Source organism: Diplotaxodon limnothrissa, linkage group LG22, assembly GCF_057381915.1.
Source record: "Diplotaxodon limnothrissa isolate DT_005_m linkage group LG22, D_limnothrissa_male_GT1.1, whole genome shotgun sequence".
In the NCBI taxonomy this organism is placed as follows: domain Eukaryota; kingdom Metazoa; phylum Chordata; class Actinopteri; order Cichliformes; family Cichlidae; genus Diplotaxodon; species Diplotaxodon limnothrissa.
In genome coordinates this window covers 16,730,310-16,793,548 of record NC_140616.1, presented here as the reverse complement: position 1 = coordinate 16,793,548, position 63,239 = coordinate 16,730,310, and the positions used below count along the sequence as shown (strand labels likewise).

The window sequence follows — 63,239 nt, the reverse complement described above, 5'->3', positions numbered from 1 at the left end:
CAACGAACTCGGAACAAAAGTGTCAGGCAGGCAGTGGTGCACAGGACCAAGAACAGGAAATGAGTCTCTTGGGGGGCGAAAAGGCAACAAAAAGGTATCGAAACATGGGGGAGGGCTCTCAGGTAAGAATTCCCCGGGGACCCGGAGAGGCTGGCCGAGGACCAGTTCAGCCGGGGAAACCCCGAGGTCTTCTTTAACTGCGCTACGCAATCCCAGGAAAAACCCACGTAAGACGGTCGACCCAGTCGCCACTTGTTAAGGAAGCCCGGAGCGCGGCCTTAAGTGACCGGTGAAACCGTTCGCACATCCCATTAGCTTGCGGGTGGTATGCTGTGGTGCGGTGGACCTTGACTCCCAGGCCGTCAGCCATAGCAGACCAAAGCTCAGAAACAAACTGGGGGCCCCTGTCCGAGGTAATGTCAGCAGGGGGGCCGAAACCCACGTTGACAAAAACGCCCTGGCCACCGTCGCCGCTGTCGTGGACGCCAGGGGTACCGCCTCCGGCCACCTGGTTGTGCGGTCCACCACAGTCAAAAGGTGCGTGAAACCCTGTGACTGCGGCAAGGGACCAACCAGGTCCACATGAACGTGATCGAAACGCCTACCCGGGACACGGAAAGGTTCGAGGGGTGCCTGTGTGTGCGCCGGTGGATTTTCAAGCCTTGGCATGGGATACAAACCGCCGCCCATTCTTCCACCGTCTTGCGAAAGCCCGGCCAAACAAATCTGGCGCTGACCAGCTTGACCGAGGCCCAGACGCCGGGATGAGAGAGGGCATGCACTGAGTCAAAAACACGGCCGGTGGAAACGTCGCAAAGAAGGTGCGGACCGCCGTCCCACACCGGGGTGTCCTCCAGCACGAGGCCCGTTTTTGTTGACTGAAGGGCAAGGACGTCCGGGTCAGCACGTTGCTCGGCGGCCATGGCAGCGTAGTCGATGCCGACATACACCGGAGAAACCAACACACGTGAGAGACAGTCAGCGACGTGATTGGACTTACCAGCCACATGCTGAATGTCTGTGGTAAACTCTGAAATGGCCGGCAACTGGCGCTGCTGACGTGCGCTCCATGGGTCAGAGACCTTGGACATCGCAAACGTCAAAGGTTTGTGGTCAACGTACGCAGTAAAGTTGCGACCCTCGAGGAAAAAACGAAAATGTCGCGTTGCGAAGTGCAGGACCAGCAACTCCCTGTCAAAAACACTGTACTTGCGTTCAGCATCCCGGAGCGTACGACTGAAAAAGGCGAGCGGTTGCCAGAGACCTGAAACCCGCTGTTCCAACACCCCCCCGCCACGTCAGACGCGTCGGTGGTCAACGCGATCTCCGCCGATGGGCGGGCCAGCAGGGCGGCGTCAGCCAGCGCAGACTTGGCTGCGGAAAATGCACGGACGCGTTCCGGCAGCCAGTCAACCGGATCTTTGGCTGTTTTACCTTTTAAGGCAGCATAGAGCTGTAGCAGGTGGGCAGCTCTGGGGAGAAAGCGGTTGTAAAAATGTATCATCCCCAAGAACTCCTGCAACGCTTTAACCGACGTGGGACGCGGAAAAGCCGAAACGGCCTGGACTCTGTCGGGCAATGGAACCACACCTTCAGCGGAAATGCGGTGCCCGAGGAAATCCAAACTGGCACTTGGAAGGGTTGATGATCAGGCCGTGCGCTGCCAAACGCTGGAAAACCTGGCGCAGATGGGACTCGTGCTGGCTCGCTGAGCAGCTGGCCACCAATAAATCATCCAGATAAACAAAAACGAACGGCAGCCCATGCAAAACGGAGTCCATCAGCCGCTGAAAGGTCTGGGCGGCACCTTTCAGGCCAAACGGCATGCGCAAAAACTCGAACAAGCCGAAGGGGGTAATGACAGCGGTTTTCTTCGGCGCGTACAGGAACCTGGTGATACCCCCGCACCAAGTCAATTTTAGAAAAAATCGACGTTCCGGCGAGATTGGCAGAAAAATCCTGAATGTGGGGGATGGGGTAACGGTCATTCTCCGTGGCATTATTCAAACGGCGGAAATCTCCGCATGGCCGCCACCGACCGTCCGATTTGGGCACCATGTGAAGCGGAGAGGCCCATGCACTGTTCGAACGCTGTACAATGCCAAGGCGCTCCATGGCTGCAAACTCTTCCCGAGCGACGGACAGTTTCGCGGGGTCGAGGCGGCGCGCGCGCGAACACCGGGGGCCCGACTGTGGGAATATAATGCTCAACCCCATGCTTCGTTACCATGCTAGAGAAATTAGGGACAGACAGCGATGGAAATTCTAAAAGCAAACGCTGAAAAGCATCCCCGGAGGTCACTACATTAGCCCGAATCAGGGGCTCGGCGGCCCGAGTAAAACAGGATAGCGAAGAAAACGAGAGAGCTTCGATTAAACGTCTGTTAGCAACATCGACAAGCAGTCCATGAGCACACAGGAAATCAGCACCCAAAATAGGTACAGAGCTAGCGGCAACAACAAAGTTCCACTGGAAATCCCGGCCATGAAAACAAACAGTCACCAACCTTTCCCCAAACGTTTTGATGGGAGAGCCGTTAGCTGCAATGAGCTGCGGCCCACAGTTCGCTGCTAGTCCGTCGGCAGCGGTAGAGGGAAGGAGGCTCTTCTGGGAGCCGGAGTCCACGAGAAAACGTCTCCCGGAGCGCGAGTCCTCTATGAAGAGCAGCCTTTCTGTATTACCAGCGGTCGCGGCTGCTACGGCGCGCTGGCGGGTCCGTTTCCCCGGGCCGTGAAAGCGCAAGACGGCAGGCAGCGACGCGCTCTGTCGCCAAAACGCTGATGGTAGAAACAGATGCTCTTTCCGCGGTGCCGGCGTGTAGCAATCCCTGCCGTCAGCAAGGGGGCGGATGCTCCGGGGGAGGCAGGTGGAGGCGTGGAAGGTGCCGCCAACGATTCCATAGCCAGGGCGTGAACGTCGAAAGTGCGGCTAGCCAGGAGAATGCGATCCGCTTCTTCAGCCAGGGAGCGATAATCCTTCGCAGGCAGAAGCGGAGAGTTTGCGAGGACAGCTCTCACGGCGGCCGGTAGTTGGCGGAGGAAGAGGTGGGCGAAGAGGAAACCACCGTCATCCGGCCCGAGCAACGATAGCATGTTCTCCATGAGCTCGAGGGCGGTACCGCCACCCAAGCCTGACAGATTGAGGAGCTTTTCAGCTCGTTCAGCGTCGGAGAGGGCATAGAAGCAGCTCTTTGAGGGCGGCGTATTTCCCTTGGGCGGGTGGGTCACAGAGGAGCGCCATCGCGCGACGGGTGGCCAGCGGGTCGAGCGAGGCCACCACATGGTGATACTTCGTGTCGTCAGCCGAGATGCCGCGAAGGGCAAACTGAGCCTCCACGTGTACAAACCATGACGGGGGGTCATGGAGCCAAAAGTCCGGCAGTTTCATCGCCACAGTGAACGTAGCTGCAACAGGAGGCGGAGGTCCAGCGGCCGCTGATGCATCCATAGCGAAGTCTGCATTATCTGCGGCCCGTTACATGCTCGAGTCAGGGGTCACCAATGTGGATGTAAGCATCAACGACACAGAGCTCTCAGTTCTCACTCCTTCTTTATTCGTCTCCAACATCAACTGCGCATATCGCGCCACAAAACACAGGAACACACTTCCTATACACTGGGTGTGAGTGGAGCCCTCTAGTGGTCCACCACAGTATTGTGAGTTAAGTATTGTGATAATATCGTATCGTGGGGTGTATGGTGATTCCCACCTCTAATATCAACATATAATAACTCATACTTACAGTCAAGCATGGTGGCGGAAGGGGGATGATTTGGGCACCTTGCGCTCATTGAGTCGACCATGAACTCCTCTGTATACCAAAATATTATAGAGTCAAATGTGAGGACAGCTGTCTGAAAGCACAAACAGGGTCAAAGCAACAGCAGCAAATCTACAACAGAATGAGTGAAAAAGTCAAGGTCCAGACCTCAACGTGAACGAAATGCTGTGAATAAACGAATACCTGCAAACGTCAATGAACTGAAGCAACACTGTAAAGAAGAGCGAGCCATTGTGAGAGAGTGATAAAGTCATACAGAAAATGACCTTTAACCTTTAGAAGTGACAGAGGGCACGCTTTGTTTTTAGCACGACTCTACAGGTTAACTAAAAAGTAACCTATGGCATCACTGAGTAAAAAGCAGGAAGTGGAAACTATTAAATAAGGCATGTTTGTGTGTGTGTGTGTGTGTGTGTGTGTGTGTGTGTGTGTGTGTGTGTGTGTTGCAGACAGTCAACCTTTGTCCTCTTGAGAAATTCTTACACATTTAAGACCAGCAAAAGACAAGTAGTGCTTATCCTTGTTCTTTCCCCCAGCTTTTAATTTTTTCAAAAGATGTCCTTGGGATATTGCGGTAAAACCTGACCTTAAACTGAAACTCTTTCACCAGTCTGTTGAGGTGCCTCACAGTTTTCATGAGGCGAGTTCCAAAAACACTTTACTTGTTCAACATGCAATCTGTGGCACTTCACAAGAGCTGCGCCATTGCTCATTTTTACCGCATGCAGTGCAGCCACCACAGCCCCCCGCTTACCGTATAGATTTACTGAAGACAGCCTATAAAATTCTATATCACTTTTCAAACTGTTATCATACAGCGGGTGAAATAGGAGTCTTTTAATGGGACGTATTTAAACGGCTAATTGAAGTGTAATGTGCCCAGATTTTATTTCCATTATAAGCGATAGTGACACGTGAGAGCATAAACGCACAGACCATTAAATGAGCTCAATGAATTAATTTTAATGCCAACACGTGTGTGTGTGTGTGTGTGTGTGTGTGTGTGTGTGTGTGTGTGTGTGTTAGCAGATGTGTGTGTTTCTAAATGGTTGACTCTTTTGAGTGTTTGTCTGTGCATATGTGTGCAAAAAGCGCTGCCTTGCTACACGTGTGCTTTTGCCCGTGTGCTTTTGTTCATGTAGGTGCCTCTTTTTCTTCTTCTTCTTCTTCTTCTTTTTGTGCGAGTCTGCTTTAGTTTGAAACCAGCACCATCCCAGTGCCAGTCGCTGCCTCCCCCTCATCAACCTGCTAATCACTGTGATTAGTGACTCATTTCATCATTACAGGTTTCATACCACACACTGCTTATTCTCAACACAACCGTTCCTAGAGAGAACTTCACACACACACACACATATACAAGTACACACACACAGAAACACACAAAGGCCTGGCTGTTGATCACACACTCCGCCACCTTCACCCCTGCAGTCTGCCATCCATCACCGTGCCACTGGGGAAGAGAGGGAGAAAGGAGAGAGGAAAAGACTGGAAAGGGAAGAGAGAGAGAGAGAGACGGAACGACCAAAAGACAAAGGAAAGAGTGGCCACGTCTGTCTTTGCCTTGAGCTGGGCCTCTCTTAATCCCCATCATGCACACACTCTCGCAGCACCGGACGAAACAAGATATGTGAAACCAGAAAGCCTAAAAGGTAACCACTTCCTCGAGGGGCAGCTCGCACATATGCGCGTATAAATGTATATGCGGCGAGGTGCAACAGAAGCTACACAGAACTGTGTGAGGTCAGGTACATGTGTGAAGGTGCTGCAGACTTTCAGGCTCAAAGACACAAAGAAGCGCACAAGCGTGCATATAGCATAAATGAAAGAGTCTAAATATAGTCTGTTGACGGATCTGTATATTTTAGAATTATGATTATTATTATACATAGACTTTGTGGGCTTTTAGAGAGGGAGGCTTTTCTTAGATGTCCCTTTTAAAGAATGTTACAACTGACAAGAAGACTCATATGGAAGCTTTAAAATGCTCAAATACTCGTATGTAGAGCAAAATATGTGATATTTATTTATACTGAAATGCAACACATCCTTTTAAGCTATGTTTTTAATTTTAATAGTAAATGAGCTGGTTCTGCGTGACCTCCTGAGCCACAGCCACCCCAATAGGAGCACATGAAACAGCAGAAAAAATGACCTAACTTTGTTTAAAGAGGCATGTCTTCTTTAATGCAACACCCCCCCCCCTCCCCCCAACTCAGTTTTATCGAGATTAACACTTTTTTTTCTATTTCAATCCCTTTTGTAACTTTAAATCTGCCACAGCTCCCATGACACCCACACACACATACACTATTGACTGGTTAAACTCAAATGACATCGGCAAACTTGCTTGTAGACAGTTGCTTATTAACACACCCAGCAGTTAAACAGAGACTTTTTTTTTTTTATTTGGAGTCATGTTTCCGTCCGCATGATGGATCAAAGTTTTGTATCTGCTCATTTTTAGCCCGTTTTGGTTTCTACACAGTCCTTGGGGAAATATCTCGGTTTTTAGCTGCTCCTGGAAATCCACCAGTTATTTCCTCACTCTGTCTGTCATGCATTTAGTGCAAAACTGTGGCTTTTTGCATATCTGCTGAAAACAGAGCAATGCTGTGTTTGATAATGGTGAAGTACTGCAGTAAAGCTGCAGGCCAGATACTTACACTATGTGATTATTTGTAGAGGGTGTTTAATTTTCTCTAGGCTCATCACTAGAATCAGTTTCACACTTCACATTAGGCTTTGGTGCATTGGCAAAACCTCCAAAGCTTACATTATGTGTGTGCTAAGACCCCCACCCTCCCTGAACTTCAGCCACTGCCTCCTACAAGCACGTTCAAAACAAAAGTGATATCAGTCGCAGAAGACCTGAGAGCTGCTTGTCTTCGTGGTTGTGAGCATGTATACATTCTGTATATAGCTTTGCATCTGCAAAGGCATAAGGCTGTCTTTGTACATATTTCCTCTGCTACATCTCGCCCATGTGGTGTGTGTCACAAGTCGAGCCAAAACACCTAGTTAGCTTTTTGTTTCTGATAGCTGTTCCCACATTTGTGTTTCGATGGCACCTTGTCCAGCCTGCTCTGAATGATCCAGCCAGGCAGACTGAGCCGAACCCTCCCCTCGTGCCAAGAGACCGCCAAAATAATAATCCCACCCCAGGTCAGAGTACATTAACAGTCTCTTTTATGAGGTAGCGTACCCCCAGAGGCATTCAGGGGTGGGGTTGAGGGGGGGTCACACCTTTAGAACAATGAAGACTGTTTCCTGAAGGCTCTGAAGCAAATAAATCCAGCCTGTGGGGACCTTTGGAGGGCGCATGGTAGTAGCTGTAACTTCTCAGCAGTAGATAAGTTTTAAATTCTAATGTTCCCGAGTCCCCCCACTGTGTGTGTCTGCGGCTACAAAAAGGTCCACACATGAAATAAAAATTAGCTTTCAAAGGAAATGTATTAGCTGAGTATTGAGAGGGCTACTGCACAAATCAGGGCAGGAACAGGTGGGGAAGAAAGATACTAAAGCAAAGAAAGCCAAGTCTAGACTGCAGGGGCAGGGCTATAGGGTTGTAGTGAGCTAATCCTAACCAGCACTGCCTCGTCTGTCTTCAACCAGCAACACCTTGTAATGGAGAAGTGTGTGTAGGAGGAGGTGGGGACTGGTCTGCATCATGTTCCAGTTTAGAAAAAAAGTGGATAGACTTTCAGGCAGTCTGTGTGTGTGTGTGTGTGTGTGTGTGTGTGTGTGTGTGTGTGTGTGTGTGTGTGTGTGGTGGGGGGGGGCACATGTTGTCAAAACCTCCCACCATATGGGCTGTTTTACCAGGTGACCCAGTGGACTGCATTACTGGGTGACAGAGATGCATGGCAAAGGCTCATCCATCTCCACATCTGCAGAGAGGATGGAGTGGGGGGCATCGTAGATGGATTGGATGCAAATTGGTGTGAAGCTCGTGCACAGAGTATTTTTCTTTTCTCTCACAGAAGTAGCAGCACACGTGACTACAGCAGCTCCCTGTTTCTCCATATGTGGCACCTCGCAAAGCTACCGAATATGTAAATGTGCCACTCATAGACGAAAGTTCCCCGCTTTATCTTTTTTTCTTATATTGTAGTACAACTCATTAAACGAGCTCTTTTATTTGTCTCCTTTCTTGAACTGAGGATTAATTTCACTGAAGGATAAAAACAGCACATACTCTTTACCCCCCCCCCCCCCCCCCCCCCCCAACAGCAGTTTTCCTTCCTCTTTGCTGGTCTCTCCCACGCTTATCTTTCACTCCTACACAGTCTCTACTCTAACACCCCGTGACTGTACAGTAAACCTGTCAGGCTCTTTTTCTTTTTCTTCCTTTCTTTTTTTTTAAATCGCTGACATATTCTGACAACAGCAGTGAGAAAAACAAAAATGATCTAATGCCAGATATTGTTTCAAAAAAATTAGATTAGGGTGATGTTTTAAAAAAAAAAAAAAACCCTTAAAGCCTTAAAGCCGTGAAATAATTGCCAGACAGTTTTTTGAAAAATAAAGTGTTTATGAACCTTGTTTATGAACGTTCTGATTTTTATTTACTTTTTTGCAATTTATTGCTTAAAATGTATTGCACAATGTATTTAGATTTTTCAGAGAGGGGGGAAATCACACTGATAATGCTCAAAAACTCATAAAAGCTGTATGTATAAAATATAATGCATCAGGCATTAAGGGTTAACCGCATTTTTGCATTAAATGTATACATTGTGAATGGTATTGCAACTGATTACACAGCTTTGTCTGCACAGGGTTTTTTTTCATCAACTAAATGATTTCGGGTTGTAAATACATAAGAAGCATGTGCAGATGCTCCCTCATAGTCTCAGAAATTGATCTGTATCATTGCCACCTCTTTTTCTTTTTTCTACAGCATCTTCAAAGTGTGGCCTGAGTTTAAGGCCGTAACGGCAAACAAAAAAGTCCAAAAAGCAGCCCGTCGGCAAACAAACTGAGAAAGGGAAGAGGAGGAGGAGGAGGGCGAGGAGTGGGGGTGAGGAGAACGGAGGGGGGCCATGTTTACCTCACTTCTCTTGGGGCACTGCTTTAGGGTCGGAGGAGGGGGCTGGCTTCACCAGGGGGAAAGGGTGGTTCTTTCTAAAAGGGAATGGGGGGTGGAGTGCTGTGGGGAGTACTTTAGGAGAAAGGGAGAGGGGGGATATAAAGATTTATACTTGGGGGAGGCCAAGGTGCTGTAGACCTCCTTCCCTTCTTTTCAGCGAGACTTGTTTTCATTTGTCAGAAGGTCCAGTAAAATCTGAGGAACAAACGCTCACCCTCGAACACTCAGATTATCGCACGTTCGACTCCCTTTTTGTAAACTGTTAAACTCTTCACACGACATTCGCACCTAGACACAGTTCACGCGGTGTTACTGCCACACATGTGGACCCAAGAAACTACAAGTCATTCGTGGCAGCCGAGCAGAAATGAAGATTTGAGCACGAGCTGCCTCCTCTCCTCGCAGCTTTACATTCAGGGTATTTCTCTTACATTCAAAGAAGGGAGAGGTAAACGAGTAATTAAGAATTCAGCTCTACAAAGTGTTTTTTCATGGCCTGACTTTTTATCATTTTGATAAATCGTGTTCTCAAAACAGCGTGGATTTCAAACAATCTCACGGTTAAGGGAACGATACGTGACTAGACAGTGCCAAAATGAGCTGCCTGTTTGTTATTTAGCTCCACACAGACAAAATCAGTTTAACTCTGGCAAACACCTTCGACAAGCCTCCTCACCCCTTAAACTCTTTCTCTCACACACACACACACACACACACACACACACACACACACACACACACACACACACACACACACACACACCAAAGGCCTCTTCCCAACAAAGCAGCAGAGGAGCGCGAGAGGCAAAGAAATAGAGAAAAAGGAAAATACACGCTTGACTAATCCTTGTATTCAGAGTCGGTAGTGCCTTCCCCTCCCTCTCCTCTGACCATGAGGGAGTGTGTGTGTGTGTGTGTGTGTATGAGACAGAGAGAGACAGAGAGAGAAACTGCCACTCTCTAACCTTGACATTTTAGCATCATGGGGGCGATGAATGAAAATGACCACAATAAACGTCGAAAGGGAGGAGGGAGACGAGGGAGACGATCATAAGAGAGCAGAGAGGCTCAAATGGTGAAGGAGCAAAGATCTATCTATCTATGGACATAGATATAGAGGGCAAAAAGTGTGTGAGTGTTGTTTTTGTGTGTGTGTGTGTGTGTGCGCGCGAGTGTCACTGTGTGTGTCCTAAGTCAGCAGCAGCAGCAGCAGGGAAGGAATGGGATCTTTGCTCTAAACAGCCTGCTGGTTATTTAAAGGCCTCGGGGCCTGTGCTAGATTGATGTTGTTTTCTTTCAATCAAGGAGCCGTGTGGGACGCTCTCATGCTGCAGACTGCACGCATAAACACTCTTTACTGCTCTTGTAGGGAGGAGGACAGGCCAAGACGCTGTGTCTGCATCCGCCTGTCTCTGCATCCGCCTGTCTCTGTCCCCGTGTGTCTCCGTCGGTCTCACAGATTGATGGGAACTTTTCATAAACCCAACACAGCTTTAGGACAACCGACATATTTCTCAGGGGGTCCTGATGCTGACGCGGGATGCCATATTGGCAGGTTTTTTCCTTAAAATGCATCCATGTGCACATTGACTAAACGTTTTTTCACCCCATCCCGATTTCTCAGTTGTACCAACGTTATTCTTGTGCTCTCACAGTTTTTGCTTCTTGCTAACACGTCATTAGCATGTTGTTTTGGGGTTTTTTCTTCTGTTCTGTGTAAAGGAAATAGCGTTTCGAGGTTAAAGTCCTACACAATGACTATTTTTCACCCTAATAAGCCTTCATTACTCATCCTGTAGTCATCTGTATCACAGCCTCATGTCTGATTGATATCCTCTTACACTGAGTTCACCTATTAACACTCATCTCTGGTGACCTATTACAAAAGTGCACATGTGTTAGCAAGGTTTATCCTTTCATTTGTTACAGAAAAACACTTTTTTTTTGGATCTCTGATTGTTTTTTTGAATAATATACTACACACACGCAGACACACACACATGCACACACGGACACTGACTCAGATTCATTTCCTGAATGCTTACTTAAACTTTAATCAGCTCTTAGATCGTGAGGTTTATGTTTACAGATAAGGAAGATGTGTCCTTATGTGACTTTGCAAATAGATTTAGAGCAGTATACACACTCTCAGCCACACCTTTCTAGTTGTAATGTACTCACAACTAGAAAGGACTAGAAGTTTCTCTAATGGCCGGTCTATCTCCTTAAGGCACAAGTATGAAACATAAGGCCCAGGGGGCATAATCAACCCGGCAATGACTCCAGTCTCGGTGACTAGGCAGCTTTGGAAAATGTAGAGGAGTGCATAAATTCTGATGTTTTAAGTGTATTTTCCTATTGATACCCCCTCACCCCCATACACACACACACACACAAACACACACACACACCACCCACCACCACTCCATTAATTGAGATTTAAGACAAGATGTCTTTTGTTTTATAGTTGGTTCACAGGAAAAAAGGATATTTTCTGTGAATTAATGATTATATATTTTATAATTACAGTCTGCAAAATGAAGTTCCCGAACTGTTTCTGTAATTTTACACCTTTATCATGTAGTTTTTACTGGTCCAGCCAATTTAAGATCAAAGTGGCCTGCATGCGGTCCACGACATAAAATGAGTTTGACGTCTCTGCCTTAAGGCTTATACAGAGTAAGAAATAAAAAGTGAGGTTATAAAATGCCCAAAGGCCTATCAGAAAAGTATGTTTTATTTACCCACTGCAGACTTCACCTGCAGATGTTGAATGGATTCTGAATTACGTCTTCAATTTCCCCTGCTGCCCCAAGTATTTGCAATCTAAGACAAACTACACCTATCCAGCTGTCAAGGCAAGGGAGAATATCAAAACTGTCCTCAGCTTTTCCCCACAAGCAAAAGATTCATGCTCACATTTTTAAAATATAAGTAATCGATGCGTCATACACCACACACACGCACACACACACACTAATGACTCGGCCAAGCAACTCTCCCTTCAGATATTTTATTCCAGAAAATACCAAAGAGGGGGAAAATATTAAACATTTGTTAGTTGAGCTCTCTCTGTATGGTGCGCTGACACGCCGCTGTTCAGGAGACAAACTGTTTCAACTCCTGTGGGCAGAGAGCTTCTATAAATCTATGACCTGAATTTCAACAGGAGATATTTTCACAGAGAATCTTAATAGAGAAAGACAAAAAAAAAAATCACACAATGTTATGTGCGACACATTTGACTGTGTAAATGAGAAGCCAGTAGTTGTTTTCTATCAGGCAGCAATCACAGCTGAAAGTGCGAGTAAATCTGAGTGTTCCTGTTGTGACAAATAGATTCTGGCTTCGAGAAAACCTCTCTGTGTAAATACATAATCTATGATTTTAATATTGCTCCTCACTGTTTCTCTAAACTAGTCATCACTTCGAGACGATTCACTTCAATTCATTTTTTATAGCGCCGGATTACAACTGTTGACTGATGGCATTTATGCTGTAAGGTAGAGACCCTAAAGTAGGGTCAACGGGGGGTCAGCTAAGCAACAGTGGGGAAGAAAAACTCCCTCTTAACAGGAAGAAACCAGGGAGAACCAAGCTCAGGAAGGAGAAGCAATCTGCCATAATCTGCTGGGAATTGATGGAAAAGTGGTAGTAAAGGGAGAGCATAAGAGCAAAGGTCGACAAAGAAGCCACACCGAGATCTCGTTGTGTTACACAGAAGCTGAGGTCTGCTTTCAGGACGATTAAGAAGTTGAAGATGGGCATGTGCAAAAGTTTTCAGAGGTGCTGCAGGAGATGACCTCAGGTAAACTTAAATCGAGTGTGATCTTTGCTTTTCATGAGCAGAGTTAGTGGATTTTTTGAGGGCAGTTTGTGTCTCTGATATGGATTTCACTGTGTAGTCTCTATTCATGAGATGAAGAATGATTCTGCACAGATTATTCTAATTCATCTACCAAAGCCACGTTCTTTTAGTTGAAGACAAGACCACATTTGACCGTTAAATATCCATGCACATCAACAAATAGCTGCAGTTCATTTTTATACTGCAAGAAGGTCCTAGGTTTGAACCACAAGCTGGCTGAGGCCTTTCTATGTGTGGTTTTCAAGTCCTCCCGATGTACTTAAGCTTCCTCCCACAGTCCAAACACATGCATGTCAGGTCCACTAGTGATTATAGTGTCCTAATGCGTCAATGTGAGCGTGAATGGTTGTCTGCTTCTCTTCAACATGTACCCTGCCTTTCGCCCATTGACAGCTAGGATGGGCTCTGGGCCCCTGAAGCAGAAGCAAGAGGATGGACAAATGGACTATTTGCATTCACATGTGATGATTATAGGAATAGCCTGCTGCTCTGCAGGTTGGGGACAGACTACAACACCTTTAAAGGTTACCGGTTAGTCAAAGAGGTGGTAGTCTACTCCTGAGGACTCTAAATATTCCATTATTCCCAACATCTTTTGGATCTCCATGGCAACTAACACACACACACATGGGCACATGCACAGACACACATAATAGTCTCTAAAGAGCATAAAAGGGGGGTATAACTCAGTTTACTTGTGAGCTCTCTGTACTTGACTGCACTGCTGAGTCTCGCCATTGTTTTTTCCAGCCAATTAGGCAGCACCGCTGCAAAGGCCAAATGAGACCTGTTACTATTATCTAACAGCTTACCTTTTTATAGACCTGCATGTTATAGATACTGCCAGCTGAAATGCAGGGGAAATTATTACAGTCATGGTGGAAAATAACTGGAACGGATTGTGGGACGTGTTGGATGAAATGGCTCAGGTGAAAGAAAAGGTTGGTGAACGCGCACACAAACACACACGCATATAGAGATGCGCACACGCCTTCGTCGCAGCAGTATCCCCTGCGCCTTTTTCTTTCTCATCGACCACAGCTATTGACGTACTGAATGTTGGAAGGCTGAGTCAATAAACAAGAGGAAAAGCTTTTTGAAGCGAGAGTGCTTGAAAGGAAGAGAGGATCCAGGATGCATTTGTACGCATGCGTGCGTGGGTGGGTGTGTGTTGAGTGCATGCATTCATGTGTCACCTGCACATTTCTTTCCTCTCTCTCCCTCTCTGAAGTGACTTCGTCCACACTGTCTCTCTCTCTTTCTCTACTCACGTCTCCTGTCCTCCCTCTAGACTCATAGAGCTGAGTCGTTAATGTTTAATGCTCACTCAGGAAGCAGACACGCTCATGAGAGAGGCTCCCTGGCACACACGTATGTACGCGTACACACACTCACACATCCTACATCCACCTAGCAACGCCATCCTCATTAACAGCCTGAGATTTGACCTTTCACCTCTAGACCAGATGGCTGATGTTTTCATTCTGGAGGGAGAAGAAATGAACCAGGAGTGGCTCCACATTTTACAGCGTCACAAGAATGATGGAGGTGTTGGTTTGTCACCAGGAGGAATCAGAGAGAGCTGCTGCTGAGACTGCTCCTCTAGTTGCATATTGTTTGGGAAGATTTTTCTAAGGCCACACTTTATAACATCAAATTATACCTGTGAGATAAAAGTGTTCAAAATATTCTCTTCCTTTTATGGTTCAACTGTTCAAAGTTTGGTGTGAAACAGGCCTGAGTTTGGAGTAAAGTGTCTCTGACTCCCAGCACTGTGACGAAGTCCAGATCCAGCTCCAGGTCTTTTCCACTTTACACATCAAAAGACTCCACAAATCACTCGGTTTGGACAAGAGGCAGCATTTGCACAAGGCTGAGAGTAAGCAGGCGTCAATGAGTGAGAGGTTTCATTGTTTAAAAGAAAAGAAAGTGTGTGTGTGTGTGTGTGTGTCTGCGTGTGCACACGTGTGTGCATATGTGGTGTTAAAAAGCGACCGAGACAATGACTGAAAGCAGGCCTGTGTACGTGCCTGAGCGCATGTTCATGCATGGTTAATGGTAAGGCAATGGCACCCTCAGGTGGTGGCAGGACCGTGATGGAGTTATCTCCATGTTTGCGTGCTCACGATTGATAAACTTTATTTATAGAAGTCATTCAACATGTACAATGTTTCGACAAGCATCCTGTGACCAAGTAGTTATGACTCCCATTAAATAGAAACCGACAAAAAATCCTTCTCTCATACGAGAATAGTGACAGAAACAAAGATAATCATGAACCAAACTTCATAAAATTCAAATAAAAACAAACAAACATGTTTAACGAAAAATAATTACCCGTCATTAGTGTACAGCGACAATTTGTTAGGGTGTAAAGTTTGTGAACATTTTATTGACCCTTAAAGGTACAGTACATAAAATCTCACCAATAGGTGTCAGTAAAGTAGACAGAACATGCATACGCTTTATTTATTTATGTATTTATATTTAAATACTTGGCAAAAATATTGAATTAAATAGCAGGTACCAATTAAATATTTTATTTTTTGTTAAACAATAGTGAGTGGTCCTAGATAGTTTTCCAGAATGTGTGTGTATGTGAGTCAAAGTTTTGCTTTGATGGATGTTTACCAGACTGGATTCGCTCCAGAGTGTTTCAATATATGGGTAGGCTGTCAGTCCACGTTTCACCTCAGTTGTCAATGCCGGGTGAGAAGTGTCCAGGTCAATAGAATGACTTTACAACTTAGTCTCTGTTAGCTACTGTTAATCAGTATAAGTGAAACTTTCTTTGAAGTCGGACTTGGACACTTGAATAAACTTGAATAAACTCCAAGGAACTCTAATAGAAGAGTGGGAATCCAATCAAACTATTTATCAGATGGAAAGTGAGATTTTTAGGAAGCTCAAGCCCAATAACTTAGTTGGCACAACATTAGTTTATAACCAGCTGTTGTTGTTTAGTTGACTCATTGTCAGCTGTCTGGAGGTGGGAGGGTTACATGTCTAATCTGCTGACAATAAGTAATTGTTACAATATCGGGAATACATTTTCATATTTTTGCACATTTTTGTGAATTATAGGCCTGATTTCAGTTCAGGAGGTGAGGCTTGAGGTGAGGAGGATGGCATGGCCCCCCTGTTGTAGCCATACTGACCTGTCAGTTCCTGCCTTTCTTTCCACCTCATGCTCTCTGCCTTAATCCTCTGTCTTGTGTGTTTACGTGTGTGTGTAAACACACATGACAGTCCCATGGTTTATTGGGGATATGATATGAGATATTTGGAGACTTAATCAGAGCAAATATTTCAGTTGAAGACAAATAAACTGCATCCCAAAAAAGAGACCAACCACCACACTTTAGAGACTATATTGAAAGACCTGCTTGGAGAAAATGTTGAGGGGTTGTCCAAGCAGTGACGTGCTGAGCGTAAAGGCTCCAGGATTTATAGAAGCACTCAGGGGAACTTTGTAAAAGGGCCTTAGAACTGGTCAGAAGTTCACAAATGGAATGAAGCTTGCAAGCAGCAACTACAGGCAGTCAACCAGAGCTGCATCGCATGCTAAAAATGTAACATGCCTCATTCCCCTTACGGCATGTACCAAAACATTCAGTGCTAATTTATTGGTCTATTTAAGCTTCAAAATATCCAGCTCTCTCTCAAATATAACATATTATTACTTCACAAACTAAGAAAAAGATGGTTTTACATTGGAAATAATATTCCTCCGTACTAACATAAGATTATAAGGATATCTCATTTTAAATATTTTTATATGCAAAGAGCACCATTCTTATTTCAGCATCAAAGCGAATTAGTGAAATAGGACCTAAAGGTTTAGATGACATCATACAATGGATATTACAATGGAAATAGCTGGGAGACCCAAATTCTTCTACTTTAAGTATTTATTTAATCAAGACCAGTTTAAGCCATCTGTATAAAAAAAAGTATATATTATTCAACAAAGGTTGAAGGGACGGGGGGAGTACTAGTAGAAAAACTAGAGGATCCGCAACAGGGCCTTGAGGGACACCATAACAGTCACATGGTTACTGGTGCAAAAAAGAAAAAGGACATAGGATGATGTAGTAAAAATATTTTTTATTAGTAGAGAAAAGTCAATGGCAGATAATCTCAGAACTGGTAGATAAACAAAAAAAATTAATGAAAATGTGTAATTCTATGGATGAAATCCCAAGATGAAGTCCTGAAAACAGCTCAGCACTAAGCTATGGGTTAGTGATAGTACCTGAGTGGAAATCTCACCAGCCTGAAGTGTACAAATATGTGTTTTTAATCAAATGGCAGCAGATGTGTAATCAGCACTACTTACCAAGTCGCCTCTGTAACAGTGAAAACCTTCCAAAGAGCTTCTCCCAGCATCGCTGCATGTGTTACTTCACTCTCTTTATACTTTTTGCTTCTCCTCCTTCTTTTCTGTCTTATGCACAGACATATACTCCAAGAGAATCACGCTGCAGGAAAAAAAGAGGCAGAGACGGAGAGATTAATTTTCCATTTGTCAACTTGGACCGCATTTAATTTTGCCATTTAAGTCAAAGGACATGGCTGGAGAGGCTGGTGGTGTGTCATGACGCAGTGTGATTCCAGAGACAGCTCTGCTTATGAGAAAACTCAACCACGATGTCTGTTCAGTATGACCTGAATCTTTAGATCTGGCTCTGTGTGTGTGTGTGTGTGTGTGTGTGTGTGTGTGTGTGTGTGTGTGTGTGTGTGTGTGTGTGTGTGTGTGTGTGTGTGTGTGCGTGTGTGCGTGTGCGTGTGTGCGTGTGTGGGTCCTCTTTTCTCTTTAATCAGAGAGTGAGTGAAGCAGAACAGCGTGGTGGGCTGAGTTGAGGAGCCTTTCTGTTGGTCTGGCTGGCATTCCTACCCTACTATAACCAGCTCCGGATGTTTTCCTGTCTCTAAACAAAGGATGGATTAATGTGTGTATCTCTTCATCTCACTGTAATCATCTCATCTCACATTACCAACAAAGGACCACCTAAATTCAGACATAGTTAGCTGGATAAAAACCACAAACTGCTATGAGCTCTGAGTGTAAAATGACTGTCTCCTCATTATGGAGACAAGCAATGATGCATCCAGCCTTCTTCATCTTTACCTGTTATTCCTCTTCTACTGTTTTCTTCTTGTTCCTCAATCTTTTATTCTTTAGTACCTGTAATTTGTTTATGTATTACTTGCACACCTTTCCACACCTTCTTTCTTTCTATATTATCTTTTGTTATTTTTTTCCCTTTATTGATTTCCTCATATATATCCCCTGACAGTTCAAAGCAAATAAGCAGCAGAACCATTAATACATACGGTAAGAAAGGTTGTAAATCGTAAGCCACTCTTAAGATTATAATATTTGGCTTTGGTCACTCTTACAGCAAGTATCTGAAGTAAAACCGCATTTTGCCTATATCAAACAACCATATAATTTGTTTGGGGGGCGAATAACATGCGTTGTAACTGTTGTGTCAGCTCTCTATGTGACTGATCCCATCCCCCAAGTGCTTGCTGTATGTATCTTATGTGGGTGTGGTCTGCCCTCTGGTGGCCATATGGGGAACTATCTCAGAGTAAAAAAAATCAATATCCCAACATTCCATTGGAAATCCACGTGCTGTCATATATAGTAATCCATGTTGTTCTGTTCACTAAAAAGAAGAATATGCAATTAAATCAACCATAAACACAATGAAGATTCAATATTTCACTGTCACCATTACAGCCACTTGCTTATTGTATCAAAAATCTGGTTAACATACAGGACCTTACAAAAGCCTTGAGCCATTTTTCTTCCAAAATATTCCAAGCCACTTATCACTGACATGAATCAGTGGGATGAACTGCGTTGTGTTCATCAGTGGCAACAGGTTTTATGGACTAATTAATCCAAATTTTATATTTTTGGTTCAAATCATTGTCATTATATATTAAGGATGTCAGGAGAGAGGTCTGCAACCATCTCTAAAACATGGTGGAGGCTCTGTCATCATTTGGTGCTGCATTTCAGCCAGTGGTGTTGGAGATCTTTTTTGGGGGGGGATTATGAACACAGAAAAGTCCAGTGAGATTTTAATCTGCGATGCAACCCATCTGGCAAGTGTCTGGTTGGTAAGGGCTTCATTTTTCAGCATGACAATGATCCAAAACACACTGCCAATGCCATAAAAGCACAACTGGACAGACAAGCACACAATTGACAAGAAACATAACAGATGACACCCAAAATCCAAAGAAGAACTTTGAATGTCCTTCAAGAAGCCTGGATAACTATTCCTGGAGCTTTATTAAAGAAATTACTAGAAAGCCTGTCAAAAAAAGTTCAGGCTGACTTTCAAGCTTGTTAGAATGCAAACTCGGTTTTCCACTTATACACTATATTTCCATTTACACGAGTTTAAATAAATCACTGCACACATTTCCTATTTTCCCATCAAAATATAAAGAAATAAGGGATGGCTCGGGGCCTCTGCACACTGCTGTTTGTTGGTATATAGACTCATCTCACTGCCGATCAGCCCCAAAGCAGTAGCAGACCCCTTTGTCGTGTTTTGAGATAACTTTAATAGATTTAGACTCATTCTGAATAGAGTATTGGATGGCAACTAGCCAACATCCTAGTTGGTTTTGTCTGTATCGAGCTGATCGATTACTTGTGTGTAGTCAGCACCTTTGATGTGGTTTCATTGTATTTTTATTCACGTCCAGAGTAAATTTATATGTTTGCCTTGCAATCCTCATTGATCATGAAAGCCTTGTAACTTCCATTTCAAAGAACATACTAGTGATTGAAGCTTCTTTATGAGTTATGGCTTTGTTTTGTTTCCTTGATGACACATACAGAATTCTTTTTAAATCATCAAATATGTGAGATGAAAATCTATGTTTTAAAAAAAACTCATTCTGTTTGATGTTGCATAAAGTTTTATATTTAAAAGAAAGTCTGGATGTTGTCCCACCATCTGCAGAAAAAGCAAAATCATGTAAATGGCTTTGCTGCAAGATAGCTGATTAAAGTAAATGTACATCCCCCTTTGTCTCTTTCTCTCCTAATTGATTGCCTGGCTTTTGAGACAAGAAGAAAATAAATATCTTTAAGCCAAGATACTTTAGTTGCACAGAAAACTAAAACGGTTTCCCCCTGCCAACGCCAATACACTATACTGCAGTTTTAAAGAGGCAATGTGGGCCAACACTAAAATTTAGTGAGATCTTCCTTTGCACATGCTCCACTACTGCTCAATGAAGTTTCATGACATTTACTTTTTGTGTAATGTTGATGACAAACAGAAAGATTGAAAGCATACCTTCACTGACAGCATCCACAATAGTTCGTGGCAAGACAACATCCCTAAACCTTCAGACCGTGTCATTTTTACTTGTGTTAGATTGTTCTTCCAAGCGGCCTGCAGCAGATCAGCAACCTGACCAAGATGTGCTCTGCTTTTTTCCCTAGGACACCAGTGGTTGCATGCTGGAGCAGCAGGTTGAGTGTCGTGGATGACAACAGACAAGACCAGTAGCGTTGTAGGGATGGAGCTGGACTCAAGGTGGTTGTTGTCCAAGATAGAGACAATACTGGACAATAAACTCTCATCGAGTCCATGGTTTGTTGGTCAGACAGGAGCGCGTTGCCCAAATGCACCACTGAATGACACAGGAAGTCATTTCTTCCTATGGCCATCACTATGTATAACTCCTCCATCTACACAAGTACACACTGCAATAGTTGCACGCACTTAAAATCACATCGTCTACAAAGAAAAGTTCCAATTACAGTTTTTTCTGAATGCTTAAACCCTAACTGTGATTCCTGTAGCACAATTTCTAAAACTATTCAGACTTATAGCAAAACCACTCACTGAGTTTGCAAAACTAAAAGCACAAAAACTGCTTTGCACTCAGTTTGCAATTTTGTAACACACACTTTGCAAAACTGTAGGCACAATTCACTGCACAACACTCAATTACCAAATTTCCAACACACTCCTAGCAAAAGTATACACATGTATGGCTATCATTAACACTAATTTGCCAACTGTCTGGCACACTTTCACATGTGAAAACTGTTTTAGATAATTAGTCCACTTTGCAATCAGCCTAAGCACTATGAACAGGCCACAGGTAAGCTGTCTATGTGGAGTACAATGGAAGGAGCAGTAAGAGTGAGAAGAGTGAGAATCAGAGGAGGCCGAGGGAGAGGACGTGGAGGTGAAGAAGTTGGAGGAAGAGGACGTGGAGGAGCAAGAAGAGGACGAGGAGAGGAAAGAGGAAGGGTAAGAAGAGTAAGAAACAGAATAACTGATGACACCAGAGCTACAATAGTGGACCATGTCATCAACCATGGGATGACCCTGAGGGAAGCTGGCCAACGTGTTCAGCCTAAACTGAGCCGCTACACTGTGGCAAGCATCATTAGGACATTTCGAAATGAGAATCGGTAAGTACAGTCACTTTGCACTAAGATTTGTAGCACTGGATGGATCTATAACAGAAGTATGAGCTCAAACTGACATGGCCTACCTTGTGCACAGAGAAAGCAAAAGCCAGATGTGTTTTTCATTCATACCATCAGTGTGTAGTTGGTGAATTGTGTGCTTAGTAGATGATGGCTTGTGTGTACTGTTTGATACGGAAACACCATTTTTACAAAGGTGTGAAGAGTTAATCTAGCTGTGTTCGCTTTTGCAAGAGAACTAAAATGTTTTGATGATTGGGTGACAGGTTTTCTTATTTGTGTGAAGAGTTTTGCAAAATTAGCCAATAGTTACAAAAATGTGCTTACAGTTTTTTCTGATTGCTTAAGCACATTTTTTGTAACTATTGGCTAATTTTGCAAAACTCTTCACACAAATAAGAAAACCTGTTACCCAATAATCAAAACATTTTAGTTCTCTTGCAAAAGCGAACACAGCTAGATTAACCCCTCACACCTTCGTAAAAATGGTGTTTCCGTATCAAACAGTACACACAAGCCATCATCTACTAAGCACACAATGCGCCAACTGCACACTGATGGTATGAATACAAAACACATCTGGCGTTTGCCTTCCCTGTGCACAAGGTAGGCTATGTCAGTGTGAGCTCATACTTCTGTCATAGATCCATAAGCATGGAGGGATCCAAACTTCAAGTACTGGTGTTTAGTCAAACACATCAAAACAAACACAAGTGTTTATTTCCAAGTATAGGATTATTTGCAATCGCCATAATGACTATATGGGTTACATGGTCTGCAGTGAACATGCTTCCTCTGCCCCCTCCTCGTCTTCCTCTTGCTCCTCCTTGTCCTTGTCGTCCTCTTCATCCTACTTCTTCACCTCCACGTCCTCTTCCTCGGCCTCCTCTACTTCTCACTCTTTCTGCTCCCTCCATTGTACTCCGCACACACAGCTTACCTGTATTATAGTGCTTAGGCTGATTGCAAAGTGAACAAATTATCTAAGAAAGTTTCCACATGTGAAAGTGTGCCAGACAGTTGGCAAATTAGTGTTAATGATAGCCATACATGTGTATACTTTTGCTAGGAGTGTGTTGGAAATTTGGAAATTGAGTGTTGTGCAGTGAATTGTGCCTACAGTTTTGCAAAGTGTGTGTTACAAAATTGCAAACTGAGTGCAAAGCAGTTTTTGTGCTTTTAGTTTTGCACACTCAGTGAGTGGTTTTGCTATAAGTCTGAATAGTTTTAGAAATTGTGCTACAGGAATCACAGTTAGTGTTTAGGCATTCAGAAAAAACTGTAATATAACAAAGGGGGCACCTCAGTGTCACCCATATATATGTAATTTAGTGTAATATACAGGGATATTTATGATTAGAGCTATTTGTATTTATTACAGCGATTTTGTTATATTTTGTAACTTTGTAATATATTGTATTCTATTTAGTTTAGTTAGTTAGTTCTTATTGGATCAACTGTGACCACATAATTTCCTCTGAGATTATTAAAGTATTCTGATTCAGATGCTAATTAAGGAAATGAATGGATGTTCTTCCAAGTTTTGGCAACCAGGGAACAGGGAAATTAATTCTTCTGATTGACACACAACAAAAACATATATCCATCTTTCCTTATGGTAGGTTTATGACAATCATCTGTGATGATTCAGGCCCAGATGGTTACAACTGCAAAAGATTTAACTTTATGTAGAGGAAGGTCTGTATTTTTCCACCATAATTCAGTTAAAACATATGCAGACCCTGTAACTGTTGCACTGTTAAAGTCATTAAAACAATACCACACATCGGCCGTTAGTGGGCGCAATACGCTTGACTACTCGTTTTCATAAAGCTAGTTATATAGAGCACCACCACATTTACCTCACAATATTTCATTAATTATTAACTAACAGCAAATATGACAGCATCAGATGTTGTAGAAACACATCAAAAATCACTGTCTCTTCTGCTAATAACCAAATGTCAATGTAACCATAGTCCTAACTTGATTGTGGGCACCCATCAGATGTAGTTCTGACTACAGTTGATAAACATTTACTCACTAAATCTACTACAGCGTAACTATCCCTGCATGCAGTCACATAGGGAGCATTGCAGAGTCTGTGCTGCAGGATCGCAGTGAAACCTGGGTTTGGGCTCTGTTTGTAAGCAGTCAACACATTCCTGAAGAGAGTAAACCAGCAGCACTTTGAGCTACTGAGAGGGTAGCAGCCTGCAGCTGTTGTGCACAGCCAGCTTCAGGGGCCCAGGAATGCTGTCAAGCAGGATTGCGGTCATGGATGCTAATTAACCCAGCTGAAAATGAATATTCCCGATCAGCTGGTTCTTACGCTGTGAGGTTTTTTGTTCAGGTTGAATGGCTCAGGATGCCTATACCTCACAAAGGAGGGGGTGTGAGATTATCACGTTCCAGGGGCAATTAGAGATGTTTACCTGGTGCACTTTGAAGCTCTCTGCTGACAGAAGAATAGCTTCCTCTTGACCACCCAAGTTGGGTGGCAGGTTTTATTACAAATCCCGTGTAACCTGGATAAAAAGATGGTTTTGTGGTCTGTAAAAGATCACAAAAATAAGACTTAAAGGCATCATAGGCCATATTTAACTCCATATTATGAGGACAATGTAAAAATGCAAGTAAATCTTCACCTGTTATGTATCTGAAAAGTTGAGCAGGCTACAGCAGATGGTTAAATATAAAGATATGTGGCTGTTTTCTTCACACTATGGTGTTTTTATGTGTTTGAGTTCCCAGTGGCTCACACTTCACCTTCACTTACAGAGGTAATGATTGCAAACTGAACTGGGGGGGGTTATATTAAAAGATACTTGTTCCACACCACAGGGTTTGTGGGCTTACACCACCTTGTTTGGATCAATGAATTCAATCATTTAGCTACAGACCTTTTTAAAAAAATGTTTAGAAAATCGCGTCCTCTGGTGTCTCGGAGGTCCAGCGTGCTCAGTGCTGCCTTCACAGATTCTGGAAATGCACGAACTAACCGGAAAGACCACTTTTTTTTACCCTGAATATATTAGGCTATAAATTGGAGAAGGCGGGGTTAGAGGAACTCTGCTTACTTTTTACATCTATATTTTTAAATGCTTACTTTTAAATATATATATATTTTGGTTTCATTATTTTTTTCTTCATATGCATCAAAAGACGACTAAACACGGCTGATTTAATATGATATTTTTATTAACAGGACATAATACATATCAAGTTGTTATTGTTATAAATATTTGTGTGTGTGTTTTGTTTGTTTGTTTTGCGATAGCATACATTTTTAAACCTTAATCCATTATCAGTAGTAGCTGTTATTTACTCAGCCTTTACTGACTACAGCAAGGATACAAATAGATCCCGACTGAGGGAGTTGGGGATTTCGTGCGGTACGTGAATGCATCCCAGAATCCCGTTTTTTTTAAAGAGGGCTGATGTCATTTTCAAAACTTAACTCACACTCCTCAAGTCAACGCGGCGAGTCGCACACCTCCTGCTCTCTCGTGAAGTCCTCCCTCATGTCTGTCGGAGCGCACTGAGAAAAGAAAAAAGAAGTCGGGGAGGTGAAAGAAACACGAAGTTCTGTGGAAGAAGCGAACAGGGAGAATTTTTTAGAGCAGAAAGCCCGGGACCAGAGCCCCTCTCTCTGTGGGCAAAGGCGACTGAACTTTTTTTCTTTCTTTTTTTTTCCTTCAAACGGGAAAAAAATGAATCGGAGCTTTAATAAGTCGCAACCTCTGCGAAATCCTAACTGCAACGCTGTGGAAGTGAAAAGCAAGGTGAGTGGAAACTTGAAAGCCCTGCTTGGTGGTGGTGTGGGTGGATAGGATTTTGGGGGGATTAAAATAATAATAATCATGATAAATGTTCACATGGCTGTCCCGTCACGGAGCCGGAGCTGGTCGGACGGTGTGCAGCCTACGCCACATAACTATTTCCGCTTTTCCCCCGTGAGTTGTGCGGGGAAAGTTGCAGGTTCTGGATGTTTCTCTCATTTGCAGTGATTGTTTGCTTCTTACTTCCTATCCAGATTTTGCTGATTTGACTCTTTCTTTCCCGATGCTGCTGTGGGTGGTTGATGGAGGGGGGCTGGGTAGGTGGGTAATGGGGTTGTTTTTGAAGCACCTAGCTCTCCAGATTTCCTACAGCAACAAAGTTTCCACCTGTTAAAGTCAGACGTTGCATTAGTTGCACTGAGTTTTTGTGTTCTTGCTACACAGTATCAGCCTAGCTCTTTGTTTTGGATCATTTTTTTTAAACGCTGACAGACTAATGGACACACAAACATCAAGTGGATTGCCAAGATTTCAAGTGTTATGTCTCAATGGAGTGCCCTGATTTATGAAGCTTTTCATCTCAACACGTACACAATACATCCACATGAGTTATGCGGCTCTTATTTTAGTTTATACTGCAGAGGAAGAGTTTTATTTTTGTTTTGTTTTTTCGATACACAAGTGACTGTTTGTGTGGGCTCTGTGAAGAACTACCAGCTGACACTCATCACTTGTGAACCCCACAATGATTGCTGGTGACCTGCATTCTAATCCAGTGTTTCTGATTTATTTGTGAGATAATGCAGTATTCGCATGTGTTCACACCTGAGGGTTAGATTGAGAGATGGGCAAGTGGTGCAGAAGGTGACTCATTCACTCCTGAGTTGTTTCCACCTTTTGGCCGCCCAGTTTCAGTGGGGTGGTGGACAGATGGAGCACAGATGCTCTGATGGTGACAGGTGGGTGCGCATGTACTCACACAAAAACGGCCAAAAAGGCGAGTAGTGTTTGTGTGTGTAGGTGGGTTTTTTGTTCTTTTTGTTGTTTTGCCATTTCTTTTGCTGCAGGGTTTGTTCCACAGAGACAGGAGTGGTCACTCCGTGGCTGCCGCAGATTGTTTGTGGGTGGGACTGGCACGCCAGGAGCTCTGTGGCTAGAACAGACAGGTCCACCGGCGTCACCACGGCACACCGTCATGCCACCACGTCACACGTTTCCACTTTTGGATCAGATGTGACTCATCCCTCTCCGTCACGTCACTTTAAGTGGTTTCACATTTTGTTCTACTTCGTCAGGTTTTGTTTTGTTTTGATCCGTTTGGGGTGTGTTGGGAGCTCTAACCCCCGTCCCTCATGTTCCCTCATCTCCCTCAGTGAAGAAATCAAGCGTGTTAATGAAACAAAAGCTGATTATTTGGAGAGAAATAGCACACTGACAGTTGAGGACATTTGAATACCTGTAAAGGGAAATCTTATCTGTTACATAGCTCTGCCACAGTCTGGGCCTCTGAAGGCACAGAGGAGCAGGATCAGCTACACGTAATTCAGTTCATCATTTAGTAGGAAATAATATGATATCCTCACAATACTAAGGGCACATTACAATATTATTACAGTTTTAAAGTTTTACAGTAATATGTAATGCAATCTATCACCATTTTCAAACTGCAGATTATGTCCTCAAAGTTAAACTTTGTCAGTGTTTGTTTTATCCAATAAGATAAAGTTATCGTAAATGCAGCCCATTTACCATTTTATCTTGTTTTTGTTTTTTTTCCTGTAAAATGAGATTTTCCAGACTGCCAACACTGGCACTAAAAGCGTGCTGTAAATGTAACCTAATACTTTACTTTAATGAGTAAAAATTGTTACATTTTTAAGAAATACACAGAAATAAACAAGACCCATCGATGAGGTTTGGGACTCATAAATTGTGTAACACTCATCAAGACTTACCTTCTTATGTAAACGCCAACAAAACAAAAAAATACACAATAAAATGTATACGGACTTCCTACCTTCTCATTAGATACAAATGTTTCCATAACAACAACTATGGTTCATGGTAATATCCAAAGCCAAACGGCTTATTTACCGACTCGAATCATCCTCGTATTCACTTTTGTTTTGTTTTTATATAGTTATCCAAACTTGTGCCGTGACAAACAGGTTTTCATTCCTTCTGCGTAGTTAATGTAAAGTTGTAACAGTTACTGTTGGTTCCTACAGCCGCTTTATTAAACATGGAGTTCTCTCTCAGTACGTGGTTTTTGTGTGACTTGAAACAAACTCTGATAGGAGAAAGATGCCGCTTCGATTGCAGAAGGAGACGCTTCTTTGGTTGCAACCGAGGGACACAAAATCTCCCAAGTCAAACGCGTGCAACTGGTCGCTGCGGTGACCTTTTTGTGAATAAGGAAGCCCCCAAAAGTAGCTTTTGAGTGTCTTTGGGTGCAGTTGAACATTTGCGCATTCATTTTTGTTATGCGATTACTTTCTTTAAACCAAAAAAAGTCTAAATAATTCATTTGTTAAGCAGAAGCAAACATGGCCTTTAGGTGCACTCCCTTTTTAATAATCGTATGCCAAATAAGGCTCTAGAGAAAAATGTCTGTTATGAAGACGCTGCAGAAATGCTGAGGTACATTCAGATTTCCAGAAGTGTCAAGAGTGTTACATATGTGATTGATTGCTGTTGTGTGACTGGTTCTTACTGTTTCATTTTTTTTTTTTTTTTTTGTTTTGTTTTGTTTTTTCCTTCGAGAGGAATCTGTTTCTGTGATAAGCTTATCAGGGCTAACACTGGAGGTGTCTGGCTGCCTGTCACTGAGGCCTCAGCCAGGATTTGCTGGTTTCACTCACATCAAGCTCTTATCAGAGTGTTTTAGGAGATGTAGGGGGTTGAGTGGAGTGGGGTCCTGTGGTTCTCCTTTATTAAATACTTAGTCGTCTTTTAAAATCCTGGGAGCCTGTAGGCAGTTTCTGAGGTGAGTTTCCCCGACTTACCGAATATTAGGTAAGAAAAGAGCCAGCGTTGGCCAGAGACAAGAAGTCGGTTATCTTCCATTTTCTTCAGTGTGTCAGTTAAAAGGCTCCAGACATGTTTCAGCCTGTCGGACGTCACTCTGCAGCAGTAGGCCAGCGGAGCAAGTGATGTCATGTTTGTAGTGGTGTGCTCCAAGAGTCGAGGTTTAGCACTGAGGCCCGTGATTAATCGCGCCATGTTCAGACTTGCTCATACCTGAGGGCCGGGTTCTGCTGGTTCAAACAGATTTCTTTTTTCAGACTGATCACGTGCTGCACTAAGAGAGCAGTCGCGTTCAGAGGATAGTGATACGCACAAGTATAATTATGATGTGGAGCGTAGCGTATGATGTCTTTCAGAGTTGATTACAGTATATGCGCGCCTCGGATTCACTTTCCTCGACGCTAACAGCACCTACTTCACTCTGACGAACCTGCTTGTCTGCTTGTTGTGTCATTGTAATACGGGCTGAGGTTTATGAGCTGAAGGTGGGTGGCAGGTTTTCAAAATGCAGCCTCACACATTTGCCTTTCCCGCTGCCTTGAGTCAGCCTGGCAACAAATTACACCCGGTATCCCCCTAAGTCTCCTCACACACCGCCGCTTAAATTTATGTGTCATCTTCTAATTACAGAGCTGGTTAATGTATCCCCCCCAGCTCCTCTTCTTCTTTCCAGTCAGTATTCTGCTGCTCTCCTATGTCAGCAGTTTTCCTCTTCTCCCTCCTCCTCCTGCTCCCTGATCATCTCCCCACTCTTCTCCTCTGCTGTCAGCTTCCCTCAGCTGTGAGCTGATGATTACAGTAACAAACAGCGCCTTAGTCTACAAATTACTACTCTGATTCAGACCCCGGTGCTGCCACTGCTGCTGTCTGTTGTTGTAGATTATTGTACCGTGCTTCAGCGCCTCAGTCGCGCCTTTGTGTGCTTGTCTCAGTCACATGATGACCTTGTCGTGACCCTCAGGCACGCTCTCGTTGGCGATACAGTGGCCTACCCAGGAAAAGCTGAAGCCCAGTTGTTCAAGTCTGTGCTTTTGTGTATAAATAGTGGGTGGGAGGAGTGGCTGCCTGCTACTGTCATGCATAGCTACCTGAATTCTGCTATTGTATAGGGACCTGCTTTCCATTTCCTGGTGTTTTCAGGCAGTGCGCGGCTGAAATTTGTTTTCTCGGTGATACGATCTTGATGTGCAGAGTCGCACGTAAAGCTACAGCGTTTCCCCCAGGAAATGATTTAGCTGAGATGGAGAACCACCCAGACCCCGATGCATCTTATCCGGTTATAATTTTAGCCAGTGTAGGAAGATCCCAACAGCAGGCACAGATGTAAAGGGACTGGGTTTTAGGGAATGTGCTCATTCAGCTTCTTGCAGATAAGTAAACTAGAAGACTGGTGTGCTCAGTATATGAAGGCCATCTAGTAAATGTCAGCCTGGCTTTGTATAAAGACTGAGATGATGTCTCAGAATTGTGAACATCAACACGCATGAAGTGAGGGGCTGCAAATGTACTTGTGGGTCCTTCCATGTTGGCGCTTCAGATGCTTCACAGCTGACCATCTCAGATGTGGCTGAAAATATTCTGGGGAAAAGAAAGACCTCTTATAGCAATTGTGCAAACTTTCATGACCCTAATGTTGTTAGTTTCTTCTTCTTTTTTTTTTTTTCTTTTTTTTTTTTTTTTTTTTTTTTCCCTCAAAGTATTTTGATGAAGTTGAGGTGGGTTTACTTTTGTCTTGTTTTCAAATCTGAAAAGCTACTTGAGCTAGGTCCTGCAAATGTTTTAGGGTAAGTATCTAGACCTCTGTGAATGTTGACTCTCCGGAGTGTAGTTTAGTTTTATATACAAGGCATAGAATAGTCATTAAAACGGTACAAATAAGGTGAATGGGATGGATTTTTTTTTTTTTTTTTTTTTTTTTTTTTTTTTTTTTTTTTTTTTTTATACCAATGCTGCTGTTTGGTGATTTATTTTAATCAAATTCATTTCATCCAAATTCAGTGTGAAGTCTGGTGCTGACTTTTCTCCTTTTTTCCTAGTTTGTTTTGGAAATTATGCATAATTCCTTCTGAGGAGTGCATCTTTCCCCTGGAACTTTCTCTTAGTGACAAAAATTGGTTCTTCTCTTCCAATCCACTATGTATGCAAGATGGGGACCACTGAGAGTTAGAAGTTTGCAGCTTTTGTATTTATTTTTCTGTTGGCTACATCATCTGAGTCCTTTGAGATTATCTGGAGTCTTCATGTTGTAATGCGCTCAAAGTACTGCAAATTTAGAGACACAGAATGACTATTGCTTTATTCAGAGGTCTTAGGAGTGATTCCTAGGACATTATCCTTGAAGTGTAGTTGTTTAAGCCTAAAGAGTGAAATCAATTACAAAAGGCAACACAAATGACAACAGTTTAAAAGCATCTGCACCAATGAAAAAAGTTACAATAAACCCATCAACATTGGATCTTTGAAGAAAACAGTTGTTAAGTTTTGATATTCTTTCAAAGAGTAATTCACCGACCAATGAATCATCACTGTGAGGGTTCAATCCATAACAAAATATCATTGGGCAAGATACCGAACCCCAACACATGCAGCGGAGTGTCAATGTGTGTTAATTCAATTTGGTGTTATTTATACATTCCCTCAAGGCACTTATGTATGTTAGAAAGCACTTGGGTAGAAAAAGCATAGAAAAGACAGGAACCAGTTAATCTACTATTTACAAGACAGGCCTCTGATATTAAAAAGATAAATCAAAGTTGCACAGCTGCCTGCTATGGTGACCCCTGGTTAATAAGAGAGAAGCTGAAAGTAACCTTATTCTCATGATTAAGAAGTTTTAAGTATCTGAGTTATTAATCACTGGATTGTTTATGCATTCTGGCAAATGCACTCATTCATTTCTTTGCCAGAAGCTTGATAACAAAACTTTGAGATTTGTCAGTTTCATACAAAGCTGCAGACACCATAGCTTAGCATAAAACCCGGAGAAAAGGGGAACAGGGAGAGCTTTATTAGCTTTTTGTACACGTTATATAAACAAGACTCGGGCTGAGATTTACAGGTGACTGTAGAGGGATTTTCACACCTTCAGATTGCTGATGTAAGCAGTTTTAGTTGTAGCTTTAGCACAGAGATATCAGTCGTCAGCTAACTCCTACTGAAAGTATTTTTGTTCTATATTTCCTGAAGGTTTCATGTTGTGTAATCCAGTTGTTTGGAAAGTTACGCTCCTCTTGCGGTATTTAAAGTTGCAGAGAATCACAGCTGTTCAGTTTGTTTACTGCTTCAGGAAAAACAAACCTTCCTTTCTTGGTGCTTTATGTTACTTAAGGTCACAACCACATGCTCGGTGAACTTCCACCCTGTGACTTTTATGTGGAACAGTCAGAATCCCAGTTTCCTCATCCTGTTTGGTTGTCCCTCTCACAGCTCCTCTTTTGATTATTCCTTTTTTTTTTTTTTTCTTCTCAGTATGGGGCAGAGTTTCGCCGGTTCTCGGTGGATCGGGTCAAGCCCGGCAAGTTTGAGGAGTTCTACAAACTCATCCTGCATATCCACCGCATCGCCAACATGGAGGTGATGATTGGTTACGCCGACGTTCACGGCGACCTGCTCCCGATCAACAACGACGACAACTTCGTCAAGGCGGTGTCAACCGCTCACCCGCTCCTCAGGATCTTCATACAGAGACAAGGTAAGCTGATCTACACTGTGCGATTTCCTTCGCCTCTTTATCCCCCGCAGATTACGTCTTTAATACTAGTTTAAATATTTCTTTCCAAATGTCTTCAACTGGTAAACCTACCAAACTATCAACTGTTGCATTAACTGTGTCTTGGGCTGCAATTATGGTGCTGACTAGAATCAAGTTTCCCCCCCTGAATATTTCCTGGTCCAATTATGAGGGCTTTTTGTTTACTTCATGCCAGGCCTTCTGTGTGTGTCTGTATATGTGCTTTTGTGTTTCCGGCTCTCTTATTGGCTGGATAAGTTTCAGTCTGCCTCTGTCTGCCTTGGTAAGTCCTGTGCCTGATCCAGAGGAAGCCCTCGCAGGCATATGAAAACACACTCGCGCGCACACGAAAAATACACACACGCACACAGACCAGTGTCTCGGCAGTCCCATAGAAATCAGGTCATTGAGCAAAGGCCTGTATCCCGGCATACCAGACATTACTGAGAGACAAAAGATCTGCATGAAAAGAGAGACTCCTTACCGGGCTCTCTCAGTTTGTGTGTGTGCATGTGCTGATGTATTTGTTCAAACACAACACCACGGCACTCTGAATGGGAACCAACTCCTAGTCTCTCTCGCGCACTCTCTCGCTGATCCCAACTTTGGAGAGGGTCTCGACTGCTGCCAGCCAGTCATCGAGCATACAAATGAATCTATTACCATTCACTATTCATACCCACAATCCTCCTTGGAATGTCCCTCGCTCGGTTGTGTAATGAACGGGTTCACTCCAGGGTTTTGTTTTAATTGTCAACCAGTGGTTCAAAAAACAAAAAGATATCCACAGATTTCCAGCAAGAAACCAGGTTGAGATATTTGAGAGGCCCAATCGGAGTGTGAGTCACCGCCTCGAGAGATTAAATGGCCAGACCAAAACCAACTAACTGTAAGTTGGCTCATAAGTCATCCTGCAGTAATGTTTGACTTAAAAATAAAGGCTGATTCGACCAGTCAGGTCGCGTAAGTGTAACACCTGAAAGCCATAACTTGTGTCCTTGTGGTTTAGCTGACACGTCGTGCATTACTTCTCACTGTCCTGCTGCTTATCTCAGTGTCTATATTCCTCTGGTGATGCATTTGATTCTCATGAATATTCCCCCTTGCTGGCTTCTTCCAGAGCATTTAATACAAAGGGGAAATTCCCTCAAACACCAGAAGGACAGAGGAGTCTTTGCTGATAGAGATTTGGCTGCTCTTATTGTGGGAGGGGGCGTATTTAGTGCTATTGTGGTGGTGAACTGCTGATGTGGTTTAGAGGAATTTGCATTGTTGTGACTGATGTTGAAACAGTCAGAGCATCCTTATGGCTCATTTATGCTCGCTGCAGTGGTTGCTTTGGACACCAGTGATGACGCTTCATCCATTTATACTTGCTTTTAAGGCGCTTTTGTCTCAAAGTTGCAGAAATCTCCCTCCATGGGGAATCTGGGAGTGCCTGTGTAATAGAAATACCTGCACAGGTGGACATGCTGACAGTCTTGGCTTAAGCTCATCTGTTGGAAAAATTTAGAGATGCACAACTGGGCGAAAAAACGGCAAAGAGCAACTCGTGCCAACGGGTATGATGTCACTTTTGTCATCCGTTGCCGTTCACACGCAGGAGAATGGAAAGTGTAAATGGGCCCCGTCGCTGGGATTCTCTTGGCGATGTGGATGTCATGACCATGTAGTTGTTCTACTTTCTAAACTACCTGGAGTCTCCTATGAAGAAGTGCATTTGTGCTCATACCAGACTAGAACATACCTCTACCTTTGCACAGAGCCTTCCCCGCATTCAGTGTCTGATGTTGAAATTTACATCACTCGACTTTTCACAAATGAAATTGTAACACTGGTCTTTGTATAGTCTATTGTTAAGTGCTGGACAAAGAGTTGTGTGTTTATGATAGTGTGAGTACCTTGTGCCTGAGAGAAGATGCCCCTGTGACCAGTGTAGTGGCATGGGAAAGTGTGTGTGGACTGTATCAGTCAGTACCAGCCTGTTAGTGCGGGTCATCAGTGGTGTCGCCACATTACTTCTCTGTCTGCTCAGATGAAAGGAAAGGCTTCACACACTCATTAAAACAGTGTGACTCACCATCCAGTCACAGCAGGGGGATTGTGTTTAACCTCAACCAGCCGTGGCTTTCATATTGATCTAGACATGAAAATAAAATCTTAATTATAGAATTAAAAAAGTTACAGCACTGGATGGTATGTGTAGCTGTTTCATAGATGCAGTTTATAATGAAAAACTTTGAAAGCTTTAGGGAGGGGAAAAACATTAAATGGTGCCCTGACATACCAATGTTGTTTTGGTCTAAAGGGTTTATGATTAATAACTCAATCTTTGTACTTCATTGCTCAGACAGACCCTCCCTTCCAACACGTGACTGGTCATCTGTCTGTGCTTGTGTATGGGCATGTACCTTTTCAGTGTTGCTCCATTTAACAGAGGGTATTTTGAATGTGCCCATGTCTCTTTCATCTACCTGATACTCCCCTGCCAGGCTTACATTTCCATTGTTGGTAAAACTGCTTCAGCACGTGCCACAGTTTTGTGGTGATGCTGATGGCAGCTTTTTTTTTATTTTTTATTTTTTTATTTTTTATTTTTTAAAGTGGTAAAACTTCACCTGCAGAGTACAGGGTTACACTTTGTGGTTTTTGTCCAAGTAGCCTCTCATTACAGGGTGCTTGTATTTAATCATAGCAAAGAGAAGATAATTGTTAACATTGTGGAGTGAACTGAGATATCTTTGATGTCCGTTTTTGAGTTTACAGAAGGTGATTTTGATTGCTGTCGTTGTCTGGCAGGGTAGACTCTTAAATACTTGCCATGCGCAAAGAATAGAGGCAAACAAGTGGGGGGGGGGAGAAAATAGGACACATGAGAAGATAAGAGTTGGAGGAGTTCTGTATGTGGAGTTGTTCTGCTTCTCTCCAGTGTGTGAGCAGTTTGTTGTGTTGCCAACTAATGACTCTAAATTGGGATCTCATTTTGGGGGCAATGCATACAGTGACTCCTGTACCCTCTTGTTTTCTCAGCTTTTGCTTTCCAGTTTAATACGTCAGTAACTCCTACAGTGTTCCAGCACGTCTGACGTATTGTCAGATGTTTATGGTGCGCTTATCTAGGGAAACTGCAGAAGTACTAACTGCCCATTCATATTCTGTCTCAAAACAATGCAAATTAAGATATAGATAAGCCTAAGAGGGGAACACTCCTTACACTGATGTCAGCATTTCACCAGCTTCTATTTATTTTTCTTCTATTAAAGTGGATCTATTCATATGCTTTTCACTATTCTTTGTCATTAGTTGTATGGTTGCAATATAGCAAAACTTTCAAATAATCTTGGCATATAGTTCCCAAGCTCAGGCTTCAGACTGCTCCAAATGCAAAAGAAAGGAGGTTGTCCTGCTATGATCATCTCAGCACACAGCTCTGTCTTCCTTCAGTGTTCCATTTGTGGTCAGCCAAACTCGTTTTACATTGTGGGCTACATACAGCCCACTTTATTCTTAAGTGAGCCAGTGAAACCTCCCTGTTCTGTCACTGTTTAGAAGTTTAACTGCACATTTAATCCCAGACACATCTTATATAAGAAAAAGAACTGCTTTTACAACAGTGTGTTGTAACCATCTGTTGCTGGTAGTAAATGAAAGAAATCTAGAAGCACAACTCTTTGCCCAGATTGGGCAATTTTTGTTAGTTAGCAGAAAATGACCTTTTTTATGTTTTTAAGAAATCTTTAGTAGATGGTGGGGGGAAAAAAACTGGAACTTTTCTGTCATTTAACGGTTTATTTGGTCATGTATGAAAGGCAACGTGAGAAGTCCTTATCAGTAGGAAATGATGTAAAACTCCTGAAAATGCAAGTAATCGTTCAAAAGTTATGCCCTCCTTCACATTTTCCAAAGCTTTGGGGTCTTTGTTGGGCCAATTCTGGCCCCTGGGCCTCAAGTTTGACACCACTGCTCTAAAAGAAGACAAAGGAGCTAAAACCGCCTGGGCTGCGCCGAAGAGCAGTGCGCTATGAATCACACAAAATTACTCTAACAGAGTCTAAGAATGTAAAATGTGGAGTTGAAAATGTGTGTAATAAGTTCCCCATAAATTAACAGAAATATTAACTGACCCCTGTTGGTCGACACAACATTGGACTGAATCTATCCAAGCTGTCTCTGGAGTATAACAGGAACTGCACATGAAGGCTTTTAATGTGCTGAAAAGCTTTGAGAGCTGACAGGCTTCAGCGCCGTCTTGCAGGTAGTGGTGCACAGCTACTAATTTTCCACACTACAGTAATGACTCTAATAATCGTGATGAAGGTCTTTAATGATTTGTGTACACTGGATTACAAGCGGGGCTCAAACGAGGACATGCATGTTGAATTATATTGAAACTGTACCTGCACTTACACCATGGCAGACACAATCTGCGTCTATCCAAGCAAAGCACATTCCTGTTTTTAAAGGGCTGTTTTTTGGGGAGGGTGGTGGTGGCGGGGGGGGGGGGCTGCAGTTGTTTTTGTAGACTATGCCAGTGGCCTGCACACAGACTAAACTTTCAACAGTGACAAGAGACCCCTTTTTGGCAAAGGGCTGAAAGTTTAAATAAATAGATCCAAGGTTGTGTCTGAGCGTGCTGGGCGTTTACAGCTCCGGCAACCCAGCTGCTCTCCCCACCTGTGAAAACTGCGATCAGATACCAATATCGGCCAAACTAAAGAAAGATGTGGCACCACAGCACAAATAGAAAAAGCGGTGGACTGTATCAGCAGCTGTGCCAGTTTCAGCTGAGCTGTGCAGACATCCAGACCGAGGCTGTTACACAACAGCTTGGACTGCACAGTTGCTTGGAGATCAAAGAAAAAAGGAAAATATATATTTCTGAATGTCTCCACTTTGCAGATTTCCCGCAGATGACCTTTTATTTACTTTTTTCTCCTAACACAACTACAGAGCTGTCATGCAGTAAAGTTACATAGTAACAGGAAGAACCAATGCCGCCTGCTGAAATTGCTTGAGTGGAAGGGTTATTAATTGTTTTAGCATAAGAGTCACTTTAATCAGGTGCTTCTGTTCATTGCAAACTGTTGACATCCAAATTGTGAGGATGGGGGAGGAACATATGGGAGGTTGAAAAATCGACTTTCTTTCATCCCAGAATAAGACTTTTGAAATGAATCACAGATGAATCAAAGGAGGAGTCTTTGTCACAACAATGTGTTTTGTGGTATCTGGTGCACACACCATGCAGTGTTTGCTACTAATTTCACTTCTATTTGAGGCAGATAGGGTTGCACACGTAAAAGAGGCACACATGTTCTGCAGATATTTTAATTGTGAAGTACTTAATGAATAACTGGGCGAGCTATTCGGCTGCTTTTTCAGTCTGCAGAACAAACAGACTACATTCGAGTCCACCTGTCACGACAGTTTGGGTGAGCGTCCACCAGGATGAGATCGTCTTTGGAGGAGTGGCTAAATGATATTGAGGACCATCACAACGGCAACCAGGCCAGCCAAGCCAAGCAGTGGAAAACATGTGATGGAAAGGTCCAGGGTGAGTTAGTTAGAAGGAAATGATCTTTCCAAACAAGACTGAAGGGATTCCCCCCTAGTAAATCAGGGATGATTTTGTTATTGCCTCCACATATACTTGCAGCCAAAGTAAGCCTGAGTGTGGGAATCATGGGGATGTTGGTGATATGGGTGAGGCCCACAGGTTTGACCTTAACCAAACCAGCCCTGACCTTTCCCACTCTGGAGTCACTGTGACAAAGAGCAGGAGCTCTGCTCAAACTAAAACCACACTCAGCAACCCACATACACGTCCCCTCCTCACTTACCCTGCCTCAGTTTTTCATGTGATAGAAAATTATTAAATTTCCGTTGTGAAATTACAGAAACACTTATCAAAGAGAAGATATTAGGCAGAATTTACCGTAAGAAGGAAAAAATGTTGTTGTGCTAAAAGGTGGTTTATGCCTTCGTGTTGATGACATAAATGCTTAAATATTACCATGGAGACGAATTTCTTATCGTGATTTTTGTCTCAAGTCTCATTTATTATTACCGAACATTACATCAGTTTCAATTTTATTTCTGTAGCACATTTAAAAAGACCAAGGTACATCAAAGTGCTTCACACAAGTACAGCAGTACAGGATTACGACAATAGAAGAACAAAGTAAATACAGTAATCACCTTGATAGCCTTTTCTTCTTTCGTAAACCACCTGCCTAGTCTTGTGTGGGATCCCCTCATTGAGCCAAAACTGCTCTACCTCATTGAGGCATAGACGCAGGTCATTGCGGGTCCTGCTGTGGTGTCTGGCACTGGGATTATCCTGGTCCTGTGTGGTGCCAGGGACATGATGGAACTGTGGAGTGCGCTTATTTCGCTGCAATTGGTGGAGTTTGGCCATTGAGTCATCACTTTGGTCTCGTTCTTGTATTTGTTGAGACGTTTTTGCAGTTTGCATGAGGCATTGTCCTTCTGGGAAGGCTAGTCTTTCTGTAGCATGGCGTGCTTGGTCTGTAGCACCAGTTTGGTACATTTTCCCAGCAGAACATTGCATTTAAAAAAAAAAAAAAAAAAAAAGGTCTATATGTTGGGCCTCATCTGCGTATATTTTCTGAAATGAGGTTCTCAATTGCATCCCAAAAGTAAACTTGTTCCAAACCAGTTACTGTAAAGATTCCTCAATGCGGGTCTTTATAGTAGCTTTTCTACATTTTTAGAGCCACTGCCTGTGCAGTGATCCTTACAGGCTCTGTGCTGCTGTTTTGGTCAACTGCAGAGATCCTGTCAGCACATCTGGCCACTCTCACACCATGGCCAAAGGGCTTCTGAGAACACGTGCATGCACGTGTGTACTTTTGTCCACATGTCCCCGTTCACAGCCTTTGATCCATGTGGGCAAGAGAGGGAGAGAGTCCCCTCAGTAATTGGCGTTGGCTGTGTTTTCCAGGACGCCTCTTTAAGCTGATTTAGCCCTAAAGACACCAGATTAGAGTGGATGTTTTGATTAGTGTAGATAATTCAGCATTTATTCCTGCCAGTGCAGCTTTTCTTTCTTTTCTTTTTTTCAGTTTCATCTTCTGTGCTCAGTTGCATTTCAGATGCCGCTCGGTGGATTAATAACTCTCATTCCAGTGAACTCCCTCGATGGCCCGAAACCATCTTTTTCCTCATTCCAGCACATCTATTTTGGTCATGCAAAGGCACTGCCTCATTGCTCGGCCTTTAGTGTGCTTTTGTGACTCCATTTGTGGTGTCATTAAGAATGACTTTCAGTATCGTCTATTGTGCTGGAACCTTAAGTACCTCGTCCCTTTGTGTTTGGCACCACAGAGCAGCCCCTGGCTCTGCGATGAAGGTTCAGTGAAAGGGGCTGCTGTGAAATAACAACCCGACACACTGCATATGGCTCTAAAGAGGAAAGAGTGGTTGTCATTTAATCTGTTTTTTCTTTCTTCCCTTGTCTTGTTCTTTGTTACAATTCTCCTCTCTTTTGCTTGCTCTTGTCCTCAGAACAGATGTAAAAGTGCAGTTTCTGCACGTATGGCAGCAAAACTATAGTATCTGATCATCTTGGTATGTGTTCAAGTATTTTACTTAAGGTAGCTCCAGCCAGTCCTCATTCTTTTCATGTTGGCGCTTAAACATGACTCAGTCGTCAAGGGCAAAGAGGGGAGAAAACCACAGCAGACAGTGGGGAGTCGCCCTGACAGTAAGACACAAACATGCAGGAAAGGGGGAAGGAAGGAGAGACAGCCGGGCAGGTCGAGTCCACCTCTATCCTGTGGTCTGGCACTTGTCCTCTTCTTCCAATCTGAACCAACAGAAATTAGCAATTTTTAGGAAAATGTGAAAAAGATTAAAAGCTTTTTAGCTTTAATTTTAACAACGGTACTGGACAAAAAGACTTTTTATCAGTGCTTTTTGAAAGCTTTAAACAGATACTTTGATGTCACATCTGTGTGACATTCAGAGGGCAGCAGTATGGGAAAAGGTTTCATGGATCAGTCACTGTCAGAAATATGAAGCCTTGCCTCTACTGGGGGGGGGGGGTCTGTGCCATAAAACCGTGTGTAGTTCTTGTGTATGTGTGGGCGTCACAAGAAAACCTGTGTGTGGCCTTTTTCTGTGTCTTCAGACAATGCTAGCTATAGTTAAAGTGTGATTAAGATCCCCGCTTCCTGCCAGGATCAGGACAGAGCGGCAATAGCCATTACTGATGGGTGGACAACAGAGCCACGGCAAACCAGCTTGCATGACGCTGTAAATCGTCTCAACTGGCAGGAAAAAAGAGATGGATGTGCATGTGAGAATGCACTAAAGCGACAGCACAACAATGTTAACCATGCAGCCAGTCAGGAAGGTCATCATTTTATGATGACTGCACCAGAGGCCGGGCTTGCGCTTGACCCGTAACAAAAGCACTTCTTATTGTCGAATGCATACTTTCCTATGTGATCGACAGTCACCACGCAGCGCTTCGCTGTGTTCTCAAGACCTGGGAGGGAAAGTCCTGGTTTTTTTTTTAATGAAACGTTCAAGGGTTGTTGCATTTGTCAAAGCTGTATTCGTGTTTGTGTTTGCTAAGTCTCTGTTTTCATTTTGGTTTACGACCTCACTTTGAACTGCACCTCCGCTCTCCCGCGATGAAGTTTCCAGACATTGTGGGAGAGCGTCTGTGTCAGGGCACCCATCCCGAACATCTGCTTGCCACTTACGACGGGCATTTTAATTGATTTTTTTATTTTGCCTTTGAAAAGTCTGGAGTCAGCATTGCTCTTTTTGTCAACTTGTCTGAAAAGGAAAATCGATCAGATGTTTTACTCTCTCTGACAGGCACATTTCCTCGAGGACACAGCTGATTTGCAGTTCTTCATATGGGTGAAAATGAACTCCATACACAGCTGGTCTCAATTTAAAAATCCCATCACACCTCAACAGAGTGTCTGTTATGTCTACTCAGTTTTTTTTTGTTTTTTAAGAAAAACTCAGGGCCTCTGAAATTGAATTCATCCTGCATGCACTTAAAGCTCTAGAGAGCCGGGCTCTGGAAATGTGATGAATGTCATGAACATAGCCGGTCCTTCGGAGACAAACAAACAACTTCCCAAGTCACTACCAGCAGCATGAACCTTCAAAGAGCATAAACGAGCTTGTCCTTTCCCCTGGTTTATGGCCGGGAAGTGGAATGAGATCCTGTCACATGTGTGACTTTGAATATCCCAACTGTATGTGGGTTTCTGTTCTCCGTTTGTGTTTGTTTGGGAGCTGTTTTAAGAATCATTTCAACAGCTTTGTTTTTGTGCTTTCAGCCTGACTCTTATACAAATTCTTTCAGGCAATTGTGACTCATGCCAACCGAACAGATAGTATCTTGGTCTTTTTTTGGGGGGGGAGGGGAGCATATGGAAAAATACACTATGATACTACACTCGAATGAGTAAAAGTACTACATTTTATTTTATTTTCTGCTCCCCGCTGCTGCCAGTTGCCCTGTGCATTTGTTTTCATTCAACACCTTACAGAAGTGACTATGCATGGTTTGGCTCTGATACCTAAATTTAGCACAGATTGATTTTTGTGGGACTCTGTATTCAGAAATGCCAACGTAATTCAGTCGGTACCCTAAACGTGCTGCTTTCAGTACCCAACCTAATGATGTGTTTGGCGTTGACGAAGCGGACAGAGGTGAGTGATGGCAAATTTCACATTTAATACCAACAAATTAGGAGCAAAGGAAGTGTGTGTTTGGGAAACATTCATGACCGGTTTACAGTTGTCAACATGTCTGTCACAGTTGGCAAAGTAGCTTTAACTTGTGTTTCCCTACACATGCACGTACTCGTTTGTTTCCTTTTTTCCCCTCCATTCCTGACGGCTACACCTGGTTGAAGGGAGGTTCAGGTGTGCCATACAGACAGATAGTATATGTGGGTTTGAGTTTGATCTCTGAGCAGGATGGCAAACATCTGTAGTCTCCAAAATGTCAAACTAGTCCCTCTATAACAGTTACATCCGTCAGCCTTATCTCCAGCAATGGATCAGACCTAAATGATGGATGATGATGATGATGATGATGATGAGTTCCTTCAGCCAGGACAGAGACAGACCGAGAGTGGTCAAGTACAAGAATGCAGTGGAAAATTCCCAGGCAAAGTTTGGACCGAACCGTGAGGGAAGAGGGTGAAGATTTGGGGTTAGAGAGAGCGGGGAATATGGCCGCTGGGTGGGTGTTAGTGGGTTTTCAAGGGAGGAGTCGCTGGTTTGGTGCAGAGACAGCTCGCTGCAGTTCCTCCTTAATTACAGCTCTACTGAAGGACAAGGCCAGGCATGCTCTGAGAGTGCTGCTGTGTATGTGTGCAGCAGTGGAAAACGCACACTCATTCACACATGTGAATGTTATGAACACAGCTGCAAGCTTGAGCAAAGGATTTGTCCTTTTTGAGGAAATCCCATCATCAAAGCGTGCAAGATGGCTCTAAGTGTATGCGGCAGTCTGCGGTGCAATTATCAGCTCAAAACCCTGGACGTGGCTTCAGTGTAGTTTATATTTGTTCTGTTTTCTGCACCTGGTGAAAAGCTTTTGGATTCATTTCAAATTTGAACATTAAAGTTAAAGCTACTGCGCATTTCAAGGCTTCGTGACATCTTGAGCTATAAGAAGTGTTTGCTAGCTAGCACAACATCAACCTAGTTTAGCCTCTGCAAAGAGTTATTTTGGGAGTCCATAATTACAAAGGGAGGGACTGACTATGCTTCTCGAGAGCTCAGCCACAGAAACACACTCCCCACGGGCAGAGTCGCTCAGCTAACTCCAAGTTAGCTGTGTCCTGGCTACAGAAACGGTTCTGTGGTGACCAGTAGTAGCATGGCTAACATGAATGTGATAAACAAGTAGACTGCACTTAACACCTCGCTATAAAATTTATAGGTATCTTGCAGATGCACTAAACATGTAGACTCGTCTTTCAGATCCAACTGTGGAGCAAAGTAACTTTATTTTCCTAATTTGATGACCCTGGTGAGGTCCCCGAGGCCAAAATCATACAGCGCTAAATCCACCAAACATATGGGAGGACTGAGGGGTCCCTGTTTATTATTTTTGTAAGTTTCTGGTGTTTGGTTATTGAACCTCACTAACAGTGGTGTCAGTAAATGTGAAGCTAACAGAGCATGCACACACTTAACATGCACACAGTCACCAGTGTGTCTTATGCACACTGTAAAGATCACGCCTGTAGTCATTTTTGTGTCACAGCACATTTCATGTGTTGTGTAGTTTTGTTTTTCCTCTCTACGCTTACAGTGGTTGGAGCTGGTTCCGCTGAGAGGGAGTGCAGTGTTTCTTTAGGGTTGTGTACTTTTCTTGTATTCCCATGTGGCCACGCCACACTGATGAATTAAGAGGCCATTTCGTTGTTTGTTTTAAGTGGAAAAGGGGGGGCTGGATTTCTGAGTTTGAACCTTTTTTGTTGTCCCTGGTGAGGGAAAACACTCTTGTTTGTTGTTTAGCCCCAACAGATTCTATAATTGATATATTTTTTGTATAATTTATTTCTATCTTATATCATATATTACTTATATTTTACTCACATCTGGTTGTTAAAGGGGTATGTGAGCGTGTGTGCGATTTTTAGGTAGTTAAAATACAGTACATTGTCTTATATAGGTCATGAGGCTATAACAATGAGACAAGCTGTCATGCCCCTGCGACTCTGGCTGTTATTCAGCCATAACATTCAAAGTCACGATTTGATTGGCTACAATTGTGCTTGAAGCCTTTTATGATTGGCCATCACAAATCACCAGAGCCTGACAGTGGCCCCTGCAACGTGCATCAAAGTAAACCCCAATTAACCTCTAATCAAGGTGTCTTAGCTAAGGCCTGTCCATGATTTAACAGAGGGAGCTTTAGCAATATTTAAGTTATAGTGGATGCAACACTTTTTTTAGCAGCTGTGTATTTGTCACACAGGATGTGAGAGGTTCTCAAATGGCACTTGTGCATCTTTTAATATAATCTTGCAAAGGACAAACTTGAAGTCTCATAAACGTGGTTTACTTTTTGAGCCCATTTGGGGATGCAGTCAGCACCCAAACACCAATAAATTCCCACAAAGGTTTTAGGAAAAAGCCCTCCTCTTCATTTGATCTGATGAGCAGAACAAAAACACACACCGTGAGAAGACGCTGCCCACTTCTCCCAACCACCATCCCCCGTTCTCTAAACATGTGGGCCACGAGTCGGTGGTTGAATCAGGCCAACTCAGCAGTTCAGGACGGGAGAGGAAGGAAAAGAATGGAGGAGGGGAGGAATGAGCCCTGACTCTTGTCCTGGTACGAGTTGTGTCCTAGAGACTCCCTGAAACAATGGTTACTGACAGCTCATGTGGAAATACTCCCACAGACAGTTTTGACATGGTGTGTGAGAGAGAGGGAAGAGAGCAGAGGAGAGTACTGACTGTTTTAGCTGTAGCTAGCTGCGAGATGAAGTAAACTGCAAATGAAATCAGTGGAGCAAAGCAGGGGCAGGAAAAACCAAGGATATGTGTCACTGTGCACAGGAAGTTTTCTGTTATGCTGTGTGGTTGTGTAAGAGTTGATGTTTCAGGTGCTATCTTTCAGGAAGATGGAAGAAGGGGGCCTGTCCAAGCTTGCAGAGCATTTTCCCAATCGCACTCCATAGCAATTGTGGTGGTGGTGGGGCACTCACTTGGAGGCTGACTGACCCCTTTTTCATGACTCACTAGAGCTCAATGTGTTTGCTCACATTAAGGGAATGGTTGAGTACGTAGCAGTGCAAATCTCACGCTGAGGCTTAAGACTGAAGCCGTCCGGCTACATCGAATGTGGACAAGTAGTCAAAGTTCTGCTTCAGCTATCGCTTAATTTTAGACAAAATAAGCACAGTTGACTGGACGTGATTGCTGCATACTCGTCTGCTTGGATAAGAATGAAAAGATCTCATTTGCTGTCCAACGCAATATTTTCTTTGGCCTTCTTTCTTTCTTTCCTTTTTTAAAAAATTTTTTTTTTTTTTTCTACCATGAAGTACGGGAGATGAACGTCTCCAGAGGCAACTTCAAAACAAAGGCTCCCTTTTCCTGTGAGTTGATGTAAGACCCTCTCAGCACGAAGTCTTATTTGAAGAGAGGCAGAATCGCCCTTCCTCGGTTTCTCTTTGTGTGTTTCCCCTGAGCCGTCCGTTTACAGAAACAAAACTGGTGCGCAGGCAATACGACGACTTGTCCTCAGCTGTTTACACAAGAGCTGTTCTAAATTTTTCACATGCCTGTTTGTGCACTTACTTCCTTACCTGCCCGCCTTGATTGTCACAACCTCCGGTGTGTCCTGGCCTGTCTGCAGAATGTTTGTGTATCTGCATGTGAGCTCCAGAGAGACCATAATCCTCCTAGTCTGCCTGTCGTCTGTCACCTGCAGCTGATAAAAGATTAGGTTTAAAAGGTTGGGAAGGATGAAGCAGAAGGTCATGAAAACGGCAGAAGAGGTCTTCAAGAGTTCATTCGTGGTGTTTGAGATCACACAGATTGTATCATGAAGTAGCCTCTGTAAAAGAGTTCTGTTAAACTGAAAGGGTTATAGCTTGGAATTTATGTTTATTATTTTGCTTATAGGTTGATTATTTGGATACAATTAAACAAACCATGTTGGTATCGTGCTAAGTCGCAAGCAGCGGTGCAAGTTGAGGGGAAATAAGAATACAGTTAAACGGACAGGAAGTCTATGTGTGTTGATACTTGATGCCAAAATTCTGACAGCGCAGTAGTACTTGTTCTTTTTTGGTACATTAGCCAGTGTACTGGTACGTTGGAGATTAAGTCAGATTTTGAAACTGAAATGCTCCTTCAACTCAGATTTCCAACTCGGAGAATCTGAGCAGTCTTACCAACTCAGAATTAACATCCAAGATGGCAGCAGTGAGTGTAATGGGTAAAAAAAAATAGTGAAACTTCTAATCTGTGCTGTCACTGCTGTGGCTAAAGAAGCCATGCACAAAGCGCTAAGCAGCCTCTGTTCATGGAAAAAGCACAGGGAAAAACTACAAGCAACTAGTGCGGCGTAGGGCAGTATGACCTCTAATCACAATGACGATTAATTCAACGTCCTCAATTACAAAAGGTGCCATCATACTTTTCAGACCAAGGGAGTAAATACCTCCAGTTTTTGCAAACCACATAAAAGACCATCATCCAGATCATTCATTCTATCACCATCCAAACTGTTTTCATCCTCATGTTATTCCAAAATAATATGATTTCGTTTGAAATTGCTGGAAAAGCCACATTTTTTTTTTTCCATAGGCTAAAATGTTTGCAGCTGGTAAACAAGAATAAATGCTTGAGCTAATATAATGCAACTAGCATTATAGCTTGTGGGGTGATTGGTAGGCTACTTGAAGCCATACTAATGTTAACATTTGAATAAACATTCTGCCATCATCAATATCTGCTTATGTCAGTACTACTGCTACCAAGTGCTACATTTCTGCTATCATGGATTTACTTATTTGGATTCCAATTCCATCTTTAGATCAGGCCTACCATTTTGGACCAGGGATGATCTCTGATCAGTAGTACTGATACATGGTTGAAGGGCACAGTGTAATGTTCCCGTGTTTGTTCAGTATAGAGAATGATGCATCCAACTGAACAGCAGCCACTGTTTTCCGTTTACGCATTTTTAGTCTTTATTATTCTTATAATAAAATCTAAAACCTTTTTTTTTTTTTTCCTCTGGCAATTCATTCGACTTGTTTGCTCCTATTAAACTTCATGATCAATGCTTTCAGCATAAAGCATAAAACCATCTCAACAAGCTGCTGCAAATGGACCGTGTTCCCTTTTTCTCACTCCTGAAATGAGCGCACGTGAATAATATGCGCACAGGACTCGTAAACATTGTTCTCTCCATTAAACAATGTGAAGCTAATCCAGAGTCCCAATCTTTTCAGCCTGGGGCTCATTAAATATTATTTGATGGTTGAAGAGGCCGATAAGCTCGTGTTCGAGGGTGGGAGTGGAATCAAAAGGTTAGACTGCAGCTATTTTCTTCGCCCTATGTCTTCCGAGTATTCCTTAAGAATGTCTTTTTGTATTGTCTTGAAGAGACGCACAAAGATGGCTCTATTAAGAAACAATATCTTCTGTTTCCTCATATTTGAAAGCTTTTGGAGGCATTCCTCTTAAGTCTTTCCCGTCCTTCCAAACACACCCACTTAATCACTCGCATGTCTCATACTAACAGAAGTCCAGACAGATGGCATGTACTCAAGTCCAGGTCTGCTGCTGTGACCCGGACGCTGCCAGAATCTATTTCCCCGCATCCGTTCTTTGCCAGAATGCCTGTAAAATATATTACTTGTTGTATGGTTATGAGACGTGCGAGCGATCATGCGCCGGCGCTGAGTGTCGTCTCGTTGTCTTTTTAAATAAAAGCAGTCTGTACCTGGATTTTGTCTCAGTGCATCTCTGTGATGTAAAGAGTGTAAGATGTACATGAACTTTGGTGATGTATAAGGGTGTTTATATCTTCATGTGGTCAGTAAGCAGTGAAAGTAGAGCGTTTACCTGCGGCCATATGGCAGCAGAGGCTTTTGGGAGCTTAAATCAACAGCATGTGTTTTTTGGGGTTGGAAGCATGCATATGGTCAGCAGAGAGGCAGCAGGATTAAAAGCAGAAGCAGTAGTTGGTTATGTTCAAGAGAAAGATGAAGGGAAGGAAACTTGATGAATCCCACCCCCACCCCACCATCCACCCCCGAAGGCATTTTGTAAGTGGGAACACTTGATGGAGTGTACATTGTTCCTTTTTGAAAAGTTGAAGGAATGCAGGACCTGTCTACTTCGCCACACTCCTCCCTCTTTGATGTTTCACTCTCCCCTCCTCTGTGCCTTCTCAGCCACCACCCCCCCTCCTACACATAAACACAGATTAATCTCTTAAAGTACGCGTGCACACACTCCCTTTTCCATTAAATGCACTCCTATTTTCCCTTAACTTGCATCTTCCCTTCTGACTTGGCCCGACACCCACATACGTAAAGTTTCTGGTGGTTTGTGAGGTCAGAGGGGGCGTGATGGGGGTGGGCGATACCTGCAGCGAATCTCAAACCTGTGACTCTCTCCACACCCCACCACGCAGACGAGCCAAGCCAGAGTGGAGCAGACAAAGCAGCTCCATTTAACTTGTCCCAGATGTGCAGCCCGGCCTCTGTGTGCTGCAGAAACTGTTAGCTGAATGAGTGAAGCCGGTGTGAACGCGGTGCGTGCAGAGTGTGCACCCAAAATCTGTATTTGGCACAAGCTAAGACTGCTGTTTCCCTGAAGCTAACGGTTTATATTTCTAAACTGACTGTCCCTTGTTTTTATGTTATCCCATAATTTTTATTTTTATTTTTTTTATTATCTACCTGAAGCATGCAGAGAATATGAATGCAGACTAAACAAAGGATTGTAGGTCTTTGAAGTGTTAAGCAATCTCCATGACAGTCGTGGCTCTAAGCTGTGGTTTGCTACCATCTTTGTGGAATTAGCAGGTTGAAGGAGTTCACATTGAAGTGTATTTATGTTTGGATATATCCGTATCCTCTCTGTCACTTGTGGATGAACTTGTTTGAGTGAAAGTAGGACTGCAAAAATTAAGAAATGCTTCACTGTCGAATTGCCTGTATGTGCATAAAAAGCACAGTGAGATTTTACAATGTTAAACAGTTTAACTAATAATTAAGTGACTAGTTGCAACTGCAGTTAGCTTTGATGTATTAAATTCCACCGATCCTGTAATCCATTTTCTTCTGCTGATCCATTTTGGGGTCACAGTTAGGGATGGATATCGTTTAGGTTTTATGCAATACAAGTGCCAAACCGGTACTTTTGAAATGGTGCCGGTGCTTAAAGAATGGAGAACACTTTGTCCAAAAACCTCTTACGTTTTTATTTTTAGAAGTCTTTTTTTTTTTTTTTTTTTTTTTTTTTTCTGCAAAATGATAACAAAGTTAGCCTTTTCTGTTGATACAACATACCTCCTTTGGTTGGAACCAGTGCTTAAACAATGGAAAACACAAACTTTGTCCTACAACCTCTCATGTTTAGCTGCTGTTGTGTTTTTTTTTTGTTTTTTTTTTTGTTTTTTTGCAGCTATAGGGCATATATGGTATCACTCTATCAAACAAGAAGACAGCCGCATGTAACTACGATGGTGTTTGCTAGTTCACCTCCTTATGTGCATTAATTTAATAATGTGGTTAGCCTACTCAACGTAAATTACACACGAACAACATTAAGCTACTCACTCAGAGAAGAATGGCTGCTGCTGCCATCATCATCATCATCCGTCATCATTTCTGCTACACTGGCAGGGCTAGGGGCCAGGACTCTACTCTTCGGGTTCTTTGGGGGGGGATGTTGCTAACTCCGGGTCCGATAACACACCCGCAGTAGATGTGCTCGGTGTGAGGTCTTGCAGCAAGCTATCAAATACGGTGCATTTCTCGGCTTTTGAAAAAAACGCTATGCGTCGCCAGGTGTTTCATCAGATTCGAGGTGTTACCTCCTTTGCACAGTATCACCTTAAAGCACTTGTTGCAGGCTGCTGAGTTTGCATCTTTTTCTGTGAAGTACAGCCAGACTTTTGACCGCTTCGCCGTGTGCGTTTTTAATCTGTAGCTCTGCTCTAAAAGAACGTACGTACCTGGGCCCGCCTACTATCCTTGGAAAGGTAAAATGATTGGCTACAATCCAAACTGTATGACAGCTCAAGAAAAAAAAAAGCACCGAAATAAAGCACTGAAATGTGCGCTGCTTTTCGGTCTGGTTACTACTGTTTATGTCAGAACCGGTACCCATCCCTAGTCACAGTGGGGCTGGAGCTTGTCCCAGATGTCATAGGGCAAGAGACACCTTGGACACGTCACTTCTCTGTCACAGGGACAACATAAAGACACCCATTCATGCTCTAGCTTCTTTCCCCCGCCTTTTATCAGTTGCAACAATGCCATTTGTTTTCTATCTCCACACTCTTATTTTGAAAGTTTCCCTAGCTGACAACCAGCTACCTTTTTTGGCCTTCCTGTCTCATGTTTCTTTACCACTTGCCGTGACCGACTTTGATGCCACTGTCTTGGATTGCATTTGGTGACTGTAGTCTTCATTCTGCTGTGGACATCTGAAGGTGTCATTAAACCAGAATCTGCAGCAGGTGAAGAACTGGTTCATGTGGGAGAATGTAGTACCACTGTTGCTAACTGCCATCCGAGACGGTGGAGCTGGTCGAACCTCAAGGCTCAGTGATAACTCTGATTTAGCTGCTTATTGCTCTAATATACAAATGTTACAGTGTGAGTCCACTTATAGATCCCCTCCCCTTTACTGCCGTAAATATAATCACATTCTGTTGGAAACACTGAATGTCATGGAAATACGGTAAACCTTAATATGGTCTGTGCATTCACAAAATCACTGAAACTTCCAGTTAGCTCCTACCCTAACCCTCAGTGCAGCTGTCTGTTATAACCACGCACATTTATCGAGCTTCTCCAAATTTCCACTCGGGCTCTGCCTCATCCACCCCTGCAAGAATGTGAAATATGTTTGCATGTTTAAAAATGTCTTTATTCAGTCTGGATTCTTTTTCCATGTTAGTGTTAGTTGGAAAAATCTTGGCAGTAGTCTGCTCCTAAACACAAAGAGGGACTTCTCAGCCATCTCCAAAAGGGAGGCCCGGACACGTCCAAGAAGACGGATTGTTTTGGTTCCTCCATTTGATACTGAGACAAAGATGAAAACCTAACCTCTCATTTAAAAGATACCGCACGCTGCATTCTGAGTTTTTCTTGCCTTTTTTTTTTTTTTTCCTTTTTTTGACATGGGAAAGAGACGTAGAAATTTGCTGCTCAGCTCATTCTGCTGTATTTGGAAGCGTTGTGTGAAACCACAACAGATAGTCATGAAAACCAGCTATTTGCAATCCCACGCACAAGGAGAAAGCAACACAGAATGCTCTGCATTTCATTAAATCTCGTCTTTTCTAATGCAAACGGGACAAAAAAAATGTAAATGCGGGTAAAGTGGGGAAATGTTTTCAGTAGGACTCATAGGCTTCACTGTCCTGCATTGTACTGAGCTGTCTGGTTTTGTCCTGCGAGGCTCTGCTCTGTCATGTGAGGTTTCATCCTTTCCTGCATCATGCCATGTTCCTGGTGGTTGTGAAAGTGAGGAGCTCCCAGCTGTATGTCTGTGTGTGTCTGTCTGTGGGGCTCAGGAATGGAGCCCACTGCCACAGCATCCAGTGACCTAATGCAAAAGGCAGCAGGGTCAAGCCCTATTCACTGTTCTCTCTATATGCCTCGTCTCTCCCTCTCCAGTGATTAGTCTCTGCTGTCACTAAGCACTTTGTCACGCTTGGACGAAGACCCTGGTGGGGCCTGGAAGGGTTGTTGGGGCACAGGAATGTCACATGCATAGCTGTACTGTAGCCGGATAGACCAGCAGACTGATGCTTATAGGCTGCTGCTGCAGTGAGCTGATAAAATGCCATGTCCTGTGAAAATTCTCCATATCCAACACTTTTTTCTTTTTTTTTTTTTCTTTTTTTTTTAAATGAGCTGGGAAGTCGGAACTTTTCAGCATTATGAGATAATGCTGAAATTATGAGATAAAGTTTTACGTTTTGGACGCAAGGACGTTTTGGCATCCTTGCAGAAGCTCTGATGAAAAGATTGCAATCATGTGTAGTAAATAAGAGGCAGCCAAATGCTGCCGACCAGAAATGGTGTGATCTTCTCCCGTAACTCCTCACAAGAAAGCATAGCTGTGAAAATATGAAAGTGGTCCGTTTATACCTGCAATAACTGCAGAAACACAAAGTTCAACTATTAATTACCCTTTTAGGTTGACATTTTTAAAATTTTTATTTATTTATTTACCAATAGCAGTAGCCTGGGAGGTGTTTGATATGATGGCGAAGAGAAAACGAGTGCTTTACTTAAGTACCAAAACTGCAAACTAGTGCTTTTTGTTTAGATTGGCCTCGTGGTTGTTTTTGAAGTTCCTCAGCTTGGCTGTTTGTGTCTTGGTTGTATCTGGGCTCACACCACTGTGGAGACCACTGCTAAAGCTGTTAACCAGCTGTGTGTGCAGATGCCTCGACCCACTCCCACATTATGACAACTCTTTTTGCAGTGATAAAACCATAAAGCTTAATATCACTGATTGCATTTAATTCTTCCAAAAAACAGCTTTTAAATGGTGAGGAAATGAAGCTCAATCAAGACTAGCATGCACGTGAGATTAGCCAGTCAAATGCCTGGTATCATCTGGCATTGACATTAGCTTATCTTCTGGGGTTGCCCTTTGGCATACCTGAACTAACACTGTTTGATTAGTGTCTTACACCGTATTTGCAGCAGTGTTTAACTCCTATGTACACTCACATGATGGTACAAGACGCACTAATAACTGACCTTATCAGTTCAGGCTCTGGTTCCAGCAGGTACTTTGTTTTTCTCTGTGGTTGCACTCTTTTCCTGCACAGGTGCAAGCAAAGCTTTTAACATACTGCTCACACATCTTGAAGGTGACCCCTAACACTTTGTATGTGACAGTGTGCTGGACTGATTATGTTAGACAGAGTAGCTTATACAAGCAAACACACCCAGGTCCAATTCCCTGCGATTTTATTTCCCTCCGTTAAATCATGCGTGTTAGCCATGTTGTATCAAACATGAAATTACCAAAGCTGACAGAGAGGGCTTAAAGCACAGCCTCAAAATGGAAGTGCACTCTTGCTGTGTTTCATTTCCATCTACTTTGCCCCTCTGAAGTTGTTTTGAGTCAGTGGGAATGTCAGAAGACCTGCCAGGAACAAGTGTGCAGTGAGGTCCTAATGGCTGGGTCGTAAAACTTTTTAGATTCCTGCTTTTTATGGGAAAGGCTGGAAAAGCAGTAGGACTTGAAAACGCCTTCTTTTCACAGTTTTGGTTAACTAGAGGTGGGCTTGAGTGGATCAGAGGCTATTTTTCCAGTTTTTCCCCCTTTGGCTTTGTAAGGTGTGAACAGTATGGGGCATTTAATAGCAGCTGAGAACCAGGCAGAAACTCATTTGCTAACCAGCCTTTCAAGGATTCATTAAAAACTGTGGGTAAAACAAACAGAAAAATATATATGTCAGCAAAGGCGCTCATTAGCCAAAAAAAATGATAGTCAGGTTTAAAATAGGCACTTGCTGTGTCTTGTCTTGACGTAATGCAGGAGTTCAACCTGATCGGAGATATCGCCGACTAACCACCACATTCTTGGAGTGGCAGGCACACACATCAACAGAGAGCAGAATGTAGACTCCTTTTCACCTCTGACCTCAAAGCAGTCGGAGCCACATAAGGTGGTGTTCTGGCATCGTGGTGCATTTGGAGCCAGTATTGCTAAATAAAACTCCCTTTCACATGTTGATTTAAGCATTGCAACACTGAATTCCTCTCAAAGGAATCAGAGCTCCCGTATTACCTTTGCTGATACTTCACACCTCAACTGTTAAACGTTATTTTTGTTTTTGTTTTCATTTGTTTTTTTTCCATCTGTCAGCATTCAACCTCACTCCTCTGGTTTGGCTTGGCTTGAGTTCTCTAGTATTTCTGGGCAAAGTAACAGTACAAACAGCTGTTACTAGCGAGTGTGCATGCATATAAGTATTCCTAAATTTGACTCATTTTCTATTCCATACTGTGATCAACATTTAGTCTTCTCACGGGCTTTTAATTATTAGGGCGAACCTGCAAACACTCAGCATTGACCCGGCATTCTTTGATCAGCGGGTTCACATCAGCTTACCCATCATGCTTCATCATGCTGCAGGGATTAGGTTTGTCAGGAGTTGTTATGTTAACCATCGTGTTATCAGCTGGAACATGCTCACTTTGGGTTTGTCTGCGTCTCCCACACTTGGCAGGGCTATGACACTGATGGTTCATCCTTACTCGGTTCTTTTCCAAGTAGTTGACCTTTTTAATAAGATTTAGTTTAGAAACATCTTCTTTTTCATGCAAACGTTCAAGTAAGAGAGTTTTCCTGCTTTATTAAACCCTAAAGAAACACATGTGAGTTTACCAAGAAGGCATACAGTGTCTGTGCTTATGTAGAGGGGTTTTCAACAGGCAGCAGACACTAGGTGTTGAGCTTTTGCAGTGGAAAGGTGCTTTTTAATTTGATTAATATATTACCCCAGTCCAGCAGACAGACATGAACTAAGTTTTGTGGCCACTGTTGTTTTCTTCTTCTACTCAACATCTCAATTTGATTGGCTACATATCACCTAACTAGCTAGATATGATCCATCATCAGTTTATCTACTGATTATTTTCTTGAGAAACAGGTTTTTATAAGGACTTTTTTTTTGTTTTCCTAAATATAATATGACTTCAGGCTTTCCCGTGAAGTGTGTTGCAACTCACAGCGTTGCCTCTGGCTCTTTGTCGTTGTTATTTAATACCTTTTGTCTTGGCTCTCATTCTTTCATCAAACTATGTGGTATTACTTAGTGTTTGGTACTTGCCTGCTGAGGTGTATGGAGTTTGAGGCTTTCTTTTTAGAGAGGTAAACAGCCGTCTGCATACATTTTGATTGTGTCACAAGTCGTTTTTGTTGTTGTCATCGTTGTTGTCTTGGTTTTGTTTTTATAAATAAGATGGAGGGAAATCATAGTATTGGAAATAAAGAAGATAATTTGGGGCAGATTTTATACACAACCCCAAACAGCTTAACTAGTCTTTCCTCTTCAGCTCTTCCCCTTTGGGTATATCAGCACACCACTGTAGTCTGTTGTAAATATGCAAGTCCCTTAAAGCAAATTACAGAAATATATGCTTCTTTGGGGTTTTGCAGAACAGCTGTGAGCCATTGCATACAAACTACAGACTTTTCAGTTTGGGGGGGGGGGAATCATCTGTTGCCCCATATACCGCGATGATGTGGCGTGGCATTGCTTCAGACTGAGGTGAGGGTGTGGAAGGAGGGTGTTGCTCCGAAAACCTGTAATGACATTCTAGCTGCAATCCCACCCAACATGGTTCCCATCAGACAGACTTTCACTTGTGGTAGAAATTCCCGCGCTACAGCGAATGCCTCGTCTGGTTTCAATCAAATCAGCTTCTGCTGCAACATGCACAATACATTTTAGAATACCAAGCACCAAGTTTGATTATATTCAGACTGTCTCTGCTAAAAAATGCATTTTTACAAAGCAATTTATTCTTCCTTATCGGGCACTTCTGGCACAGCAGCTTGGCTTGAGTCTTTGAGGACTTGACAACATTATTTCATGCTGAGCCAGGAGATGTCAGTCTTATAGTTTGCACATTTTATCATTTCTATTTTTGCCTTGTTTTCATTGTGTTTCCCCATGATTTCTACGGTCGACAGCACTGCCGATTTCATGGGAGCTGCTTCTGTTCACCTGACAGCATTAAGACCCTGAGCACACGTTGCGTTTCACAACAATTATATTCTTTTCTCTACTTTTCATGTCCATCATACAGACATTATCAGAAAGAGATATGACACTCAAAGTATTCTGAATAGAAATTGTAGAGCTATGTTAACCTGCCGATGTTTAACTTTAAAGTTAATTCTCCCAAAAAAATTAATTCTCTAAAAACAAAAAATTGCAGTTGTCCCACCCTCTGACCCCACAGAGCCAATCAAAACTGATGCATGCACACAGTCGAGGTTCGCGACTTAGCTGCCACCACAGAGCTGGCAGGTATTTTGTTGTTAAGGTTGGGCTGTAGGTAAGTGTATTCAAAACATGACTTAACCCGCCTGGAAAACTTCCCAGATTCGTTGCCAAGATGCATGCAAAGAGGATGGATTTTGGAAAAAATTGAATATATTGCTTAGTCATCAGTCTGCACACAGAAGTTGTAGAGGGAGAACATACAATGATGATGAGTCGGCACTCCATATGGAGGTGTATGGCAAAGGTCCTGAGGCTGGAGCTGGCTCAGAATTGAAATTTATTTCAGTGTTTGAATAAAGGCCCAACAAATACTGTGTGCTGAACCATCAGTGCACAGTCAAACACACAATTTCATTTTTTTTTTCTTCTTAAAGTGTCCCTAACAGTCAGGCAAACATGAGTCATAGTAATGGAAGTGCTGGAGCTGATTCTCCTGTCTGGGGACCTTCGCTTCCTGTCACATCACGGTTTACTGTGTCCAGATTTCCTGCCTGCCTGAGAAGAGAAGATTAGAGAGCTTTTTTTTTTTTTCCTCTCCTCCTCTTATTTGCATCTTTGTCAGAAATACAACTCAGTGAACATATGTGTAATCATATGTGAGTCAATGTGAAACTGTAAATACACATTCATCCCTTTTTAAAAAAAAAAAAAAAAAGGTTTGTTGCTGTTGTTTGTTTAATGCTCAGCAGTGATTACTTTTTTTTTTTTTTCTTTTTTTTAAATGTCAGTCATTCACTGACAGGGTGATCCAAGCCACTGATTTCCAACCAGGGAAAAAGTACCAGAGGAGGTGTTTTTTCTGTAGCACAATTTTAATTGAAAAGATGAGTGAACCTGAACAAATTTGGCCTGAGAAGTTAATTAAAAGTAATTAATAAATGCAGACAGAACAAAAGGTAAGGGATGACTGGGTAAAATTGCTATTTAAAATGGTGTTCAGAGCAGTTATTAAATTACAAATGAAAATTGATCAAAGTTCAATAATGACTGAAATGGCTAAAAGTAATTCCTAGAGACTTTGTGTAGTTAAAACTGTAACTGCTCAAAGCTTTAACATATCTGATAAACTCTCTGACAGTTTGACATGATGACAAATGATTAACATTATAAACAATTAGGAGTTAAATAACAGTTGATTGGAATTGCTTCAGAGTTGGGGGGATGATGTTGTTCCTGTGGGGTTTGTCAGATTATAAAAAGGCTAGGGAGCACTAATCAAGTCCACCATGAAGGCCTCCATTGTTTCATCGATGGCTCTGAATCTGTGGTTGGAAACATCGAGCATTAACTGAGATTAGCAAACAAATCTTCCCTCAGCTCATTCTTTCCACATCGTGTTGTCTCATTGTCCTTTGAGGTCACTTGTGAACTGAGGTCGTGGAAGATGGTTCACTTTCTAATTAGCTATAAAGAGCACAATGAGGGGTTTTGTTTGTTTGTTTTTTTAACATTTGATACTGAGTTGTATGGGTTATGGTACATGTACCTCATGTGACTTTGTATCTGCGTGCAGAAATGCAACCCTGTTATCCATGTAGCTGCAGCCTGGTAGCAGAGGGGTGGGTCACAGCTTTCTGCACTGGAATGCTCAGCAAACTCAGCAGTTTATACATACACACACACACACACACACACACACACACACACACACACACACACACACACACACACACACACACACACACACACACACACACAGCATCTGAATCTAGTTGACCTGTTCAAGTTGCACTTTTGCATAGAAACCTTGTGAGTAAACCTCTGAGCACTCCGGTGTTGTTTATAACTTTCCTCTAATTAAAATATTGTGTCAAATCTGGAATAAAAGTTGTGTAAATGATTAGCAGGTGTTTCCCAGGACAGTTCGGGTCAGCTACATCTGTGCATCATTTGCACAAAGGTTTGTAACAGAGGTTTTGATAGTCCTTTTTATCTTGTTCCGTTCCAGATTTATATTTTTGTTCTTTGACTAGTTTTCCATGATTCATACTTGCAAATAGTTATTTTTCTATGGGGCCTTGGTTTAACACATGGAAGATAAACATTTTGAAATGGTTTTCTTGTCACTAAATCTTTTTCTTTCTCTGTCTCGTCTCTTTCTTTGCAGAAGAGATAGACTATACCAACTTTGCCTCCAACACCATAACACGTAAGAAGAAGCCTGTGGTCGCGCTGCGCAACGACGTCAACCGCAAGCGTCCTCACATCCGCATCGGCATGCCACAGGACTTCCGACCCGTTTCCTCAATCATTGATGTGGACATCTTGCCTGAATCTCACCGCCGTGTCCGCCTGTATCGCCACGGTTCAGACAAACCTTTGGGCTTTTACATTCGAGATGGAGTCAGCGTGCGCGTGACTTCTCACGGACTGGAGAAAGTACCTGGCATCTTCATATCTCGGCTGGTGCCTGGAGGTTTGGCGGAGAGCACCGGGCTGCTGGCAGTTAATGACGAGGTGCTGGAAGTGAACGGCATTGAAGTGACGGGGAAATCCTTGGATCAGGTAACAGATATGATGATCGCCAACAGCCACAACCTGATTGTTACCGTCAAACCAGTGAATCAGCGCAACAACGTTGTCCGCAGCAGCAGGATCTCCGGCAGCTCGGGCCAGTCGTCCGATAGCAACGGCTCAACCGGTCACATGTATGTAAACATAGGGGGGATGCCACCTTCTGGGGCGCATGGTTATCAGGATGACCTGGAGAGTGACGAGGATAATGACGTCGTCATAGAGAAAAACATCAAGAGGCCATCTCAGAGGTCCAATGCTTCGCTGGCATCCAGTGCGTCCCGCACACAACACCAGAATCCGACCACCACCTCAGGCTCGGCGGCCCCTCCGAGCCCTCCCACACGACCACTATCGGTGGTCTCCACTGCTTCATTCCACTCCCAGCAGAGTCTAAATGGAGGGTCCCACCACCACCAACACAGCAGTCTTAGCTACCAGTTCCACAAAGACCTTAACCTTCAGCATAACCCACACCAGCAGTCCCTTCACAGCCATCAACCCCACGCGCAGCTTCATCATACCAGCAACCCAGCCCTCCGCCACAGCAACGGCAGCCTGCACAAAATCCTCAGCTCACTGAAAACTGACCCACGAAACAGTCTCGCACTTCCCAGAGGAGGGGTGGAGGAGGACGGCACTGTCATTACCCTATAATACTTACAAACACAGACACACAAACATCCCGACTGCTCAGAGACTAAACTGGAACAGCTAAATAATGAGCATGTGCGTGTTTTGTCAGATACTAACTGTAACTTCTGTCTGGTTTTACAAAACCTTTGATGTTAGGAAGTTGCAAACAGGAAAGAGCATTGTGTACATATTTCTTGTGTTTGTTTTTTTTAAAGTCATCTTTATCATACATGAGAAAATTTGTATGTTTTGTAATAAGCATCAGAACAAATAACTGTTTTTAGGCGAGTCCACTATCGTAGTTCTGAATGTACCTACAGCCTCGTGTCTTTACTTAGTGACCACTTTTTATTAAGACCCTTTTCATTCTTCTTACTGGGACCAACTGGGGTTTGTTTATGTGGATGTTTTAAAGAGTAAATCTATATTTCTTATATTCTGATGAATGCTGTGTAGAGTGTTTTTGTTTTTTTTAATAGGTCTTTTATGCTTTATGATCAAATCCGTGTATCTGTTTCAATAAATTATTCTGTCTCACAATTATGCAAACTATAAATGTGATGTTTGCTCCACTACTTATGCACTTAATGGCTTCTAAATTGAGACAATCATTTCTGCATTTATATAATTATCTTTTTAGCTTGTTAGAGCTTTCAAACTACAACTGGTCACTTCATTAGGCACACCTTATTGTTGTTTTAACTCCTTATTCATGGCACTGATTCACAGAGGTGCTCATTCCTCTGATATTTTGGTCAATATTGACCCGATAGCATCACATCATAGCCACAGATTTCTCGACTAATGTCATTATCCCATTCCACCACATTCTTAAGAATTGAGAGCTGATGACAATAGAGGCCATTTGAGTACAGTGAACTCACTGTCATGGTCAAGAAACCAGTTTGAGGTTTGATTTGAATTCTGACATGGTGTGTTATCCTGCAGGAAGCAGCCGTGGGTACAGTGTGGTCATAAAGTGTGTGAATGTATGTGTGAATGGGTGGATGACTGGATGTGTAAAGCGCTTTGGGGTCCTTAGGGACTAGTAAAGCGCTATATAAATACAGGCCATTTACCATTTACCATAAAGGGATGGAGATGGTTGGCAACAACACTTTGGCTGTGTGTCGCTCTGCACTAAAGACCCCAGAGCATGCCAGGAAAATATACCCCACACAGCTACATCACCAGCTTGAGCATCTCTGAAAACGTCATCTACACACCGTGGTTCTAACAAGTGATTTGTTACTACAACTTAGAGCAGTGTGACCATTCTCCTCTGACCTCTGACAACAACTCATTTTCACCCAGAGAACTGCCACTCACTGGATTGTTTTATTTATTTTGGGGGGGTGTTTTCTCTGTAAACTCTAGAGATGGCTGTCTGGGGAAAATCCCAACATATCAGCAGTTTCTGAAATACTTAGACCAGCCCATCTAAGTATTTCAGCTATGCCACTTAAAAGTTACTTAAATCAACTTTCTTCTACAACCTGATGCTCTGCATGAACTTCAGCTGGTTTACTGACCACATCTACATGCAAAAATGGATATGAGTTATGTTATATACAATTTATATAGATATTTGCGCTAATGAGCAATAGTACAGGTGTACCTAATGAAGTGGCCAGTGAGTGTATTTACTTTAAAATGTATTTTTGTACTGAACAGACACAAGATGCTGTTAAGCACAGATGACTGCATGAATTGTACTAAACAAAATGGAAAAATAAGTTTTGGTTTCAAACTAAAGGCCAGAAGATTTTCATTCAACTCAAAGCTGATGGTGAAGAAAAGAGGCTGACATTCCAGTTCAGAGTAACTACACTCTAAAAAATATTCCTTGTGTTTGTCGGTAGAACTTAACAAAAAAGCATTTTTCTGGTAAAAAAAAGTAAGTTGCCTACATGTACACGTTTCAGTGAGTTGAATAATCAATGTTAGAAGTCAGTGCAACACAAAAATGAAAAAACAGCTCCTTAACTTAAATGTTTGAGTATATTGAATAAAATACTTTTGTCATCAATCAACAACAGAAAATATTAAGTTTGTGTAACATGTAAAAATGAGTTTCAACATCCTTCCTGTTTGAATTGAGACCATTCAGACAGACGAGGGCAACCCCGTAGCATATGTTCGTATCTTGCGCAACAGTTTCTGGATTCTTGTGGCTTCGTGGGAGAAGAGGTGTGTTTGCCCTCGACTGTGTTCGGTGAGTTAAGTAAGTACTGAATTCTAAATAGATGAATTACAAGTTATATTTGTACACTCTAAAATGTCATATTTAAAAAAAAAACTGAAATTTGATGGTTTAAATCGTAATTTAGCAGAGTAGAGCTGTTGTTGTTTTTTTAAGTTTAGCTAGCCGTTTCTTTTAGCTAGCAAACGTTCCTCACAAATAAAAGAGACATTAAAACATGTCACTTGTCAGGGTACATTTGGTTAGCTGATAGACCATGCCGACAGCAGAGCATGTTCAATTTGAACCCGTATATGTTCAAATTAACCGGTCAGTAGCTGCCTGCATTTTTATCATGGTGTCAGAGTAAATTCGTGTTTCCACAAGATGGTCTCGGGTGAGGTAACTAATTACTGATAGAGTAAAATGTGGTGAATTTATCCCTGACTAAAAGTAACTGCTCATTTGAACATATGCTTCTCATAGGAACCGAAAACACACTCCTCACTCATTGGATGACTTCAAGCCTGAGCTGATACAGAGGTGTGTCAGTCGTTTGAATGCAGGAGATGATCCTCTTGAGGAACATAATGAAAATCCATTGTGTGAAGATGTAGCAAATGAAGAGGATGAAGAAATTGGGGAATTGCCTAATTTAATTGAGAAACATTTAGCCCACCTACTACTAAAACTGGAAAGTATATATAATGTACCTCGCAGGTGTATTGATGAATTAGTTGTTACAGTTACAGTTATAGTTCATGTCATTCTCTGATTCAGGTCCTATTCATCAAAAGCACAATTGTGCTGTTGATGAAATTTAGGTTACATTTACTTTTAGTCACTTCATCCTATTGCTAGCAAAGTGGGCAGTTAAAGCAGGCCAGTGTGTAACAGTTTAAATTGAAGTTACAAAGATTACATCTTTATTTCTTTTAAAAACATATTTAAAATCAATATTTGGCACAATGCAAGTCACATAAATGTAATAGTTTTGACTTTTCACCTAATAAACTGTAAGTTTAAGTTTTGTTTTGCTTTTTTTATTCTCCAGAGTTCGGTGGAAATGAAGAGAGAGGTCGCAATCCGTTGCCTGAAGGTGTATCTGAAAGAGAAGGAAGAGGATCTCTTCAGAGAACAGCTGGTAGGTGAATCTCGCATTCTTTTGTGTTTTATTTTTAAATGGCACATAAAATGCTGACATGTTTCCATTTAAACTACCTACTTGCCAGGATGGTGAACAACAGTTCCCAGAAGAAATGGTAAAGATTGTAGTCACCAGACGTGCAGCAGTGTCTCTCAAAGCTGTCGCTAAAATTGTGATTGAAGGAACAGCAGTCCTGGAAGACCTTGATGTGCCCAGAGTGTGTGCCTTAATGATGGGGCTTATATACACTCTCAATCTGAGCTACCCAAAACAAGTAAAGAACACTAGAGGTATTTCTGGAACTTGATGGGCTTAAACCAGTCCACGGGTAATGTCTGTTAAGTGCAAACTTCTGTCATGAAACGAATGTGAATTGGACTGTAGTATTCCGATGTGCCTCTTACGTTTTTGTATGCAGTCCTAGATGAGTGTAGTTTTGAGAAAAGTTTGTAATACATATAATCTTAGCTTTGGATTGTTCTGTTGTTGAACATTAAAATCTTTTGTCATTTCCTTGATTCTGCGACAAGTTGAACAAGTTGATACCAATTTAAGTTAATGTTAATGTACATGAAGTACTTTTTTTAGTCATTTATAATTAAAGGGCTGCTGTAATGTTTCATTTATGTTGTATTGACACAGAAGTGTATTACTTTGAAAATGTTTTGTAATAAAATAATCAATTGGAATAAGTGAAATGGCTTTGTGTGATTTTAGAAAAGCTACTATAGAAACCTAAACTAATTGACATGGATAATTGTGAGTAGGATATATGTAAAAAAGTTCGTTGGTGTAACTCAACTAATGTAATTTCTCAACTTAATTTTACCAGAAATTTTAAATTAATATTAGGTTGAATAAACTTAATTATGCTTGTGGAGGTCAAGGTAAATCATGTTGGTTTGTTAAACAAGTTGAGTTAGCCAAACCTAAAAATTACTTGCTGAATTTACTTAATAATATGCAAAATTTGTAACTTAAAAAGCTGAGTGGAAATTGTTACCTTACTTTTTTAAGTTGAGGCAACAAAATATTTTTTAGAGTGTAGGAACTCATAACCACACAGTGTGGCATAAGTGATGTGAATTTCTGGAGCACCATTTCTGAAGCTTAAGTAAAAGTAATCTTGACTCGTGTAAAACCACAAAGACTTGTGGCTATTTAAAGGTGATGAGTCTGTAGTGATGTCATCTGCACCTCATTCAAGTCATTAAAAGCTACAGTGAAAGCCACAAAT

General features: G+C 42.6%; 1 protein-coding gene and 1 long non-coding RNA gene across 3 annotated transcripts; both read left to right on the top strand.

Moving 5' to 3' along the window:
* The first annotated feature begins 24,698 nt into the window (after positions 1 to 24,698).
* On the top strand, positions 24,699 to 59,174 carry pard6gb (par-6 family cell polarity regulator gamma b). The gene is made up of 3 exons (XM_085346542.1): positions 24,699 to 25,009; positions 31,502 to 31,724; positions 57,631 to 59,174. The coding sequence occupies exons 1-3, from the start codon at positions 24,938 to 24,940 to the stop codon at positions 58,692 to 58,694; spliced, it is 1,359 nt and encodes a 452-aa protein (XP_085202668.1). The 5' UTR covers positions 24,699 to 24,937; the 3' UTR covers positions 58,695 to 59,174.
* Positions 59,175 to 60,827: 1,653 nt separating this feature from the next.
* Positions 60,828 to 62,414, top strand: LOC146609704 (uncharacterized). Of its 2 annotated transcripts, none has more exons than XR_014905079.1 (4): positions 60,828 to 60,888; positions 61,342 to 61,398; positions 61,910 to 61,999; positions 62,088 to 62,414. It is a non-coding gene; the product is annotated as an uncharacterized LOC146609704 (long non-coding RNA). The 2 variants fall into 2 exon arrangements; XR_014905080.1 differs by having other exon boundaries at positions 60,852 to 60,897.
* Positions 62,415 to 63,239: the final 825 nt, after the last annotated feature.

Bases quoted from the DNA above. Each gene is read 5' to 3' on its own strand.
- pard6gb (XM_085346542.1), top strand. From the start codon at position 24,938: ATGAATCGGAGCTTTAATAAGTCGCAACCTCTGCGAAATCCTAACTGC. The intron at 25,010-31,501 runs GTGAGTGGAAAC...TTTTCTTCTCAG, and splicing joins CTGTGGAAGTGAAAAGCAAG to TATGGGGCAGAGTTTCGCCG. The intron at 31,725-57,630 runs GTAAGCTGATCT...CTTTCTTTGCAG, and splicing joins GATCTTCATACAGAGACAAG to AAGAGATAGACTATACCAAC.